Genomic DNA, 72,089 nt, shown 5'->3' with positions numbered 1-72,089 from the left:
TATTTGCAATGAAGTCGTTGGCCATCTGGATCAAAGGAGAATGAAGAACACTAAGTTCACAAGGTAATTATGAGCCCAAGAGACAGAAGGGGCTACGTGGACTAGAGACAACATCATCCTGAGACCAGAAGAACTAGATGGTGCCCCACCACAACCAATGACTGCCCTGACTTGGAGCACAACAGAGAACCCTGAGGGAGCAGGAGAACACTGGGATGCAGACACCAAATTCTCATAAAAAGACCAGACTTAATGGTCTGACTAAGACTAGAAGAATCCCAGCGGTCATGGTCCCCAAACCTTCTGTTGGCCCAGGACAGGAACCATTCCCAAAGCCAACTCATCAGACATGGATTGGACTGGACAATGGGTTGGAGAGTGATGCTGATGAGTGAGCTACTTGCATCAGGTGGACACTTGAGACTACATTGGCATCTCTCTGGAGGGGAGATGGGAGGGTAGAGGGGGTTAGAAACTGGCAAAATGGTCACGAAAGGAGAGACTGGAAGGAGGGAGCAGGCTGACTCATTAGGGGAAGAGCAAGTGGGAGAATGTAGTAAGGTGTATATAAGTTTATATGTGAGAGGCTGACTTGATTTGTAAACTTCCACTTAAAGCACAAGAAAAATTATTTAAAAAAAAAAAAAGTCGTTGTTCTTGAGAAGTTCTATCATTCGATCTCCGGCATTGTTTCTATCACCAAGGCCATATTTTCCAACTACTGATCCTTCTTCTTTCTTTCCAACTTTTGCATTCCAATCGCCAGTAATTAGTAGGTGATTTACGCCCATTAAATTGAGCTCACCTATATCATTCCCTTCACCTTATCTTTTCCTTTAATTGCAACATAGCCAGGCTACTTAAAATAATCGAACAGTTTTCACAGCTCTTGGAAAGAAACAAAAACTTTACCAGGTGTCAAAAGCCCCCACACTGTCTGATTTCTACCTATTCTGGCTCAATGTACACCGTTCTCTCCTCTGCCCCAACTCAGCCTACTGGAACCTCCTACCTCTGGACTTCTGCACAGGCACCTTCATCCCATGACAGTTCTCATTCCCCATACACATTGTTTAATTCCTTACTTATTCTCTATCTTTCTTTAAATCCCAGCCTAATTTCACTTTCTATGAGTAGCAGTATATATACTAAGAAATTCCTGGACACATTACAATTTATTTTAAGCAATTTGCTAATTAAGTGAAATCAAATTCTTAATTGATTTTTTAAAATGCACTCATATCATGTTTTAGGCTAATTTTTTTTTGTTCTATTCTACCACCTGTTTTTAAAACACATCCTTATAAAATATAAATTTGTGAAAATTCAGATGGATAAATTACAGAAAGTGACTAAACTAGAACTCCTTGTAGTCTGACACATTAAATGACTGTTATGGATTGAATTGGATTCCTCCCAACTATGTGTTGGCATAACACCTGTACTGTGGATGTAATCTAATCAAATCGAATTACTGTGATAATGTGATGTAATCACCTCCCGTAATTCAATCTGACATAATGGTATCAGTCAATCAGTTACAATTGTACCAGTGTACGGGGATTCTAAACCTTATTACCACGAGTTACATAAAGAGCAATGTAGACACAGAGGCCTCCATATGGGGCCCTGACACACACACAAACAAACCCATACAGCACTAATGAACACCTGGGACTACTTACGAAGGACTTGATGTAGCTTAAGCCCTCATTTGTGCTTTTAGTGTTCAGAGCTGTGAGAAAATAAATATCTGTTCTTGAAAGTCACCCAGTTGTGGTATTTCTGTTACAACATCAGGGCACCTATGTGAGAAAGCCAGGACTGACAGGGGCCAGTGAGAAAGAGATGATAGGGGCCTAAGGTCCTGGGTATTGGAACATTGTTTCTACATGGCTTGCATAGTTAGCTTTTGCATACCCTGGTGATTTGTGGTTTGTTTCCTCCCTTCCCTCTCCCTTTCTCCATGATTGGATGATGTTTCAAATTAACCTGTCTTCCTCTTGGAGGAGAAGAGCAGCAATCAACAAGACCTGGGACGAGACAAGTAGTCAATGGGGGCCCATCTTGTGACTGAAACCAGAATGACATCAGGGGACCTGTAAGAATACCCACAAAAAGTCAACATGTGCCCCCAAAAAGGGAACTGCCATTCTTCAGACTCTTCAAACCTAAGGTCTAACCCTATAAAATCTTCCAGTCAGTCGGTCTCTGACAGACAGACTGGAGGAGCCCATTCCACCTTGTCTCTTGTATACATGTATAAAATAAAGCCCTCTGGCTGCTTACCTCACCCGCGTCTCAGTATTGGCTTTATGGCAGGTGGCTTGAATCCGTGTTTTGCGGAACAGGCCCACAGTTTGTCTGTAAATAAGAAGGCTGGCAGAGTCAAATGGCAGGTTGTCAGTAAACCATGTCCTTCCTTTGCCACATGCTGCCACTCTAAGGCCCAGCACCTTTATTCATCACTCTCCACACCTTAGTCAGCCTGTCCATCTTACAGATTCCCGTGGTGTACAAGGTCACAGATCTTTGATGAGTGGTGGGTGAATGGAGCTGCCAGAAATTATGTGAAATCTAAGAAACTCCGTGGGCACAGTAATGGTGTGTTCCCGTGGTGGACCTGGAGTGATGCAGGGAGCGAAGCTTCACAGGAAATTGAGGGTGCTGGAAAGGGTCATCCTGTGAATATAAAGAGAGAAATGTGTGCCACCTACAAGACTAAAGAAGCTACAGGCTTTATCTCATTTTTTACCAGTTCCCACCCTGTATTTGAATGCTTTACACATTACCCATTACTTATATATTCATTTTCAGAGATTACTTTTAATCAAAATAATACATAGAAATTTCTTTTTAAATCCAATAATACTACAAGGCTTGTAACAAAAAACGTGTCTTAGTCCATGCCCTCCTACCACCAATTCCTGTTCCTCACAGGCATGGTTTATACTTTTAGTCACTTTCCTATTGCTTCACAACTGTGTTATAACAATCAATGTAAGACATTTTGTGTTAAATTCCTATCAGCGACCTGAGAATTTTGGAGCTCTTATAATCAACTGGATAGTTAATAAAAAATCAGTATTTACTTTCATATGACTACATAATTTGTTCATGGCCGAACCATCAGATACCTATTACATTTGCTTATGCAAATTGTTTTACTATAATTAGGAAATTACTTTCCTTGTTTACTGTGTATTCTGTGCATCTTTTTATATTTATCTCTTTTTGGGCTCACATCTGCTGGATTCTAAAATTCTTCAGGAAGAACAACTCAAAATGTAATTTGTTAATTTGAATTATTTTTTATTTTCTTGGTGCAGTCTCTCCCTAAGCCCTTGATCCTCTTACCCCAGTGTGGACTGAAGTTTTCTGGTCATTCCAGATTGTGAGACATAGCCATCATTTGGGCCTTTGGGCCTTCACAATTAGGCTAGGAATTGTCTTTATCTTCTATCCTTATGTTTTATTCCTTTCTTGCATGAGTGCTGTGTTTTTCCACTTTCATAGTTTTCTTCACTTGTTTTGGTGGAGCATCCTGTCAGATAACTACCCAAAAAAGGGCACATGAAAGATGTGCCATTCACTTGCTGTTTGCTGGGAGAATGACTTTCCATCCTTTCCCCGATCTTCAGTGCACTGGCCCCTTGCACATTACATTTCCCTGGCTCCCATTGTAAGTTTTACTTAGGTTCTGCCAATGGGAAACCCTTCTGGGAGACTGGAGAACTGAGAAGAGAATGTTTGGAATGGTGTCTTGGCAGGTGACTACATCTTCTTCATGGTTGTAGCTCTTGCTGGGAAGCTCATACCATAATGCCAGATGCCTCTAGGCTCTGGAAACAGTAAGTTCTTCGTCATTAGGCCTATAAGTGGTAACAGCTTCCTGCAGGTTCTAATTTCATGTTGCCTCACAATCCCATATGTCCTTCTCGCTCTTCCACACTTTTGTAATTGTTTCCAGGTTAAATTCCTTCTATTGAATGATTTGTACGGGTTTTATTTTCCTAACAACATTCTGACTATAGACTATATAAACTGGTTGATTTATGTATTGTATAGCTTGATATATGTATTATTTAGCTTTTCTTCTAAGTAAGAGTAAAACACACAATAGCTTTTCACATAGTTCATCATTCATAATCCATTACCATATAGATTTTAAGAGATTATAAATCACATCCTGTATGCTAATGAAGCCTGAGTATTTTAGTAAAAATACCAGTTGAAGAATAGATATGTTACCCATCGTTCAAATTATATATCAATCCTCACCCATTTTATAGTTCAGAAACACCTCAATCCTGGTGGGGTTTCTTTATTTAAAGAATAAAGTAATTACCACAGCAAAGCTATCACAATTGCCCAGTTAATTCTGCAGCATAAATCCTATTGTGATGGTGTCTTCCTCCATTTCATAGGAAGAGAATTTTTACAACTCTCGAATCCCACATATTTTGTCCCCTAACTCTACCTTCCAGTAATGATAGCCTGACAGAATCCTTTTTGGATTCTTAGGAAGAGATTTTCGTGTGTCTTTCCCAATCTTATGTCTTTGCTCTGCTCGTTGTTAATGACGTTAGGATATGCTGTTCAGATTGTACAATCAGATTTCAGACGCCCAGCGTTCGCTTCCGGGTGATGTCAACCACAGCCCGCCAGGCTCCAACGTCCGAATCTTGGGGGAGTCTGCTGAGCGCAGAAGCTTGCGGCGGAGAGCCAGTCACGTCTAAGACAGCGATCTCGTTCTGTGGTCAAGAATTTTTTTCCTCCTGAAGAACTCAAGTGTTTTGTTTTGCGTCCTCCACCGCCTCCCATCCTGTAGGACCTAGGCGCTCTTTGCCACCTTCCAACCTACCACACATTCCCACCACCACCCTTAAACCTCATCTGGCCACCACAGTGAGTTCCCACCCCTCCTGACCCTGCCCAGTGGTTCCCTTCAGTCTCTTTTCGTGCCTCACAATTCTCCGAAACCGAAGGAGTACTAGGCTGAAGAAAGCACTGATGATTTACAAAATGCCACTACACACTTGAGATTCTCGGCAGGCACCATCCTGTAAAACCTGACTATGCAGATAAGGGAATGGAAATTCCCAGACTGTCAAGGATGCCAGGAAATAGGAGTGATAATCTAGTCTGTAGCATTCTTCTACTTCGTGAACATTTAACAAAAACCGGATTATGCTGTTCGATATGTTATATCCTTGAACAACTATCGTATTTAGCCAATAGGGGTAAGTGATTTCAAAATTCTCAAGGAAGTTTCATTTTTGCATTTTCTTTTGTTTTCAATCATTGACAGTGTCGAGCACATCATGTTATTAGTCTGTGTACAAGATCACTATGGGGCTACTTCGAAATCTTAATATTCAAGATTAAAATTTTAAGCATAAAAAAAGCAGGAAAATTCTTAGGGAAGATTTCAAATATATATATATATATATATATATATATATATAATTTTTGAGTGGGGAAGTTCATTTCTATTTAGTTCCTTGAACTCCAAAGTCATGTATTGACAATAAGAATGTGAATACAAATGAAAGCACCAAAAATATTTGCAACATTATAATGCAAATATTTCCATCACAGGTTAGGATTCAACATATATAGAGTTTCTATAAAATGAGAGACAAGGCAAACAATACTCTATGACCCAAGAGAAATAAAGGACAAAAAAGCAAGAAGTGAAGAATTGTCCAGTAAATGTCTGAAACACTATTCAAACACACTACAAAAAGATTCCCACCACTCGTCTGTCAGTTTGTCATCCTGCTGTGGCTTGCATGTTGCTGTGATGTTGGAAGCTGTGAAAGGGGCAGTGTGAGAGAGATTGTTGGGGCCTAACATCCTGGGTATTGTAGCGTTGTTTCTGCATGACTTGTATAGTTGGCTTTTGCATACCCAGGTGATTTTGTGATTTTTGGTTTGTTTCCTCTCTTCTGTCTCCCATTATCCACGATTCTATAAAGTTTAAAATTAATCTATGTTCCTCTCGGAGAAGCAAAACAACAATCTGGGATGAGACAACCTGACAATGGGGGCCCACCTTGTGACCCAAAGCAGGTTGATGGAATGTGGTCAACATGGCCATCTCAAAGGAGAACTGACAGTCTCCAGGTTCTCCAAGCCTAAGCCCTAACCCTATAAAACCCTCCAGTTGGGCTCCAGCAGGCAGAGAGACTTTGGAGGAGCCTGCTCCCCTCTGTCTCTTGTATACCAGTATACAATAAAGCACCACCGGTTCCTGACCGCCCTGAAAAAGGGAACTAAAAGCAAGATTGGCTCAGGTAAAATCCCCAAGGGGTGAGTCTGTGGTTTCTCGCCCTGTTGCGCTCAGGCCCAGGGTAGACAGGGCAGGCTTAGGGGAAGCCTGAACCCTTGGTTTCTGGAGCGAGTGGCCCTTCAGATTACTGACCCCATGAGTAGGATCAAAGAAAGGGGCTTGTGGTGACTCTAGAGTGTTGGTTTTCGGATGTGTGAATGAGATTAGGGCTGTCAAGATCACCTCTGTCATTCTCGAGATTGTCTGGGAGGTTGAGATTGCCAAGAGTGAGAGTATGGCCACCCAAGTAACTTAGTGTGTATATGTGTGATCTGTGTGCACGCCAGTGGGATTTTCCATGTGAAGCTGAGGAGATCTCTCATTGTCTTCGTCATCATGCTAACCCCTATTTGTACAAAACCTGTCGTCAGAAAAAAAAAAAAGTCGTCAGAGTCGTGAATATTTTTGGTTTCAGTTCTTTAATTGTGACAATTGACCCCACAGGCCATAGGAAGTCTACCACGCCCAAGGTGTCTTAGAAGAACATCTCATGGGAGGCTGGGGACCCAGGATAGGGATTAGGGGGGTGCTGGCTGAATTAAGCCTAATTAGACAAGAGGTAGATTTCCAGGTTGACCATGTAACTAACCACCAACAGACTAAGAGGAAAAGAATTCAGCTGTCAATAAGCACTAAGCATTTACAAAGAACCCCTGACATAGTGGGAGGCTCATCCATCCCTGCTCAGTCCCCCTGAGGGTGCATTCTAGCAAATTAGAAGAGGTATAGCTATGAACCTATGACTAAAAAGAAGATGGCATTTTTATGTAATAATGTTTGGCCTCAATATCAATTAGGAGATCAGGAATCGTGACCACAATTTGAGTCTCTGGTTTTTAACACGATTCTGCAACTTGATCTGTTTTGTAATAGACAAAAGTGGTACGACGTCCCCTATATCCAAGCTTTCACGTATCTTTACCAAACTCTAAACCTGTCTAACCAAGTTCTTTTCCAGGGGAAGCAAAAACCCAAGGTGTTTCTGGATTCCTCAGCGAGGACCCCCTTTTCAAAAGATGGGTACTGGTCACTGCTTCGGCTCCCCCTCCTCCATACAGAGCAGACACCACTTGAGCTGGAGGATCAGGCTGAAGGAGAATGGCAAGGTACCCGCCTCCGTAAAGTGGCCGAGCCTGATTCTAGTGTGGCCAGCCCCCTGGGAGTTGAAAAGGAGAAAGAAGCAGGAGTGGATGGTGTAGGTTCGGCTTCAGGTATAGTCTACCCTTCTTGTACCTGTCAGGGTACTGTTTTCAGTGAGGGTACCCCAGAAATCCAGGCAGGGAAATACCCCCTAAGAGAAGTTCTAGCTGGAATAGACGCGGCAGGGCAGCCACAGAGACCAATGTTAGCATATACCCTGTTCTCAACTTCTGATTTATGTAACTGAAGAGTTATGCTCCTCCTTACCGGAGTGATCCAAACCGAATGGCTGAACTGTTCCTTTCTATTTTCTTTACTCATCACCCTACCTGGGCAGACATACAAACACTCCTTCCCACCTTGTTAACCTCAGAAAAACAGTGTATGGTGTTAGAACAAGCTGGGAAAGAAGTTGATAGGTTACATGACCTAGATCCTACCAATGAGACCTGGCCCCAGAAATAGAAGCGAGTCCTGCTGGGGACCCAGGCTGGGACCATAACAATGAGGTAGAGAAAAACAGGCTTCAGCTGTTTTGAGATTGCCTGATTGTTGGCTTGAGGAATGGGGCCCCTCAGCCTAAAATCTTACAAAAAGTCAAAGAAGTCATTCAGGGAGAGAAGAAAGATCCCCCCACTTCCCTTGAGAGCGTGACAGATGCTTTTCCTCAGTACACTGACATGGACCCTGAGGACCTCAATAACTCCAGGCTTTTGAATATGACCTCCCTCTCCCAGAGTGCCCCTGACATTGGGAAAAAGCTGCAAAAGCTGGAGAGAGGGTTGGGGATGCCTATAGGACAGCTGCTTGAAATTCACTTTGAGGTCTACAATAAAAGAGACCAAGCAGCAGAACAAAAAGAGAAACAAAAAATGAAGCAAAAGGCAGCCCTGCCGACAACTGCCTTATCCCCTTCAGACCCGGAAAAGAGGCGAGGGGCAAAACGGGAAACAGGCCCAGGACCCAGGGCAAGGCCACCCCTGGGATCAAATCAGTGTGCTTACTGCAAAAAGCGTGGACACTGGAAATGAGAATGCCCCTAGGCTGGAAAGGATTGGGTGTAGTCTGCCACTCTACAAGCATACCAGGAGGGACGCTCACTCAGGGACGATTTGGAGTGATGGGGCCTGGGGCTAAAGCCGTTACTATCATCTCCCACCATTAGCCTCGGGTAACCATAAAGGTGGGAGGGTGTCCTATGGACTTCATTTTAGACTCAGGAGGAACATTCCCTATTCTGAACAAGGCTGAATTTCCCCTCAGTCCATGCACTGCACCGGTGGTAGGAGTCTTTGGGAAGCTGTCACCCATCCTACCTCCAACCAGTAAATTGTGAAATTAGAAAAGAATTATTATATCATGAATTTATCTATAAGCCAGAATGCCCGGTTTCCCTCTTAGGAAGGGACCTCCTCTCAAAGCTCGGGGCCTAGGTCACCTTTGGACCCTCTCCAATAGGGGTCGAGATTCCGCCAGAGACCTCATGTGCACTACAAGGGGCACTACTTCCTGAGGAAACAGTGACACCTAGTGGCATCCCTCCCCACATTCAACAGAAAGTATATCCAGAGGTCTGGGCATCAGAAAGACCCGGGCAAGCTGCATCAGCTGCTCCAGTTAAAATTGCCCTGAAGCCTGGGGCACCCATCATAAAACAGAGAGAATATCCCCTCCATAAGGAAGCCTTAGAGGGAATTGCACCCTTGGTGCACCGGTATAAAGAAATTGGACTTTAAAGTATCCCCATGTAACACCCCTATCCTGCTGGTATCATAACCAGGGATAAAAGAATACCGGTTTGTTCAGGACTTGCAAAAAATCAACCAAATAGTAGAAGACATTCACCCATTAGTACCAAACCTGTATACCCTCCCGGTTACCATACCTGGTCAATGTGCCTGGTTTTCAGTACTGGATTTAAAGGATGCTTTCTTTTGCATTGCTCTGCACCCTGAGTCTCCACCTCTGTTTGCTTTTCAATGGACTGACATTAAAATGAGGAGTAAGAGACACCTTCCATGGCAGGTTTTGGTTCAGGGATTTAAAAATTCCCCCACCATTTTTGGAGAAGTACTTGCCAAGGAACTAAGAACATTGAAACTAAAAAGGGTTCTTTTCTTGCAATATGTGGATGATATCATAGTGGCAAGTGAGACTGAGGAGGACTCTGACCAAAATATTATTCCGGTCCTAAATCACTTGGCTAACCGTGGTTACCGGGTGTCCAAGAAAAAGGCTCAGGTTTCACAACAGGTAAAATATCTGGGATTTCAAATCTCCCAGGGACAGGGAGACCTTATTCAAGATCAGACAGAGGCCATCCTGCAAGTGACATCTCCAACCTCTAAGAGACAGTGGAGAGGTTTCTTGGCATGGCTGGGTTTTGCTGAATCTGGATACCAGGATGTGGACTTATGGCAAAACCCCTATATGACGCTTTTAAAGGAGAAGAAAAAAGGCCCTCATTATGGACAAAAGAGTGTCAACAGAACTTTGAAAATATTAAGTACAAACTGATGACAGCTCCAGCCCTGGAGTTGCCTGTCCTCCAAAAGCCTTTTGACCTATTCGTACATGAAAGGCAGGGAATTGCTATGGGAGTATTAACTCAAACTCTGGGACCGACCAAGCGCCTAGTAGCTTATTTTCCCAAATAGCTGGACAGTGTGGCCTGAGGGTGGCCCCTTGCCTTCAAGCTGTGGCCGTGACCTGTGGCCTGCTACAAGAAGCCAAGAAGTTGACTCTTGGACAAAAGGTAATAGTGAGGACATCACACATGGTTTTGCCCCTGTTAGAACAAAAGGGGGGTTTCTGGCTCACAGCAGGCTGAATGGGCTGATATCAGACAATCTTGTTGGACAACCCCAATATGGTTCTCAAGGCTGTTTCCTCCTTGAACCCTGACACTTTTTTGCCCATTTCCAAAGATGCGCCCATACATGACTGCCTAGAAATAATTAAAGTTTCTTCTAGAAGACGACAGCTCTAAGATGTCCCCCTGAGGGACTTGGAGATTGAAATATATACAGATGGCAGTAGCTTTCTACACTAGGGGTGACACAGGACAGGATATGCAGTGGTGACCCAAACTGAGGTTTTAGAGGCAGCTCCACTTCCTGCTGGGTCTTCTGCTCAGAAGGCTGAGCTTATAGCTCTTGGGCTAGCTCTGCAGCTGGAAGCAGGGAGGCGAATAACTGTGTATGCTGACAGTAAATATGCTCATCTCGTTCTCCACTCACATGGGGCCTTGAGAAATGAAAGGGGGCTTCTGACTGCTGCCGACAAAAAGATAAAACACATGCTGGAGATCCTGAAACTCCTGGAAACAGTCAGTAATCCCCTCCAGGTGGCAGTGGTGTACTGTCCCAGAGAGCAGAAGGGGCAATCACCTGAAGCGGTAGGAAATGAGAAAGTGGACACAGAGGCAAAAAGGGCTGCAATGCAAGGAGGTGAGGTAGGAAAAGAATTGACCCTAATACCTCATCTAGATCCTGCTGACCCTCCTACACCACCCAAGACTTGGAGAGGGCTAGAGAGTGAGGTTTTCACCCAGCTTCCCATTCCAACTGGTTAATAAGCCCTGAAGGGCAGGTGCTGTTGCCAGAAGTCCACGTACATGGTGTGGTATCAGCCTTACATGATGGCGCCCATTATGGGAGAGATGCTCGTCTCGAATGGATTCAACAGGTGGTGGTGAGGCCAAATCTCCTCAAGGCTGTATGAGAAGTCACCAGAAGAATTCACTTATGGGCAAAGAATAATGCGAAGACTCCACACCTGACAGAACCAGGAGTCCGACACCGGGGAACAAACATGGCAGAATATTGGCAAATGGATTTTACAGTGATGCTCCGGCCACCTAGAAACTTCAGGTACTTATTAGTTTTTGTAGATACTTACTCAGGATGGTAGAGGTTTTCCCTTAGTCAGACTGAGCAAACTCCATAGGTGACCAAGACATTGCTTAAAGAAATCAGCCCTCAGTTCAACTTGCCACTTTCAATTCAAAGCGACAGTGGGGAAGACTTTGTGACACAACTTAAGAGATCAGTAAAGCCCTAGATATAAGTTGGAAGTTATATTCTGCCTGGAGGCCACAGTCAACAGAAAAGACTTAGAAGATGAACCACACCCTGAAGAAGACCTTGGCAAAGCTTTGCCAGGAAACAAGCTCCATTGGGATACAAGTTTTACCCATTGCCCTGCTTAGAATCCGGGTGGCCCCTCGAAGCCGGCTTAAGTTAAGCTCTTATGAATTAATATATGAGGGACCATTCCTAAAACTTCGATGTCCCCACTTCTGTGATGTCTGAGGTAGGGAAGAGAGACTGTTTCTGCTCTCTGGGAGTTGTCATAAATACTGTTAATCAATATGCTTCTTCTCATCTATCCTTCCCCTCTGATGTGACCTTCCACAGGTTTAGCCAGGAGATCAAGTTGTGTTGAAGAATTGGAAAAACCAACATCCAAAGACCAGCTGGCCCCCAAGTGGGAAGGACCATTCGAAGTTCTTCTGACCACTAGTCCTTAAAGTTAGTGGGAGTGGTGGCTTGGGTACATCACACGAGAATGAAGGCAGCCCTCTGGAAAAAGAAGAAAGAAGTGAAGAAGCTGAAGAGTTATCATATACTTGCACTCCTATTCAAGGCTTAAAATATAAGTTCACAAAAACTCCAAAAAGATGATTTTATCTTTCATTCTTCTTTTATTTCAGGCGAGGTATCATGCTGCTTCCAAGAAACTGGATCAAGCTCCTCCGGTTCTCCAATCCAGAAGAAACTTAACTTTACAAGTAGGAAATACCCTGACCCTACCATGTGTAATCTCCTCTCTGACCCTGGTAGTCCCCATTAAATGGATCCAAGAATTTCCAGAAAGAGGGCAGTCAGTGGTTTGGGAGGCCAAAAATAAGTCTCCCAAAATTCTCCCAATGGCTGACACAAAGAAACTGAGGTTTGTCTATAATTGTCTTAAATGTGACTCTGTCTGATAAAGGTACTTATTATTGTGTTAAGTTTAAACAGAGATTTCCAAAAGATGTTGAAGTTAGCAGGGGAAGAGATATTCAAGTAGTTGTCACAGGGTGCAAGAAGCCAGCCCATCTTCTAGATGGGTGGGATTGGTAGTCCAATGGCTTGGTTACCATATCTCAAGCTGTAGCCACGGGAAGAATTCTTAGTAACTGTTGGGTATGTCACCACGTACCCCAATCAGGGGGCCCCTTTAAGCCCTGTGGTGGCCCTCACTTTTCATTAAAGTAGAGATATCCCTGACTGTACTTAAACACATCATGCCCCAAAGGCCCTGATTAGAACTCGCCTCGTACGATACCCTTTTACTGTACCTGCTTTCTACTATCAGGACTTTATAATCAAACTTCAGGGACTAAATGGGAGATTATATTATATCGCCCTAAAGTAGAAATAGACCCACAGGTTTTTGGAGATTTCCAGCTCCTCTCTTCTTGTAATGGATCTTGAACTACACTGCACTTGATCTATCTTAATGCTAGTATCCTTGATACCCTTAATGAAGATCTATCCATCAGGGTATACTTTTCGATGTGGTGGAAAGCCATACTCCACCAGTGAAATCCCTGCCCCTGAGAACTCACCTTGGACCTGGGCCATTCAATGTCTCACTGGAATCCATTTTGTGGGACAATGTACCTTAGGGTTTTTGGTTTTCCCAACAGAACTTCATCCAACCACCACTCCATTAGTTTCCAAACATACCTGAAATAAGAGAGAAATATTCACAGTTGACACCATGACTCTAGAAATGAGGGGTGAAGGGTATAACCCTGTTCTGGAAGAAAATGGGCTTGTGTAGTGTTTTCTACCAGGCCTGGAGATGTACCATATGGAAATGGCTATTACAAATTTATCTGACATTATTCATTTATTGGCTTTGGGCACTGAACAGGCACGGAAGGCCCAGCAGACCTCCTTAAACTCACTGGAGGAGGTGGCTTAGATGATAGAATTTCTTTAGAGCTTTTGTTAGCAAAATCAGGAGGGGTCTCTGCTGTCATAAACAAAACCTGCTGTGCATGGATAAATACTTCAGAGGAGGTTTGGATAGATTTAGAAGCGATTCATAAAGCTACCAAATAGACGGACCCTACATCAAGGCCAGAAGACGTATGAAGCTGGTTTTCTAGCCTGTTTCCCTCCCTGGGGTTTTGGTTGGTCCTTTAGCCACTATAGAGATAGTAATTATTTTAATATGCAATTGTGTTCCTTGTTTTGTAAAATCTTGGCGAAAGGGACTACAAACGCTATCAAAGCTGGAGAAATCTTTGCTCTGATAAATCAAGGCACTCCTTTATCAGATCAGGGTGATGCCTGTCATTTAATCAACCAAGACGCAGATGCCTTCCACTCTGATCTACCCCCGAGTATCACCCTTAATGGGTATTAAAAGTGTCTCACCCAATCAGCAGAATTGAATGGGGAAAATATTAAACCACCCAGGAAGCATCAAAAGAAGATGGAAGGAATACACAGAGTCATTGTGCCAAAAAGAATTGGTGGACATTCAGCCATTTCAGGAGGTAGCATATGATCAAGACCTGACGATACTGGAGGAAGAAGTTCAAGCAGCACTGAAGGAACTGGCAAAAAACAAGGCTTCAGGATTTGACAGAATACCTACTGAGAATGTTTCAACAAACAGATGCAGAGCTGGAGATCTCTCACTCTTGTATACCAAGAAATTTGGAAGACAGTTATCTGGCCAACCGATTGGAAGAGATCCATATTTGTACCCATTCCAAAGAAAGGTGATCCAACAGAAAGCAGATATTATCAAACAATAAGATTAAGATCAAACCCAACTAAAATTTGCTGTGATAATTCAAAAACTGGTTGCAGCAGTACATCAACAAAGAACTGCCAGAAGTTCAAGCTGGATTCAGAAGAGGACATTGAATGAGGAATATTATTGCTGATGTCAGATGGATCTTGGGTGAAAGCAGAGAATACCAGAGAGATGTTTACTTGTTTTTATTGACTATGCAAAGGCATTTGAGTGTGTGGATCATAACAAATTATGGATAACATTGTGAAGAATGGGAATTCCGGAACTCTTAATTATGCTCATGCAGAATCTGTAAACAGACGAAGAGGCAGTCACTCAAACAAAACAATGGGACACTGAGTGGTTTAAAGTTAGGAAAGGTGTGCTTAAGAATTGTTTTACTGTCTCCAGGGTTATTCAGGTTGTATGCTGGGCAAATAACCCAAGAAGCCCGACCATATAAAGAAGAACACAGCAGTAGGATTGGAGGAAGACTCATTTACAACCTGTGATATGCAGATGATACAACTTTGCTTGCTGAAACTGGAGTAGACTTGAAGCGCTTAATGATGAAGATCAAAGACTACAGCCTTCAGTATGGATTACACCTCAACCTAAAGAAAACGAAAATCATCACAACTGGACTGGTGAGAAACATCATGATAAACAGATAAATAATTTGTCAAGCAATCATTTTACCCGCTCCATAATTAACACCCACGGAAGCAGCAGTGAAGAAATCAACGTGTGCAGTCCACTGGTCAAATCTGCTACAAAAGGCCTCTTTAAAGTGTTAAAAAGCAAAGATATCACTTTAAGGACTAAATTGCGCCTGACCCAAGCCATGGTGTTTTCGGTTGCCTCATATGCACATGAAAGCTGGGTAATGGATAAGGAAGACCAAAGAAGAATTGATGCCTTTGAAATATGGTGTTGGCAAAGAATATTGAATAGAACATGGACTGCCAGAAGAATGAACAAATATGTCTCCTAAGGAGTGCAGCCAGAATGCCCCTTAGAAGCTAGGATGGCTAGACTTCATCCCACATACTTTGGACATGTTATCAGGACGTACCAGTACCTGGAGAAGGACATCATTCTCAGTAAAGTAGAGGGTCAGTGAAAAAGAGGAAGCCCCTCAACAAGACGGGATGACACAGTGGCTACAACAATGGGTTCAAGCATAACAACAATTTTGAGGATGGTCACAAGACAGGGCAATGTTTCGTTTTGTTTTACATAGGGTCACTATGTTTTGGAACTGACTGGAAAGCACCTAACGATAACAACAACATATGTGACAGCGTATACGTGTATTGTTTACAATTTCTTGCAATATAGTGTTTTACTTTTCATATCTCTTTAGTGATTCACATATTGCTGTAATTTGAGGAAAGTGACCAGGAGTGGTTTTGAGAACCCATTTCATTGAGGTAAGATTAACTCCTCCATTGATCGGGATAGCTGTGCTGAGCTGTGGTAATCTCCGTTGTTTAGCAAGAAAATAACCTATTTCTTATTCATATATTAGTACAATGTGAATCATTCAGGCCTTCCTCCATTAAGTGACAGAGGAATCTAAAGCCCTCGCTCATCACAGGGTTGCTACAAGTAGCAAAAGGAGAGCATGGAGATAGCGCACTGGTGCTGAAAGGCCAACACAGGATGGGACACACGTTGGCTCTCATATTCCATTATCTAAAGCTCATTGTAAGGCCTCACTTACCTAAAAGTGGACTACAAAGAGTAGCAGTAAGACTAGGTTATAAACTACTGTTTACCCCAACTCTTCAATACAATCAGGCATTAGTGAAATTTATATTATAGTGAGTGCTAGAATGACAACTCTCAAATTAAACCTTGTAAATAAATTATCATGAAAATTGGTAATAATTTTAACTCAATTCTGATAGCAGTTGTTCAATAACTTCACTAACATAGCAGATACTTCTATATACTGTAAAACAGTCTTCATTTGAGAGAAATACTAGATGTTATTCTAAGGGAATGTTTGGAGATTCATTAGGAAAAGAATCACTGAATGTGGCAAGTCTAAACCCTATGGAATGGAGTAAAAACAATCCCTTATTAATTGGGAGAGGATTCTGTGGAAAAGGAGCCTAGAAGCTACTTTAAGAGTAGAGTAATATGGTGAAGATCAGTGGTGGAGTTGAGGCATGGGGAGACCCAGATACACCACACAGATACACACACTAAATTCTCACTTTGCATGGTTTCCATATGCACAAATTTCATTTACCGTGGTGAGTGTCTTAGTTATCTAGTGCTGCTATAACAGAAATACCACAAGTGGATAGCTTTAATAAAGAGAAATTTATTCTCTCCCTGTCTAAGAGGTAAAAGTCCAATTGCAGGGTTCCGGCTCCAGGGGAATGCTTTTTCTGTTGACTCTGGGAGATGGTCCTTGTCATCAATCTTCCCCTGGTCTAGGAGCTTCTCAGTGCAGGGATCCTGGGTCCAAAGGATGCACTCCCCTCCTAGTTCTTCATTCTTGGTTGTAGGAGGTCCCCCTGTCTCTCTGCTGGTTTCTCTCATTTATATCTTAGAGGTGATTGATTCAAGATACAGTCTAATCTTGTAGATGGAGTCCTGCCTCATTAACGCTTTTGCCTATAATCTTGCCTCATTAATATCATAGAAGTAGGATGTACAAAACATAGGAAAATCACATCAGATGAAAAATGTTGGATAATTACACATTACTGGGAATCCTGGTCTGGCCAAGTTGACACACATTTTTGGAGAGACACAACTCAATGCATAACAGTTAGTTAAATGACAAAAGTCCTCCATCAACATGGTTCAAATTTTGTTACCATGGCATATTAATGGTAGGTAATTGCATAAAGTACACACTTCACAGGCCCTCATATGTTGTCTCCAGCCACAGAAGATTACTTCCAGGTCTTGAAATCTAACGGAATTTGTCTTGATGGATTTAAAATTTACTTGGTTGTTTTGGGGACCTTGGCAGTTCATTGTGTATTTTCATTATTTTTTCACCTAAGGCCAGTCTTTCGATTGTCAGTTTGATGAATAAAGGTGTTGGACTTCAGAGTGGGAGCATGTGGCAAAGTATGGACCTTGTTTACTGAGGGCCCACAATTTGACTCTGCCAACTGTCCTATTATAGACAGAATGTGGGCCTGGCTTCCTCACATAGGTGCCCTGATGCTGTAACAAGGTTACTACAAGTGGGTGGCTTTCAAGAACACATATTTATTTTCTCACAGTTCTGAAAACTTAAAGTACAAATGAGGGTCTAAGCTACATTCCCACCTTCTTTGTAGGTAGTCCTGGGTATTCATTTGTCCTGTGTGTGTTTGTGTGTGTGTGTCAGAAGTCTATGTGCAGGCCTCTGTGTCTACATTGCTCTTCATATAACTCAAGGTAATTAGGTTTAGGATTCCCTCTACACTGGTATGAGCATAACTGACTGACGGATTACATTATGTCAGATTGAATTAGGGGAGGTGATTGATTTTCATTATAAAAGTAATTAGATTAGATTATCATCACAGTATAGGTGTTAGCCCAGCTCATGTTTGGGAGGAACACAATTCAATCCGTAACAGTCATTTGACGTGTCAAAATATAAGCAGTGCTACTTTAGCCAGTCCTTGTAATTTATCCATGTGAATTTCCACAAATTTATATTTTATAAGGATAATCTGTTTTACAAACAGGTGGTAGAATACAACAAAAAACTTAGTCTAAAAAAGGATAGGGATGCATTTTTAAAAATCAATTATAAATTTGATTTCACTTAATTAGCAATTTGCCTAAAATAAATTGTAATGTCTCAAAGGATTTCTGAGTATATATACTGCTACTCAGAGGAAGTGAAATTAGGCTGGGATTTAAAGAAAGGGAATAAATAAGGGCCTAAACACTGTGTATGGGGAATGCAAACTGTCATTGAATGAAGATACCTATGCAAAGGTCCAGAGGCAGGAGGATCCAGTGTGGTGAGTTAGAGGCAGAGGAGAGGACAGTGTACAATGAGCCAAGAATAGGTGGCAACCAGACTGTGTAGGGGCTTTTGACACTTCGTGAAGTTTTTGTGTCTTTCCAAGAGCTATGAAAACGGCTTCCGTTGTTTTAAAAAGCATGATTACAGTTGCGATTAAGAAAAGAAACAAAAAACAAAGATAAGGTGTAGGAAATGATGAAAGGTAAGGTAAAGTTAAAAAAAAGTTCATGGGAGTAAATCACTTAAGAGGCTGTAGCAGTATAGTCCCGTGGAGGTGGTCATGGTGGTAACCAGTTCTCAGATAGGGCCTGAGATATGCAAGAGGATAAAGGTAAGGGAGGAGTATTGGAAAAGTGAGGGCAATTATAATGGCTGCTGACCAAACCAGGAAGATACAACGTGAAGTAGAGTCAGTAGGCAATCAGTGGCCACCTCAGTCCTGGCAGTTCTGCTTCCTGGCCCTGGTGCTTGTTGCATCTAGCAGGGATGCCTGGGTGTTCTCTTACTTATAAGGGTTCCTTCTCCCCAACTCCTTCATTTCTTAGAGGCATTGGGTCAGAGAACAAAAACAACTAACAATTGTAGAACTGTGTCCTTGGCCTGACAAGCTTTAAAATTTCTCTTTCCACAGGTCAGGTGTGTCCACGGTTGACCTGCCTTCTAGGTCTGTACAAGTGGCCACTCCATGGGAAGTGGTGAAGCCATGGTGGCACAGTGATTCAGAGCTAATACTGCTAACCAAAATGTCGGCAGTTTGAATTCACCAGCCACTCCTCAGAAACACGATGGGGCAGTTCTACTCTGTCTTATAGGGTTGCTATGAGTCGGAATCGAGTCGACCGCAATGGGTTTGGTTTGCGTTTATGAAAACTAGGAGTGGAAGATATTTCAATCACTGGAGTGTGTTGCAGCTTTTGGCCAGGGTGAAAGGAGTCAGGGATAAACTCGACCCAGATCTCTGCAACTGAAATGTAAAATTCTGCCATTCTGAGTACTGAATGGTGCTGAAAATTACCTATTGTCATATGACAGTTAAACTGTTGGGTTTCGGAGGTAAACAAACCAGGGTGAGAATAGGAAGAGGACTCACTCAGCCTTTCAGATCTTCAGTTACCTCGTCAGCAAAGATGGGACTAAAGGAGGTTGATGGGATAAAATAGAATTACAATGCTGTAAATGAGATCATGCTTATTAACACTGTGAGGGTCCACCTGACTTGATTGACTCAGGGGAGATCCCTTTCCACCAAGCAAACATTCTCTCCCACACTGCCCAGCCCAGCCCTCTCTTCTCAGGGAAGGAGCGACCAATCCATGGGCGGTGGAGTGCTAAGAGCTCCACCCTCCAGGTGGTGGATACAAGCCTTGGTCCAACCACTGACCAGCCTTCAGGTACAAGGCTGACTGTGGAGATCAGTCTGGAAGATCCACTACAGCGACTCTCCTCAGCTGCGACCCTCCTTAGCAGCAACCCTCCTCAGCGGCGACACTTTGCAGTGCCTGTTGCTCCAGGTAAGTCGGTGATAAGCAATGTGGTTGCTGGAGGCTGGAATACAGGACAAGCCCTCGCTTCTGAGCACCTACTCAGTGCAGGGCTGAAGTCGACCCTCGAAAGTGAATCCAAACTCAGATTTGCAGTTATTTTAAAACAAATCACCTATATTATGGTTCTAACCACATTTTTTTTAACCGCTTGCTGAAAATACAGATACCCAGATCCCACCCTAATCCTGTGGTGTCAGAAAAGGTGTGACTAATATCTATGTCTAACAAACGCCCAGAGGTAGCTGGCCTGAAGCCGAGTATGGAATCATTTTTCAGGGTGTCTTAGTGAGAGACAGTTTTGTGGATAGTTGGGGTGAGTGGAGGGATAAGAACCATGAGGCCTGATATCCCTGACGCCCTGTACAGCCTTGATCTTACTTAACCCTCACAAGCTGTTCTGCTTACACAGAGAAGAGGCTCAGAGGGGTTAAGTAGTTTGCCCAGAATCACTCAGTTCCTAAGGGAGAACCAGGAATCTGGTCCAGTTTTTCTTCATTCAACAGCTGTTTAGGCTTAAAAAAAAGGCTGGGACTGAGCAAATATTGGGAGATGCAATCTTGGTAGGGTCAGAAAAAAAGGGTCAGGGAAGGGACAAATCCTATCTTTATGGAGTTTGCCATTTTAGTGGGGACCTGAGACGTCCAGAATGTGGATAAAATCATGAGTCACAAGGGTTCAAAGCAGAAGTACATGTTGTTGTACTTACTATACCTGGATATGGTAGTAGGGGAGATCAACATTCACGGAGGTATGGGCACACTTAGACTGTGGAGGAAGTGACAAAAATTTTGAGGCAGCACAGGAGATAACTAAGGCATCATCTTGTACAAAGGGTCTGGGGCCTGGGGAGCTCAACCTACTAGAGACAGTGAAGGAGGGAGGGCAGAGAACATGGTGCGAGGGGAGGTGATGTTGTTGTTAGGTGCCACCCAGTCAGTTCTGACTCCTAGTGGCCCTGTGTACAACAGAAGGAAACACTGCCCTGTCCTACATCATCCTCAGAGTCATTGTTCTACTTGAGCCTGTTGTTGCAGCCACTGTGTCAATCCATCTCATTGAGGGGCTTCCTCTTTTTTAGTGACCCTTTACCTTACCAAGCTTAAAATCCTTCTCCAGTACTCATCCCTCCTGATAACATGTCTTAAGTATGTGAGACAAAGTCCTTGTGTTTAACGAGCATTCCAGTTGTACTTCTTCCAAGACAGATTTGTTCGTTCTTTCTGCAGCCCATGATATATTCAATATTCTTTGCCAACACCGTAATTCAAAGGCCTCAATTCTTCTTTGGTCTTCCTTATTCATCCTCCAGGTTTCCCATGCATATGAGGTGATTGACAACACCACGGCTGAGGTCAGGCACAGCTTAGTCTTCAAGGTGACCTCTTTGATTTTTAATACTTTAAAGAGCTCTTTTGCAGCAGATTTGCCCAGTGCAATGTGTCTTTTGATTTCTTGACTGCCACTTCCATGGGTATTAATAATGGATCCAAGTAAAAGGAAACCCTTAACAACTTCAGTTTTTTTCTCCATTTATCATAATGTTGTTTATTGGTCCAGCTGTGAGGATTTTTGTTTTCTTTATGTTGAAGTGTAACCCATACTGAAGGCTGTGGTCTTGGATCTTTATCAGTTAGTACTTCAACTCCTCTTTACTTTTGGCAAGCAAGATTGTGTCGTCTGTATATCTCAGGTTGTTAATGAGCTTTCCTCCAATCCTGATGCTGCCTTCTTGATATAGTCCAGTTTTTCAGATTATTTGTTCAGCATATAAATTGAATAAGTATGGTGACAGGATACAACGCTGACGCACATCTTTCCTGACTTTAAACCACTCACTGTCCCCTCCTTCTGTTTGAACTACTGCCTCTTTATTTATGTACAGGTTCCTCATGAGCACAATTAAGTGTTCTGGGATTCCCAACCTTCGAAAAGTTATCCATAATTTGTTATGATCCTCACAATTCAGTGCCGTTGCATAGTCAATAAAACACAGGTAAAGATCTTTCTGGTGTTCTCTGTTTGCAGTCAAGATCTATCTGACATCAGCAATGATATCCCTGCTTACATGTCCTCTTTTAAATCTGACTTGAATTTCTGACCATGTCCTGCCGATACACTGCTGCAACTTCTTTTGAATGATCTTCAAAAAATTTTACTTGTGTGTGATATTAATGATATTGTTTGATATTTTCTGTGTTCAGTGGGATCACCTTTCTTTGGGATTGGCATAAATATGGATCTCTACCAGTCACTTGGCCAGGTAGCTGTCTTGCAGATTTCTTGGGATAGATGAGAGAGCACTTCCATCGCTGCATCTATTTGTTGAAATGTCTCAAATGATATTTCATGCATTCCTGAAGCCTTGATTTTCATCAATGCCTTCATTACAGCTTGGACTTCTTCCTTCAGTACCGTGGGTTCTTGATCATATGTTACTTTCTGAAATGGTTGAGCATCCACCAATTCTGTTTGGTGTAGTAACTCTGTATTCCTTCCACCTTCTTTTGATGCTTCCTGCATTGTTGAATATCTTTCCTGTAGAATTTTTCAATATTGCATTTTGAGGCATGAATTTTTTCTTCAGCTCTTTCAGCTTGAGAAATGCAGAGTGTGCTTACCTTTTGGTTTTCTATCACCAGGTCTTCGCACATGTCATTGTAATTCTTTGTCTTCTCGAGCTGCCCTTTGAAATCCTCTGTTCAGTTGTTTTACTTCATCTTTTCTTCCTTTAGCTTTAGCTACTCAATGTTCAAGAGCAAGTTTCAGAGTCTCCTCTGACATTCATTCTGGTCTTTTCTTTCTTTCCTGTCTTTTTAAGGACCTTTTGTTTTCTTCATATATAATGTCCTTGGTATCATTCCACAACTCGTCTGGTCTTTGGTCATTATTGTTGGACCCATCAAATCTACTCTTGAGATGGTCTCTAAATTGAGGTATGATATATTCAAGGCCATAATTTGACTCTAGTGAGCTTGTTCTAATTTTCTTCAGTTTCAACTTGAACTTACATAGGAGCAATTGATGGTCTGTTCTGCAGTCAGCCTGTGGCCTTGTTCTGACTGATGATATTGAGCTATTCTGTTGTCTCTTTCCACAGATATAGTTGATTTGATCTGTGTATTCCATCTGGTGAGGTCCATAGTTTATGCTGGTGAAACCGTATTTGCAATGAAGATGTCATGGGTCTTTCAAAATTGTATCATGCGATCTCTGGCATCATTTCTATCACAAACATCAAATTTTCCAACTACCAATCCTTTTGGTCTCCAACTTTCCCATTCCAGTCACCAGTAATTATGAATGCATCCTGATTGCATGCTCCATCAATTTCAGACTTCAGAGGTTGGTAAAAATCTTCAATTTCTTCATCTTTAGCCTTAGTAGTTGGTGTGGATTTTTGAATAATAGTCATATTAACTGGTCTGCCTTGTAGGTGTATGAATATTATTGTATCAGTGACAGCATTGTACTCCAGGATAGATCTTGAAATGTTCTTTTTGATGATGAATGTGATGCCATTCCTCTTAAATTGTCATTCCCAGCATAGCAACTGTATGATTGTCATTCCAAATGGCCAATACTACTCCATTTCAGCTCACTAATGCCTAGGATATCGATGTTTATATGTTCAATTTCATTTTTAACAGTTTCCAATTTTCCTAGATTCATACTTCATACATTCCAGGTTCTGATTATTAATGGATGTTTGGTCGTCCCACATCAGCAAATGAAGGTCTCAAAGGCTTGACTCCATCCACATCATTAAGGTGGACTCTAGTTTGAGGAGGCAGCTCTTCATCAGTTATCTTTTGCGTGCCTTCCAACTCGAAGGGCTCATCTTCCAGCACAATATCAGACAGTGTTCCACTGCTATTCATAAGGTTTTCAGTGGCTAATTCCTTTTAGAAGTAGAGTGCTAGCACGTTCTTCTTAGTCTGTCTTAGGCTAGAAGCTCAGCTGAAACCTGTCCAACATGGGCGACCCTGCTGGTATTTGAATACTGGTGGCAGAGCTTCCAGCATCACAGCAACATGAAAGCCCTCAGAGTACAACAAACTGATAGACATGTGGCGGCAACCTATACTTTACCAAGCATGATGTCCTTCTCTACTGATTGATCCTTCTTGATACTATGTCAAAAGTATGTGAGATGAACTCTCGTCATCCTTGCTTCTAAGGAGCATTCTGGTTGTACCTCTTCCAAGACAGATTTCTTTGTTCTTTTGACAGTCCATGGTATATTCAATATTCTGGGCCAATGCCACAATTCAAAGGCATCAATTCTTCTTTAATCTTCCTTATTCACTGTCAGGCTTTCCTATAAAAGAGGTGTAGCTGTAGGGAAAATACCTTGGTCCTCATGAGGACAGCAATCCTGGAACACTTTTAAATAGGAGAGTGTTGTGATTACATCCCTGTTGTTGAAGGGCAGATAGAGGCGAGGGTGGGTGCTGTTGGAGGTGAGCGCAGGTGTCCAGAGGAAAGAGTTGGTAGCTTTGAGGGTGTAGTGGTGACTACACAATGTGTGTTCTTTGAATACAGGATCATAAGTGTGGAATGTTTAGGGTATTATTTGTTACTATTGAGTGAGGGCCTTCAATGTACCAGGACTGATGCTAGGAACATCTCTCCTTCCTCAGTCAGTCCTTTCTGACTTGTCTAAGATCACATCCACACAAGAGGAGGATTTCAGCTCAGACAGCCTGGTTAGTTGTCTCTTCTCACCATCCACCAAGCTTCCTTTCTCTAGGGAAAAAAGACACTTGTGTCCTCTGCCTGTGTGGTAGGAATCTTTTCAGTATTTGGCATTCAGATAAGGCACAAAGAACACACACACTCTCTTCACACTGAGTTTATGGATTATTAAAAAGAAGCACATTATTTTCATAACTGGCCATTTGTTTCTATGAGTTGCCTCCTTCACCGTTTTTAAAATATAGATACCACTGTTCATTGTATTTTTTTTCTTTGCTTGTTTTACATGAATTCTTTAAGGCATACCATTTATTTATATGTTTGACAAAATAAAAGTTTCTAGATTTCAATCAAGCATAGAAAAGCCTTCCCCAGTGAGATTAAAAATATTCTTCTGTAATTTATTCTCATACTCTATGGATTATTTATTTATTTATGCTATTAACTGACAAGTAAACAAAAAAAAAGCACAAGTGTGTAATGTGATATCCACCATCTAGTTGTGCATAGGGTCGCCATGAGTCACAACAGATTCAACGGCATCTAACAACAACAGCCAACACTTTAAAATTTAACACTTTCGCTTTCACTTATAGTCCTCATACAGTGAAACCCAGATTGCCTTAATCCAGTCTATGTTTGAAATGATTTAATGAACCAGGCCTTTTAAATGTAGCCAATTTTTTCCTCCTAGTTTATTTGTCTGGGTTCATCTTATGTTGGATGTGCTGAGCTCCAAGCTTTATTCCTTGAGTCCTGATAGTTGGCTGAAGCTCTACAAAGTCTTGTAGCCTCAATTCAGAATCAGTAATTGCCTCTTGGGGAGAGCTAAACCGCCTGGGCTTCCCATCACTTCCCTGCACCTTGTGCCTGCAAATCCTCACTAGTTAGCAGGTTACCAATAATTCAATGAGCAGTTGTGAGTGTGTATGTATGTATTTGTGTTTCTCAGCTTTATTTTATTTTGAAACCCAGATCTCACATATCTTTTTGAGCGCCATGTGAGTTTTCCTGGTTGGCATCATTCTTTGAGTAAATCTAATTTAATCCAGGGTTTGGTACTTAAAGCTTAATATATCAAGCAATTAAGATGCTTAGATAAAAGAGAAGTAAACTTTGGTCTATTATGAATTTGATGGTATCAGAAATAGCTGTTGTTTAAACCAAAAACTACCTAATGCCTTTCTTATAGATTTCACAAGATTAAAATGATTGATCTTGGGATTTTCATCCTTGTTTACATGATTCTGTTAGAGTCAAGGGTCTTAAATAACTTTACCTAGATTCCCCAGATAATAGGTACACAAAGAGTGGTATCTAACCCAGGATAGGGGATCTAGTCCCAAGGACTAGACCCAGCAGCCAGTTTCAGTGTACCTGATTTGGGAATAAGTGGATTGAAAGGGTAGAGAAAAGAATTGGTGGCATTCAGCAGGGCCACAAAGACTTTTTTTTAATTTTAAGTGAAGAAATATTTTCTCATCCTCAGGAACAAATAGGCACCTTCATGTTGTGACTGGATTCTGACCGAGAGAAGTGATTAGCATGGCTTCGTATTCTCTGGGCTGCCAAAGGGCTGGATGACTAGTTGCCCAACTAATCTGTGATCAGCAGCTGATTGTGAAGAGTACTCCTACTGACACAAATGTCTACATCAGAGGCCCAGCAACCTCATAGGATTTCATAGCTTGGATACCTTGTGAAGAAAAGCGCTCTCAGTCCTAACCTTCATTCACAGCCTAATGGAGGTCACAGCAGCCCTGGCAGGAATTCAGGCAGAAGCCAACTGCCCCATCTGTCTGGATTACTTTAGAGACCCTGTTACCATCAAATGTGGGCACAACTTCTGTTGCTCCTGCATCCAGCAGTCCTGGGAGGGTCGACAGGACAGGTTTCCTTGCCCTGAGTGCCGCCACCCATGCCTGCACTGGCATCTTGGGAGCAACACCCAGCTGGGACATATAGCTGAAATTGCCAAGCTACTCCACATCACCAGGAGCAAGAGGAAGAGGGAGGAAGAGACACGCTTGTGTGAGAAGCACAATCAGGTACTGACCCACTTCTGTGAGGAAGACCTGGAGGTGTTGTGTCCCCTGTGCACGCAGCTCCCAGACCACCAGGATCACTACGTGAGGTCCATAGAGGAGGCTGCCTCTCATCACAGGAAAAGGCTCATGAGTTACATGGAGCCCCTGAAGAAACAAATGGCACATTTTCAAAAACTAGTAACTACCCAAGACAGAGAACCATTTGAACTGAGAAAAAAGGTGGAAAAGCAGAGGAAAGAATTATTCTCTGAATTTGAGCACCTGAACAAGTTTTTAGACCGTGAGCATGAGGCAGCTCTCTCCAGGTTAGCTTATGAAGAGAAGCACATTCAACAGAAACTAAATGCGAATATAACAGCATTTTCAGAGTCCATTTCCACACTCAACAATCTACTAAAGGAGGTTGCAGAGAAGGGTGTGATGTCAGAAGGGAAACTGCTAACAGATATTAAGAGCGTCCAGGATCGATGTGAAAGCCTCAACCCCCCAGTGCTCTATTCCTTCCAGCTAACGAAGGAAGGATGCAGCCTTCCTCCACAGTATTCGGCTCTGCAGAAAATTATACAGAAATTTAAAGATGTGGCACTGGACCCCGAAACACCACATTGAAATCTGTTTGTCTCTGCAGATAAAAAATCTGTCACATTTGTGAAGAAAACACAAAGACTTCCTCCTAATCCAAAGAGATTCAAGTTTGACCCAGTTGTCCTGGGTTGTGAAGAGTTCAGTTCTGGTAGACATTACTGGGAGGTGGAAGTGGGTGAGAAGCCTGAATGGTCTGTGGGGCTTTGTAAAGACTCCCTTTCCAGGAAGGCAAAGAGGCCCCCGGCAGGGCAGGAGAGATGCTGGGCAATTCACCTGTGCAATGGTAACTATGTTGCACAAGGCACTTTTCCAGTCACTCTGGTGATGACAGAAAAACCCAGAGGGATTGGCATTTATCTGGACTATGAACTGGGTGAGATTTCGTTTTACAGTTTGAATGACAGATCTCATATCTTTTCTTTCACTGATAGATTTTCTGAAATCCTGAAGCCTTATTTCTGTATTGGACGTGATTCTCAACCTCTCACAATCTGTGCTGTCAGAGATTATGAATGATAAACTATCTGGGAGGCTGTCACATTGCTTGATTTTATTCCTGCAATTCATGGTATATCATGGTTGTATATCATACAACTATCACTTAATATAGCACTGATGATTTTTTCTTTTTTTAAATACTCCTAAACTTTAACACATGAAGAAGGTTGTTTTATCTCATTTAGTTTCTTTGGTGACAGGGATGTTGTGGGGACTAATATTTTGTGGGAATTAACTGTAAACTGTTTCTGAAATTCTAAGATTGGAGTGTATGAAAATGTAACCGTGTAACTTTCGTAAATACATTTTGTGTATACACACACACATACACACATACACACACACATGTTATTTATGATACGTTGCTGTGGATATAATTCTGACTCCAAATACCAGCAGTGTCACCCATCGTGGACAGGTTTCAAGAGAGCTTCCAGACTAAAACAGACTAGGATGAAGGACCTGGCATGGAGTTGCACCTGAGATAGGGTAGGAGAATGGGGCTGCTTAAATCTGAGGGTGTAGAGTTGCTCTCCCAGTGGGCCTGGAAGGCTGAGCTGAAGCCTAGTGCCTAGCAACCTTCATCCAGAATCCCAGGAGTGTGAACAACATCCAGAGTCTGGAGGGCAGGGCCATTGTCTAAATGGTCTCAGAGAACAGAGGATTATATTCCATCCTTGAGATCTAATGTAATGTGTTCTGCTGACTTGCTTGGTGCCTGTTATCCCTTCCTTCCCTTGAAGTTTTCCCATTTGTAATGGAAATGTCTACCTTGTGCCTGATACACCATTGTACTTTGGAAGCAGATATCTTGTATACTAGGTTTCACACAGGAAGAGGAATTTTGCCCCAGGATGGAATTTGGCCTTAGAACTGTTTTAAAACTTTTGGGATGGTATGATATGATGGGAGGAATGTATTTTACTGGGGCAAGGGGATGTATTTTGGGATGAGAGGATGGAATGTTATGGATGGAAATACGTATCCCAAAAATGTGTGTCAATTTGGTTGGGCCATGATTCCCTGTATTGTGTAGCACTATTTCTGATATTTCTGATATAGCAGCACTGGATACCTAAGACAGCCCTGCTGATCCAGGCTGTGCTATATATGCATAAGAAATAGGTAATTTTTAATTTTTTTTGAACAGCTGAGATTACCACAACACAGCCATCCCGATAATGAAGAAGTTACCCTTATCTTAATGAAATGGATTCTCAGAAATTCCTGGTAACTTTCCTCAAATTATAGCAATATGCAAAAAATACAGAGGTGTGAAAAGTAAAACTCTCCATTAGCAGGAATTGTAAACAACACACATATAGGCTGCCATGCACAGGCATTTGTTAAAGCAAAGGCAGTTTAACACAATGTAATGGAACACAATATTATGGATTGAATCGTTTCCCTCTAAAATATGCAGTGTAATGCTAACCCCCATACCTGTGGATATAATCTGGTTTTGGAATAGGGCTTTGTTATTTTAATGAAGCCATATCAGTGTGTGTGTGTGTGTGGGGGGTATCTCCTAAAACTAATCAATAAAACAAAAATCAAACCAAACCGGTTGTCTTTGAGTCAATTCCATTTCATGACCACCTCATGTGTTGCAGAATAAAATTCTCTGTAATCACCACTGAGTTATAAAAATGAGCAGATTAAACACAGAAGCAACCACAAATCCACAAATGGGTTGAAGGTAGATGCCACATCAAGATCTTCAAGGAACACCGGGGTTGCATAGGCTGAAAGATGCGAGTATCTTTCCCCAGTGCCCACAGATAGAGTATTCCCCTAAATCTGGTGCCCTGCATTTGGTCTTTTTGTTTCTGGAACTATGAGAAAATTAATTCCTGTTCTTGAAAGTCACACACTTGTGGTATTTCTGTTACGGCAGCACTGGGAAACTAAGACACACAGATAAGCAGTATTTTGTGGTAGCGTGTGGACATGGTTTTATATAATATGATGAGATAAAAAGAATACATACAGATTTAGAAAAAAATGTGTATAAATAGAGATAAAATGAAAAGCAGAATATAATAGTTTTTGTACAGTAGACTTTTGTTACTTGCTTAGGTTGTACTCCTGGCCACTACTTCATAGGATATGATCTGTATTTTGGCAGTGTTAGCTTCCACCAACATTTCAAGTGTCTTACAGTTTCAGGTCAGTTGACCACTTCTTTCCTGGTTACTTTTTGGACAAAAGTTTATCAGCCCTTGCCGTAGGTTCATGGTTATCACCATATTCTAGTCACATTCCATTCATTGTATCCTTCCCACCTTTGCATAGCCATCCTCTTTAAATGGTGGTTTCTTAAATAATAATGTAAAAGTTTCATGGTATTAAATAGATCTCTATTTCTCCAAAATTAAAAGAAATAAATAACTCTTTTATTTATATTGGAAACCATGGGATGTGTAATTTGCTTAATAAACTGGTGAATTCATACAAATGGAGATGACTTGAATTGTGTATCCTGAAAAGATGAGTTAAATGAAGTCCTCACACCTGAGCCTGTGAATGTGACCTTATTCGTAAATACGGTCTTTCATGACAGTTTACAGAGAGGTCTCAGCTAGAGGTATAGAGTGGAGTTTGTCAAAACATAGTAAAGCAATGCCATTGTAGTCGATGAAGCTGAAAGAGATATGGAAGGATGCTCCCTTAGCGCCGGCAGAGAGAGCACATAGGCCTACTGACGCCCTGAATTTGGACTTCAAACTTCCATATCTGTGAGAAAATAAACTTCTGTCCTTTAAAGGTACCTATGTTGTGGTATTTTTGTTATGACCCTCTAGGGGACTAAAATACATTGTTAAGATATTAATGCTCTGAAGACTGATTTGGTGTAACAGTGCCTGTTAATAAAAACAAAGTACATGTCAGGTATTATTGTTCTCGGGGCTGTCATTTCCTTAGTCTATAATGTGCTGCAGAAACTAGATGCAATATCTCTATCCTGAAATACAGAAACCTGATTACATCACCCATCACACTCTCTTTTAAACAATTAGTTCCACATTAAATATATTTTTTGGACTGAGAGATTTAGAAAACCAATGTCATTTCTCGAACCTCTAAAACGGAACCATGTTACTGAAACCGTTTTCAACATTATGTCAGTGATCTGGGGTCCAAGTTCATTGAAATGGTTTCTGTCCAAACATTTAGTTCTCTTGATATGTCAGGAAATTAATCTTCTTGACAGGTTTCCACTGTACCATCTCAGTCATCTTAACAGATTACTTTCCTGCCACCTCATCACATGTGGGCAACTTTCTGGTCTCTTTCTGTGGCTAGTTGAAAACACTGAGCTGCCCACTCAATTGACACCAGTGGTTCTTCACCCTAAGGCTTCCAGGTAGAACAGGCTCTACCACACAATTATACTTTCCATTAAACTCCATTGATAACAAAGGAAACAGCCACAGTGTCAGCGGAATTAGACTTGATAGAAAAATCTAGGGGTGAGGATAGGTGTTATACCCATTGCTACAGATGCTGAAAACTGTTATATCTGCAGCTCCAACTCAGGTTTCCTCCCTAATCACATAAATTTGAGTGACAAATCTATTCAATTATTCCTTAGTCTGACATAGTATGACGTCTTTGTAGATGTGAGACACCAAATTAGAATCTGGAATGCAAAGATGCCATCTTAAGTCCCCACCATCAGAGAACTGACAATCCAGAAAATAGAGCAGTAAACTACGTGATATGTGGATTTCCTCCAAGTGGATGGCTGTCCATTCAGGAGATAGGATGCAGCCTTCCTTCAATGGGCAGAAATAAAACCTAGATTCTTGTAATTTTCCAGTAATCATTACATAGTCTCATTCACCATGACATTTTAAGAAATTGAAGTGACATAGATGAAGTTGTCAAAAACTCACTGTTTATAGTAGAGTGCAGTGATGTTCTTTTCCCAGACCATCAGCTCTCATTCCTCTCCAGCATAATCATTCTTAACTTTCTTTTGTTTTCTTCCAGAAACAACCTATGTACATACAAATATAGAAACTCATTTTTGTTTCTGTGTTCATTTTCAAGATGTAGTGTTTTGCACTTCCTTTCAGTTCGGTATATGTAGAGACTTTTTAAAATCCTCTTTATAAGTCTATTTTATCTATTTTAAGCATTCTTTGCCCCTTCAATATAAAGGTAAATGAGGAATATTTGTGGTATATGTTTTTGAAGAATCAGTAGTGCAATTTGTTAATTTATTTAATTATTTTAATTTTAGAACTGCAAATAATTTGCAGCAGGTTCCCAAATCTTTCTTATAAGAGATGGGGAATGACAATTTCAATAGTGTGGATAATTATAAAAAGAGGGACAAAACTGTCTTTGAATCATGCTTTCGGTTTTGTACATAAAAAGTTCTCACGAAATCCCAGGTCACCTTGATTTGCTACTACATAATCTATTGAAATTTTCAAATTTTGTGTTTTAAATTTAGGTCTATGATCCACTTTGAGTTAATTTATGTGAAAAAGGTAAGCTCTTTTCTAGACTCATTTTTTTGTACGTGCATGTCTCGTTGTTCTTGCACTATGTGTTTAAAAGACTGTCCTTTCTTCATTGAATTGTTTTTGTTCCTTTGTCAAAGACGATTGACTACTTTTCTGTGAGTCTGTATCTGTGATGTCTATTCTGTCCACTGATCTATGCCTTCGGCAATACCACACTGTCTTGATCACTACAGCTTTATAATAAGTCTTGAAGTCACATTGTGTCCGTTCTCCAATTTTGTTCTTCAGGATTGTGTTGGCTATTCTACTTTTGCCTTTACATGTAAACTGTAGTATCAGTTTGTCAATATCCACGAAACAACTCTCTGGGACTTTGATCAGGTTTGCTTTGAATTTATAGAGGAAATGGGGAAGAATTGACATTGTCATATTGTCTCCCTGTCCATGAACATGGAATATTTTTATGTCAGGCCAGGGTTTGAGGTCATCAACAAAACACAGAATAGAAGGCAGAATAGAAGAGATAATAGAACAAGGTAAGCTTCACTAACAGACACTGGTTCCCATGGTCAGTTAGTCACTTCCCATGGTTGATGCAGGACAGGTGTTATGGACTGAACGGTATCCCATGAAAATATGAATTGTAAATTCTAGCCTCTATGCCTGTGGTTATAAACCAAATTGGGAATGGGTTTTCTTTATTGTTACTGAGATAGGATTGGTGTAGCATGTGTCTCGAATCAATCTCTAACACGATATATGGCTCGAGTCAATCTCTAACACAATATAAAAGGAGCAAATTGAGCAGACAGAAATGGGGGAAGATAGATGCCAAGTCACATAGAAACCGCCAAGGAACAAGCCAATAGAAGCTGAAGAGACAAAGACCTTCCCCCATAGGCTACAGAGAGAGAAAGCCTTCCCCTAGAGCCGACATTCTGAATTCAGACTTCTAGGCTCTTAAACACCGAGAAAATTAATTTCTCTTTTTAAAACCTTGTGGTATTTCTGTTATTGCAACATTAGATAACTAAGACAGCAGGTCTGATGTCCACAACCCTCTTGTCATACAGGTAAACTCCATTCCCTCCCTGCTGGGGACAGATACAGAATTGGGGTAGACCTGGTGCCATATGCTTTCCACACATGAGCAGAACACAGAAAGCTACTCTCTGTTGAGAACTGGGAGGCAGGTTTCTATCCTAAGAAATGGCAAAGGGAGATACATTCACTTCTCAACATCCGCTATCAACAAATGTTCTGGACACAAGGGCTCTGAGTAGGCAGCCCATATTAGGAGGCACAGACCATTTTCCCATCACTCTCCATTTATTGGGACCTCCTTTGTTTTCACACGTTAGAGTTTTGTCCTTTTCCTCATAAATCTTATACATATTTTGGGAGATTTCTACTTAAGCATTTAAAATTTTAGTGCTAATGTAAATGGTGTTGTGTTTTTTATTTCAAATTTGCATACAATGGAGTACTGATCAGCAATAAAAGGAATGAACGATCAAGCTACTTGAAAGATCAGGAGTTAAAGAAGACAATCTGAAAAAGCTACTTACTGCATCATTTGAAATATATGACATTCTGGAATAGACAGTTAAAAGATCAGTGATAGCCAGGAATTCAGAGAGAGAGAGGGAGAGGGAAGAACACGTGGAGCACAAACCATTTTTAAGGTAGTGAAACTATTCTGTATTTTGCTGTAATGCTGGACAAATGACATTACGCATTTGTCAAAACCCGTAAGACTGTACAATCTAATGGTCACCACTAATGTAAACTATAGACTTTAGTTAATAATGATGAACAAGTACGTTTATGAACTGTAACCAATGTGTCACATGAATGCAACATGCTAATAATAATAGAGACAGTATGTGGATGGAAGGGGGGGCATGTGGGATTTCTCTCTAATGCCTGCACAATTTTCCTGTAAACTTAATAGTGCTCTAAAGAAATAGTCTATTAAAAAAACACATCAGCTGTAAAACAACAAAAACGGAGTCAAACTCTTTATTATAAATGCTCTCCATGATCATAGGAAAAAATATAGCAACATACAAAATGATATCTCAGGAGGTTCATCATTCATTTCTGACAATATGTATTGCAAGAGAATTTGAAGACGGTCCAATAGAGAAATAGGGTATAAGTTTTTCTGTAGTCATTACAGTGGAAGTACAAAAATGTGATCTATTATTCAAATTGTAGAATGAAATCTCTCCCAATTCATAGTCCAGAAAAACACCAATCCATGTGAGGTCTACTGACTCCCATGCAGCAAGTTTACTATTCCACAGCTCAATTTGCCAGCATCCATTATTTGGAGAAGGTGATGTAACTGCATTTCTAGGGAATGATTCTTTACACACACCTAAGGACCAATCACCTGTCCCTCTTACTTCTACCTGCCAAAAATGTCTGCCACTATCAAATCCCTCAGAACTCAAGATAGAAAGGTAAACATTAAATTCCCAGGGACTCTGAGGACAGTTTGGATTCAGCATTCTATACATCACAGTTTTTCTATCTTCTGAGACAATAAGATTGGAGTGGGCAGTTTCAGGATCTAGTACCAAATTTACCTGAAATATGCTGATCATATTTTGCAGACCAAAATATTGTGGAGGGAGACTGCAATGCTCCCTCTTCAGCTCATATGAAAACACTGCTGGGGGTTTTAGGAGATCATACCTGTTGTGGATGCTTCCAATACCTGTCAGTAAATCCAGGTCTGCCTGCACACACTTCTCTGTTATTTCACTTAACAGATTTTTTAGTATGGAAGTATGGTCTGAAATTTGGATTCTGTTTACAACTAGTTTTTTGTTAATATCCTCCTCTTCTTTTAGGAGCCTAACATGAATTTCTGCCTGCTCCTTTTCCAAGAAATGTATTAATTGTTGAAATTCTGAGTGTAAGTCACCCTTCTGATTTTCTACTTTGCACTTCAATTTCACTACTTTTGAGACTGCCGTACCTAACCCATTTTCGGCATCCCCAACATGCTTCCTCAGGGACTCAATGTAGCTTTTGAGCTTTCTCCTGTGACTTGATGCAGCTTGCTCAATGGGCATCAGGAGGTGATCCTGGTGGTTGGAGGAGATCCTGCACTGGGGACATAGTAGCTCCAGGTCCTTCTCACAGAATAGGGAAAGCTCCTGGTTGTGCTTCTCACACAGGGGTTTCTCTTCCTGGCGTTTCCTCTTGCTCCTCCTGGTGGGAAGTTGCTTAACAATATCAATCATGTTACATAATTGAGTGTTCCTTCTGAGGCTTCCATGGGGACACTGTTGGAGGCAGACTGGACAGGGGAAGTAGTCCTGTAGATCAATCCAGTACTGGTGGATGCAGGAGCAACAGAAGTTGTGGCCGCAGTCAATGGTCACAGGGTCTTTCAGATAATCCAGGCAAATGGGGCAGCTAGCCTCTGTGAGGAGGTTGCCCAGTGAGACTGCAAAGGCCATTGTGCAGTGAGGGCTTCAATGTAAGGGAGCACTCTTCAACACAGCCTAGTTTTCTGGGAGCTAAGGAAAGTGAGAAAATGATGACTTAGGGTTTTTTGTTTCTTGTGAGGGTTAAGTAAGATAAAGGCTGTTCAGGGCATTGGGATATCAGGCCTCAGGGTTCTTATCCCTCCACTCATCCCAACTATACAAAAAACCGTTTGTCACTGAGACACCCTGGAAGGTGATTCCACACTTGGCTTCAGGTCAGCCACCTCCAGGCGTTTGTCAGACATAGATAATTGTCACCCCTTCTCTGATTCTGGAAACCCTGTTGGCATAGTGGTTAAGAGCTACAGCTGCTAACCAAAAGGTCAGCCAATGGAATCCACCAGGCACTCCTTGGAAACCCTATGGGGGCAGTCCTACTGTGTTCTATAGAGTCACTATGAGTCGGAATCCACCCGACCGCAACGGGTTTGGGTTTCTTTTGTTTGTTTTCTCTGATTCTATAGGATTACGGTAGGATCTGGGTATCTGTATTTTTAACAAGCAGTTAGAACCATAATATATGATCTCTTTAAAAACACTGCAAACCCACCATGCACAAAAACGAACTCCAAATGGATCAAAGACCTAAATATAAAATCTAAAACAATAAGGATCATGGAAGGAAAATTAGGGACAATATTAGGAGCCCTAATACATGGCGTAAACAGTATACAAAACCTTACTAACAATGCAGAAGAAAAAGTAGATAACTGGGAGCTCCTAAAAATCAACACCTGTGTTCATCCAAAGACTTTGCAAAAAAAAAAAAGTAAGATTACCTACAGAATGGGAAATAGTTTTTAGCTATGACATTTCCAATCAGCGCCTGATCTCTAAAATCTACGTTATCGCAAAAACTCAACTGCAAAAAGACAAATAACCCAATTAAAAAATGGGCAGAAGGTATGAACAGACACTTCACTAAAGAAGACATTCAGGTAGCTAACAGATACATGAGGAAATGCTCACAGTCATTAGCCATTAGAGAAATGCAAATCAAAACTACAATGAGATTCCATCTCACTACAATGAGGCTGGTATTAATCCAAAAAACACAAAATGTTATATGTTGGAGAGGTTGTGGAGAGATTGGAACACTTCTACACTGCTGGTGGGAATGTAAAATGGTACAACCACTTTGGAAATCGATTTGGCGCTTCTTTAAAAAAAGCTAGAAATAGAACTACCATACGATCCAGCAATCCCACTCCTTGGAATATATCCTACAGAAATAAGAGCCTTTACAGGAACAGATATATGCACACCCATGTTCACTGCAGCACTATTTACAATAGCAAAAAGTTGGAAGCCAACAAGCTGCTCATCAACGAATGAATGGATAAATAAATTTTGGTATATTCACACAATGGAACACTATGCATCGATAAAGAACAGTGATGGATGTGTGAAACATTTCATAACGTGGAGGAATCTGGAAGGCATTATTCTGAGTGAAATCAGTCAGTTGCAAAAGGACAAATATTGTATAAGACCACTATTATAAGGACTCGAGAAATAGTTTAAACAGAGAAGAAAATATTCTTTGATGGCTATGAAAGGCGGAAGGGAGGGTGGGACAGGGGTATTCACTAATTAGATAGTAGGTAAGAACTACTTTAGGTGAAGAGAAAGACCACACACACTACAGGCGAGGTCAGCACAACTGGACTAAACCAAAAACAAAGAAGCTTCCTGAATAAACTGAATGCTTCAAAGGCCAGCATAGCAGGGGTGGGGGTTTGGAGGCAATGGTTTCAGGGGGCATCTAAGTCAATTGGCATAATAAAACCTATTGAGAAAGCATTCTGCAGCCCACTTTGGAGAGTGGTGTCTGGGGTCTTAAACGCTAGCAAGCCGCCATCTAAGATGCATCAATTGGTCTCAACCCACCTGGATCAAAGGAGAATGAAGAACACCAAGGACACAAGGTAATTATGAGCCCAGGAGACAGAAAGGGCCACATAAGCCAGAGACTACATCAACCTGAGAGCAGAAGAACTAGATGGTGCCCGGCTACAACTGATGACTGCCCTGACAGGGAACGCAACAGAGAACTCCTGAGGCAGCAGGAGAGCAGGGAATGCAGACCCCAAATTCTCATAAAAATACCAGACTTGATGGTCTGACTGAGACTAGAAGGACCCCGCTGGCCGTGGCCCCCAGACCTTCTGTTTGCCCAAGACAGGAACCATTCCCAAAGCCAACTCTTCAGACAGGGATTGGACTGGACAATGGGATGGAGAGGGATGCTGGTGAGGAGTGAGCTTCTTGGGTCGGGTGGATACTTGAGACTATGATTACATCTCCTGTCTGGAGGGGAGATGAGAGGGTAGAGGGCGTTAGAAGCTGGCAGAATTGACAGGAAAAGAGAGTGGAGGGAGGGAGCGGTTTGCGAGCAACTGGGAGTATGTAGCCAGGTGTATGTAAGTTTTTTGTGTGAGAGGCTGACTTGATTTGTAAACTTCCACTTAAAGGACGTTAAGAAAAAACTGCAAACCCGAGTTTGGATTCACTTTAAGGGTCTATCTCAGCCCTGTATTTCTCCTATGTTCCAGCCTCCTGCACCCACATGGCTCGCTTTTGGCTTACCTGGAGCAACCAGCACTGTGGAGGGTCGCCGCTCCCTGGGGGTCGTCTCTGAGGAGGTTTGCTGCCGCGGAGGTTCCCCTCTGCGAGAGTAGCGATTGAGGAGGGTCGCCGCTGCTGAAGGTTGCCACTCTAGACGGTCTCCGCAGCCGAGGGTCACTCCTGCAAAAGGTCGTTGCTCTGGAGGATCGCTGTGGCTTGTCTCCCAGGCTGGTCTCCACAGTCAGCCTTGTACCTGAAGGCTGGTCAGTGGTTGGACCACAGCATATATACACAGCTGGAGGGTGGAGCTCTTCCTAGGACTCCCTCCCCAATCAATTGGTGGTTCCTCCCTTGAGGAAGGAGGGCAGGGCTGGGCAGTGTGGGAGAGAATGGTTAGTTGGTGGAGAAAGGGATCTCCTGTAAGTCAATCAAGTCAGGTGGGCCAGGCTCGCTGTTAATAGGCATGATATCATTTACACCTTCCTAAACCTTTTTAACCCTTTTAGCCTGTCAGCGTCCTTTAATCCCATCTTTGCTGAAAATCTTTAAGTCTGAGGGAGACCTATTCATATTTTCACCCTGGTTTGTTTACCTCTGGAACCCACCAGTTTAACCTTTAAATTTCAATATGCAATTTTCAGCACCATGCAGTACAAGGAATGGCAGAATTTCACATTTCAGTTGCAGAGATCTGGGTTGAGCCTATCCCTTCCTCCTTGCATCCTCACCATAATCTGCAACACATTCCAGTGACTGAAGTATCTTCCACTCACACTTTTCACAAACCAAAACCAAACCAAATCAGTTGTGGTCCAGAAGATTCCGACTCATGGTGACTCTATAAGACTGAGTAGAACTGCCCCATAGTGTTTTCAAGGAGTGGCTGGTGAATTCAAACTGCGGGCATTTAGGCTAGCAGCTTTAGCTCTGAACTACTTCATCATCATGGCTCCACCACTCTCCATAGAGTGGCCGCTTGAACAGACCTAGAAGGCAAGCCAATCATGCACATGCCTGACATAGAAAGAGAACTTGTAAAATGTGTCAAGCCAAGGACAACCAGCTGTTGGTTGTTTACGTTCTCTGACCCCATGCCTCCAAGTTATGAAGGAACTGGGGAGAAGGAAATCTTATGAGGAAAAGAACACCGGGATATGCCAGCATGAAGCAACAAGCAGCAGGGCCAGGAAGCAGAACTACCAGGACTGAGGACGCCTCTGATTATCTGCTGACTCTACTTCACCTTGCATCTTCAGGGGGTTGGTCAGCAGCTACTATAATTGCCCCCTCTTTTCCAGTGCTCCACCCTCATCTTTATCCTCTTGCACATCTCAGTCCCTATCTGAAAACCAGTTACCATCATGACCATCTCCACCAGACTACACTGCACAGCCTCTTAAGTGATTTACTCCCATTAACTTTACCTCACCTCTTCCATACATGTTATCTTTTTTTAACATTGGAACTTTAATCATGCTACTTAAAACAATGGAGTAGTTTTCATTGCTCTTGGAAAGAAACAAAAACTTTACCAGGTGTCAAAAGCCCCTACACTGGTTGCCATCTATTCTTAGCTCATCACCCACTATCCCCTCCTCTTCTTTGAACTCCACATACTGATCCTCCCGCCTCTGGACCTTTTCATGGTAACCTTCATCCCATGGCCCTTCTCATCCCCCATACACATTGTGTAGTCCCTTATTTATTCCTCCACCTTTCCTTAAATCCCAACCTAATTTCACTTTCTCTGAGTAGTAGTATATATTCTCAGAAATTCTTTGAAACACAACAATTTATTTTAGGAGAATTGCTAATTAAGTGCAATCAGATTCATAATTGATTTTGAAAAATGCACCCATATCCTTTTTTAGACTAAACTTTTGTTCTACCACTTGTTTGTAAAAGAGTTTATCCTTATAAAATATAAATTTGTGGAATTTCAGATGGCTAAATTATACAGAATGACTAAAGTAGAACTTCTCATAATTTGACATATTAAATACCTATTACGGATTGAATAGTGTTCCTCCCAATTATGTGCTGGGGTAACACCTATACTGTGGATGTAATCTAATCTAATTACTTTGATACTGTAACGTAATCACCTCTCATAATTCAATCTGACATAATGTAATCTGTCAATCAGTTTTGTCATACCAGTGTAGGAGGATTGTAGGGGGATCCTAAACCTAATTGCCCCTAGTTATATGAAGAGTAATGTAGGCACAGAAACCTGTACTTGGACTCCTGACACACACACACACAAACACATATGGTACCAATGAATACCCAGGACTACCTACAAAGAAGGAGTCAATGTAGCTTAGACCCTCATTTGTACTTTTAGCCTTCAGAACAGTGGGAAAATAAATATCTGTCCTTGAAAACCACCCAGTTGTGGTATTTCTGTTACAGTGTCAAGGCACCTATGCGAAGAAGCAAGGCCCGCAGTCTGTTTGTAAATGGGCGGCTGGCAGAGTCAAATAGTGGGTCCTCAGTAAACCAGGTCCTTACTTTGCCGAATGCTGCACTCTGAGGTCCAGCGCCTTTATTCATCACAACCCACACCATACTCAGCCTGTCCATTTCACAGATTCCTGGGGTATGCAAGGTCACAGATCTTTGAGAGCGGTAGGTAATGGAGGTACCCTAAATGACATAGAATCTTAGGAACGCCATGCACACAGAAATAGTGTGTACCCTATGGTGGACTTTGAGCAAGAGGCAGGGAGTGAAACTTCACCAGAAATTGAGGGTGCTGGAGAAGGTTGTCCTGTGAATATAATGAGAGGAATGTGTGCCTCCTACAAAACTAAACATGCTGCAGGCTTCATCTCACTCAACCCTCACAGTGATTGTGGTTCCCAATACGTAAATGAAAAAACTGTGCATGAGAGAGGTTAAGAGAGGGAGCGTAAGATTACAGCCCAGGCAAGTCCACTCTAGAACTGAAAAGCAAATCACAGCCACCACCTATCCTGCCTCCCACACAGGGAGACAATGCAAAGCTCTGGTGGGGCTCCCTGGGGGATTTGTTTCTTCTTTTTTTTTTTTCTGGAGGTTACAGGCAGTCCTACCCCTGTCTTCAGGCTCTGACAACTTGTAAAGATTCACAGAATTTTCCCTCATCACTATCGCTCAGGTGTGCTGTGTTATTGTGTGGCAGAACACAAGTCAGAATTATATTTTCTGGAAAGTGTAAGGACTATTTCTTATACTCTCACCTGAATCTGCAACCCACATGAGGCAGAAAAAAATTAAAAAGACAGGAGAGAAAGAAAAGGCCTAAATGGATGTCAGAAGAGACTCTGAAACTTGCTCTTGAACATCAAGTAGCTTAAGTAAAAGGAAAAAAATGATGGCACAAAAGAGCTGAACAGGAGAGGTCAAAGAGCAGCTCGAGAAGACAAACTAAAGTATTGTGATGACATAGAAAAAGGCCTGGAGATAGAAAACCAAAAGGGAAGAACATGTTCAGCATTTCTCAAGGTGAAAGAACTGAAGAAACAATTCAAGTCTCAAGTTGCAATACTGAAGGATTCTAGGGAAAAATATTAAACGAGCTGTCCTTTGTAATCAATCTTCTGTTCAGCTCTTTTACTTCATTTTTTTCCTTTCGCTTTAGCTACTCCACATTCAAAAGCAAGTTTCGGTGTCTCTTCTGACTTTCATTTTGGCCTTTTCTTTCCTGTCTTTTTAATTACCTCTCACTTTCTTCATGTATGTTGTCATTCTACAACTTGTCTGGTCTTTGGTAATTAGTGTTCAATGTGTCAAATCTATTCTTCAGATGGTCTCTCAATTCAGGCGGATATACTCAAGGTTGTACTTTGTCTCTCATGGACTTGTTCTACTTTTCTTCAGCTTCAATTTGAACTTGTATATGAGCAATGGATGGCCTGTTTCACAGTCAGTCCCTGGCTTTGTTCTAACTGATGATATCGAGCATTTCCATCGTGTCTTTCCACAGATGTACTTGATTTGATTCCTGTGTATTCCACCTGTAGAGTCACCATTTGTGTTGTTGAAAAAAGGTATTAGCAATGAAGCAGTGGTTGGTCTTGCAAAATTCTGTCATGTAACCTCTGACATCATTTCTATCACCTAGGCCATATTTTCCAACTCCTGAGAAAAAATAATGTGCAAATATATAGTAAGTCTCATACCCAGTGTATATAAATGGATGTAAACCGCATATAAAATTATTAGATTGTTTAAAGTTACATATATATTAATATAAAAAATAGATAGAATTTAAACACATTATATATATTTTCTCTGAGGAGTGAAGCTATCACTTCATACCGATCTGTGATTTTTTGGATATTTTTAAAGGGAGTTTAGTACATATTACCAAAGTCGGCACTTTTCTATTCCTAGAACTTTGTGCTTTTAGGTTTTCTACAAATTAAATAGAAAGGAAAGACTTCTTTTTAAAAGCAGTAAGAGATAAAGACATTTGAAGAAAACCTAATTATGGGTGCTAATTTTATTCATTGTGACTTTTGCAATTACAGAACAAAATATATCTATAATCCATATGAACTGAGAGCTGAGGAATGTTATTCAGTCCAGTTTCCTGGCAAGTATAAGTTTGATAAAAGACTCCACAAGCCATGTGAACTTTTAAAAAATCTATTTCCAAAATGAGAAAGTGACTACTTTCAGTTCAGAATAGATACTGACAAATTCAACTGTGGAATGATGACTGTGTTTCTTTAGGTATATATGCTATCCTCTCTGAAAATTTAAACCAGGGAGATGATATTTAATCTATAATTCCAGTGATAAACTCCTTAAGCTCTCTCAACTTCAACATGACCATCTTTAAATATTATATAGAATGGGTTAAATTAAGTGTATTTAATGAGGATTAGTACCAGTTTTTCAATAAACTCTCAATAGCTCTAATTCTTCCACTTTTCCTACCAAATATACAAACCCAGTCCTTCCTGAAACAATTCCCATTCTGACACACTATGTCTAGGCAAACATGATGCCAATGAAACCTTTCTGGAAAAGTTAAACGCTATGGTAAAAGGTACAGGCCTTGAAATACAGGGCAGTATGATGATTACACTTATTTACTGTACTGTATTCCCAGTTGAAACTTCTCATTAAACCAGTAACAGTAACTACTATTATAATCACTTTATCTTCTACCACACTACACTAAGTCCGGAGAGAGTAGTTGACTGAATCCAAACTTGGATGTCCAAGTACCTGTCAAGATCACATTAGCATCCTTTCTACTCAAGTTCTCCCGATAGGTTCTTAAGTGATAATCTCACAATCACTCTGGCCAGCTATTTTGGTTCTTCATAGCCCATCTTCTTTTAGTGGGTAATCCTAATTGTGCAAGCTTTATGCTTCAACATTGTTTTCTCGCTCTCTCTCTTCAATAAACCCTGAGATTCTTAACATGGCCTACAATGTTTTGCAAGGTCTGCCCCACAGCCCAGCTTCCTCCTCTGGTCTCTTCTAAGGCCACTCCACAGCCCTCCCTTACTTTCTCTCCATTTCAACAATAAGGCTGCTTTAATTTTCTCTTGAATTTTCTTTGTCTTCTTGAAAGCAGGGCCCTGGCACAGTCAGTTCTTTTGCCTGTAAAAAAATAAAAAACATTGAAGATACAATGTTGGTCCCTACTCTCCTGGAGCAACAGAGGAAGAATGAGAGTCAGGAATAGGAGGAACAGCTGCCTTCTTTGCCATGAGTCCAGAAGAACTGGATGGTGCCTGGCTACCATTACCTAACATATTGATCAAAGATTCTATAAAAGAATGCTCATCAAAATGGGGAAAATGAAGAACAGGGCTTTCAATTCCCATGAACTCTAAACTTTCTGGAGCCATGGAGGCTGGATGAATCCCCAAACCTATTGCTCTGAAATAATCTTTAATTCTTAAACCAAAAATATCTCTCAAATCTTCTTAAAACCAGAGTTCAGCTTAAATAGTAAAAATGTCCTCCTTGAGTATTATGCTCTATTAAGAACTGTGTATAAGTGATCGTGTTGACAAAAGGAAGTAGAAATACTAGACAGGAACCTTAGGGGGCAGTGTATATGTTAATGGGGGAGGAACACCCTAGAAAGGAGGATAAGAATGGTTGCCCAACTCAAAGAATGTAATTAATGTCACTGAATTGTTCATGTCAAAACTGTAGAATTGATGTCTGTTTTGCTGTGTATATTCTCAACAACAAGGAAGTAAAGAAAATTAAAAAAAAACACCCTGCCCTGAACTGCGAATGCTCATACTACTGATTGCTGGCTAGTCGAGACTGACTCAAGGTCACCTCATAAGTGTCTGAGTAGAGTTGTGCTCTATCAGGTTTTCAATGGCTGATTTTTTTTTGAAATTACATTGCCAGTCCTTATTTCTGAGGTGCCTCTGGGTAGACTTGGGCCTCTCACCTTTAGGTTAGCAACCAAGCCCATTAACTCCCTGCACAACCCAGGGACTCCAATGCATATCCATACCCACCTAATTTACTTCTAACAGTCCATCAAAACTCAGACCTCAACACAGTAGCATATGATTCTGGGAAGCCATCCATAACTTTTAAGCAGAATTATGGTATACTAATTCTATCTTATCTTTTACAAATGTTAATATCTTTCAGTTAAGGTGGTCCTCGTTGACTCTTCCTTCAGCTGGGAAGGCCCTTGCCTATTTTGTCTAACTAATTCATATTTGTCCCTCAAATTTCACCTTGGCTGTCACTTCCTCAGGACAGACATCAATGATCTTGAGTTCACTAGGTGGGACACAATGTTAGAGGATGGGACAGACCCACTGATTCACCCGCTGAGATGCAATTTCATCCAAACAGGTGACTGTTATTCTTTGATCTGAAAGTTACACCTACCTTACCGACTGCACCCAGAGAACCCAGACCAAGTGAAGCAGCTGTACTGTATAGCTCTTTCCTTGATAGTCTTGGATAAAGATGATGTGGTGAAGCTTTTAAAACCAACTTGCAAGGATTAGGGCTTGACATTTGACCCTCAAGTTTGGCACAGGAATGATGCCAGCAAGAATTTGACCAGGTTGCCGTTGGAACAAATCATCAGATGTGGCTCACAAGACCTTGACCACTGAATGAGGTATCCCAGTTATTCTTAGGATCTCTTCACATTGTCTAGGAATCTTGCACTTGTGCAGACCCCTTTCCCAACCACCTCAAGAAGATCCGCCAGTCACCGCGTGGGTTGAGTACACAGCCCTCCCACAGGACCCACGCGCTGACAAAAACAAAAACAAAAACCATTGCCTTAAAGTGGATTCCAACTCATAGAGACCCTATAGAACAGAGTAGAACTGCCCCCATAGGATTTCCAAGGAGCGGCTGGTGAACTCAAACTGCTGACATTTTGGTTAGCAACCAAATGCCTAACTGCTGTGCAATGAGGGCTCCATAATGGACCCTGTAAATGAAATATTTAGAAAACAAGGAATGTTTTTAAAATAGCTGAGACAAAAGATCAGGTTAATAGATGATAAATCTCTGAGGTCCAATATTCAAGCAAAATAAGCTACAGAAAAAGAAAAAAATAAGAGTGGGAAATAACCAAAGGAAAAATACGATATTCCAGAAATACAGAGCTTTGGTTTCTAGATTGAAGGGGTCTATTCCATATGCAGAACATAAATGTAAAAAGACTTCATCCATGGAACATAGCAGAAACTGTCAGACAACAGGGGTAAAGGGAATATATACAACAGAAACTCAAAAGCAGTAATGAGAACTGTGAGATAATTTATCACTGTCTTCAAAATTGTGAGGGAACAAATTCCAATCTGATTCCTGATACAAAATTATATTCAAGATAAGCTGAGGTAAGACTAGAAATATTTGGGATACATATTGTAGAGATTTACCTCTCTAGTCAGAATATAACTCTATGGGGCAGTTCTACTCTCTCCTGTAGGGTCGCTATGAGTCGGAATCGACTCGACGGCACTGGGGAATGTTGTTAGGAAAATAGAACCCATACAAACCATTCAATAGAAGGAATTTAACCTGGAAAATTAATTACAAAAGGTTAGAAGAGCGAGAAGGGCAAATGGGATTCTGAGGTAACATGAAATTAGAACCTGTAGGAAGCTGTTACCACATATAGGCCTGAATGACAAAGGAAGAAATTAGTGTTTCCTGAACCTATGGGCACCTGGCATCATGGTATGAGCTTCCCAGCAAGAGCTACAACCATGAAGAAGATGTAGTCATCTGCCAAGACACCATTCCAAACATCCTCTTCTCAGTTCTCTAATCTCCCAGAAAGGTTTCCCATTGGCAGAACCTAAGTAAAACTTACAATGACAGCCAGGGAAATGTAATGTGCAACGGGCCAGTGCACTGAAGATCAGGGAAAGGATGGAAAGTCATTCTCGCAGCAAACAGCAAGTGATGGCACATCTTTCATGTGCCCTTTTTTGGGTAGTTATCTGACAGTATGCTCCACCAAAACAAGTGAAGAAAACTATGAAAGTGGAAAAACACAGCACTCATGCAAGAAAGGAATAAAACATAAGGATAGAAGATAAAGATAATTCCTAGACTAATTGTGAAGGACCAAAGGCCCAAAGGCCCAAATGATGGCTATATATCACAATCTGGAATGACTAGAAAGCTTCAGTCCACACTGGGGTAAGAGGATCAAGGGCTTAGGGAGATACTGCACCAAGAAAATAAAAAAATAATTGAAATGAACAAATTGCATGTTGAGTTGTTCTTCCTGAAGAATTTTAGAATCCAGCAGATGTGAGCCCCAAAAGAGATAAATATAAAAAGATGCACAGAATACACAGTAAACAAGGAAAGTCATTTCCTAATTATAGTAAAACAATTTGCATAAGCAAATGTAATAGGTATCTGATGGTTCGGCCATGAACAAATTATGTAGTCATATGAAAGTAAATACCGATTTTTTTATTAACTACCCAATTGATTAACTAGTCAATTATATATGATCATATTTAGGTGTTTGTGGGTGATATAAGAGCTCCAAAATTCTCAGGTCATTGATAGGAATTTAACACAAAATGTCTTACATTGATTGTTATAACACAGTTGTGAAGCAATAGGAAAGTGACTAAAAGTATAAACCATGCCTGTGAGGAACAGGAATTGGTGGTAGGAGGGCATGGACTAAGACACGTTTTTTCTTACAAGCCTTGTAGTATTATTGGATTTAAAAAGAAATTTATTATTTTGTTAAAAGTAATGTCTGAAAATGAATATATAAGTAATGGGTAATGTGTAAAGCATTCAAATACAGGGTGGGAACTGGTAAGAGTGAGATAAAGCCTGTAGCTTCTTTAGTCTTGTAGGTGGCACACATTTCTCTCTTTATATTCACAGGATGACCCTTTCCAGCACCCTCAATTCCCTGTGAAGCTTCACTCCCTGCATCTCACTCCAGGTCCACCACGGGAACACACCATTACTGCGTGCATGGAGTTTCTTAGATTCCACATAATTTCTGGCAGCTCCATTCACCCACCACTCATCAAAGATCTGTGACCTTGTACACCAGAGGAATCTGTAAGATGGACAGGCTGACTAAGGTGTGGGGAGTGATGAATAAAGGTGCTGGGCCTTAGAGTGGCAGCATGTGGCAAAGGAAGGACCTGGTTTACTGACGACCTGCCATTTGACTCTGCCAATCTTCTTATTTACAAACAAACTGTGGGCCTGTTGCTGCAAAACACGGATTCAAGCCACCTGCCATAAAGCCAATCCTGAGACACGGGTGAGGTAAGCAGCCAGAGGGTTTTCTTGTATACATGTATACAAGAGACAGAGTGGAATGGGCCCCCCAATGTCTGTCTGTCTCTCAGAGACCGACTGACAGGAAGGTTTTATACGGTTAGACCTTAGGTTTGAAGAATCTGAAGAATGGCAGTTCCCTTTTTGGGGGCACATGTTGACTTTTTGTGGGTATTCTTAAAGGTCCCCTGATGTCATTCTGGTTTCAGTCACAAGATGGGTCCCCATTGACTAGTTGTCTGGTCCCAGGTCTTTTTGATTACTGCTCTGCTCCTCCAAGAGGAAGACAGGTTAATTTTAAACATCATCCAATCACGGAGAAAGGGAGAGGGAAAGGAGGAAACAAACCACAAATCAACAGGGTATGAAAAAGCTAACTATGCAAGCCATGTAGAAACGATGTTCCAATACCCAGGATCTTAGGCCCCTACCATCTCTTTCTCACTGGCCCTTCTCAGGCCTGGCTTTCTCACATAGGTGCCTTGATGCTGTAACAGAAATAACACAACTGGGTGGCTTTCAAGAACAGATATTTATTTTCTCACAGCTCTGAACTCTAAAAGCACAAATGAGGGCCTAAGCTACATCAACTCCTTCGCAGGTAGTCCCAGGTGTTCATTAGTGCTGTATGGGTTTGTGTGTGTGTGTCAGGGCCCCATATGGAGGCCTCTGTGTCTACATTGCTCTTTATGTAACTCGTGGTAATAAGGTTTAGGATCCCCGTACACTGGTACAATTTTAACTGATTGACTGATAACATTATGTCAGATTGAATTACGGGAGGTGATTACATCACATTATGAAAGTAATTCGATTTGATTAGATTACATCCACAGTACAGGTGTTACGCCAACACATAGTTGGGAGGAATCCAATTCAATCCGTAACAGTCATTTAATGTATCAGAGTACAAGGAGTTCTAGTTTAGTCACTTTCTGTAATTTATCCATCTGAATTTCCACAAATCTATATTTTATAAGGATGTGTTTTAAACACAGGTGCTAAAATAGAACAAAAAAACTAGCCTAAAAAATGATATGAGTGCATTTTAAAAAATCAATTAAGAATTAGATTTCACTTAATTAGCAATTTGCTTAAAATGAATTGTAATGTTTCCAACAATTTCTTAGTATATATACTGCTCCTCAGAGAAAGTGAAATTAGGCTGGGATTTAAAGGAAGATAGGGAATAAATAAGGGATTAAACAATACGTATGGGGGATGAGAAATGTCATGGGATGAAGGTCCCTGTGCAGAAGTCCAGAGGTAGGAGGTTCCAGTAGGCTGAGTTAGGAGCAGAGGAGAGGACAGTGTACACTGAGCCAGAATAGGTAGCAATCAGACAGTGTGGGGGCTTTTGACACCGGGTAAAGTTTTTGTTTCTTTCCAAGAGCTGTGAAAACTGTTTGATTATTTTAAGTAGACTGGTTATGTTGCAATTAAAGAAAAAGATAAGGTGAAGGGAATGATATAGGTGAGCTAAATTTAATGGGCGTAAATCACCTACTAATTAGTAGCGATTGGAATGCAAAAGTTGGAAAGAAAGAGGAAGGATCAGTAGTTGGAAAATATGGCCTTGGTGATAGAAACAATGCCAGAGATTGAATGATAGAACTTTGCAAGAACAACAACTTCTGGTTTTTTTTTTAATAATTTTTATTGTGCTTTAAGTGGAAGTTTACAAATCAAGTCAGTCTCTCACATATAAACTTATATACACCTTACTACATACTCCCACTTACTCTCCCCCTAATGAGTCAGCCTACTCCGTCCTTCCAGTCTCTCCTTTCGTGACCATTTTGCCAGTTTCTAACCCCCTCTACCCTCACATCTCCCCTCCAGAGAGATGTCAATATAGTCTCAAGTGTCCACCAGATGCAAGTAGCTCACTCCTCATCAGCATCCCTCTCCAATCCATTGTCCAGTCCAATCCATGTCTGATGAGTTGGCTTCGGGAATGGTTCCTGTCCTGGGCCAACAGAAGGTTTGGGGACCATGACTGCCGGGATTCTTCTAGTCTTAGTCAGACCATTAAGTCTGGTCTTTTTATGAGAATTTGGGGTCTGCATCCCACTGTTCTCCTGCTCCCTCAGAGGTTCTTTATTGTGCACCCAGTCAGGGCAGTCATTGGTTGTGGCAGGGCACCATCTAGTTCTTCTGGTCTCAGGATGATGTTGTCTCTAGTCCACGTGGCCCTTTCTGTCTCTTGGGCTCATAATTACCTTGTGAACTTGGTGTTCTTCATTCTCCTTTGATCCAGATGGCCAACGACTTCTTCATTGCAAATACCTTCTTTCACCAACATAAATGCTGACTGTACACATGGGCCTCACCAGATGGAACACACAGAAATCAAATTGGCTACATCCGTGGAAAGAGACGATGGAAAAACTCAATATCATCAGTCAGAACAAGGCCAGGGGCCAACTGTGGAACAGACCATCAATTGTTCATATGCAAGTTCAAGCTGAAACTGAAGAAAATCAGAGCAAGTCGACGAGAGCCAAAATATGACCTTGACTATATCCCACCTGCATTTAGAGACCATCTGAAGAACAGATTTGATGCACTGAACACTAGTGACCGAAGACCAGACGAGTTGTGGAATGACATCAAGGACATCATACATGAAGAGAGCAAGAGGTCATTGAAAAGACAAGAAAGAAAGGAAAGACCAAGACAGATGTCAGAGGAGACTCTGAAACTTGCTCTTGAGTGTCGAGCAGCGCAAGCAAAAGGAAAAATTGTTGAAGTAAAAGAACTGAAGATTTCGAAGGGCGTCTCGAGAAGACAAAGTAATGCATTATAATGACATGTGCAAAGAGCTGGAGATGGAAAACCAAAAGGGAAGAACATGCTCGGTGTTTCTCAAGCTGAAAGAACTGAAGAAAAATTTCAAGCCTCGAGTTGCAATAGTGAAGGATTCCATGGAGAAAATATTAAACGATGCAGGAAGCATCAAAAGAAGATGGAAGGAATGAATACACAGAGTCATTATACCAAAAAGAATTAGTCGATGTTCAACCATTTCAAGAGGTGGCATATGATCAGGAACCAATGGTATTGAAGGAAGAAGTCCAAGCTGCTCTGAAGGCATTGGCAAAAAACAAGGCTCCAGGAATTGATGGAATATCAGTTGAGATGTTTCAACAAACAGATGCAGCACCGGAGGTGCTCACTCGTCTATGCCAAGAAATATGGAAGACAGCTTCCTGGCCAACTCACTGGAAGAGATCCATATATTTATGCCTATTCCCAAGAAGGGTGATCTAGCCAAATGTGGAAATTATAGAACGATATCATTAATATCACACGCAAGCAAAATTTTGCTGGATATCATTCAGAAACAGCGGCAGCAGTATATCGACAGTAAACTGCCAGAAATTCAGGCCGGTTTCAGAAGAGGACATGGAACGAGGGATATCATTGCTGATGTCAGATGGATCCTGGCTGAAAGCAGAGAATACCAGAAGGATGTTTACCTGTGTTCTATTGACTAGGCAAAGCCATTTGACTGTGTGGATCATAACAAATTATGGATAATGTTGAGAAGAATGGGAAATCCAGAACACTTAATTGTGCTCAGGAGGAACATTTACATAGATCAAGAGGCAGTTATTTGGACAGAACAAGGGGATACTGATTGCTTTAACTCAGGAAAGGTGTGCATCAGGGTTGTATTCTTTCACCATACCTATTCAATCTGTATGCTGAGCAATTAAGCCGAGAAGCTGGACTATATGAAGAAGAACAGGGCATCAGGATTGGAGGAAGACTCGTTAACAACCTGCGTTATGCAGATGACACAACCTTACTTGCTGAAAGTGAAGAGGACTTGAAGCCCTTACTGATGAAGATCAAAGACCACAGCCTTCAGTATGGACTGCACCTCAATATAAAGAAAACAAAAATCCTCACAACTGGGCCAATGAGCAACATCATGATAAACAGAGAAAGGATTGAAGTTGTCAAGGGTTTCATTTTACTTGGATCCACAATCAACAGCCATGGAAGCAACAGTCATCAAAAGACACACTGCATTGGGTATATCTGCTGCAAAGGACCTCTTTAAAGTGTTGAAGAGCAAAGATGTCACCTTGAAGACTAAGGTGTGCCTGACCCAAGCCATGGTATTTTCAATTGCATCTTACGCGTATGAACGCTGGACAGTTAATAAGGAAGACTAAAGAAGAATTGACGCCTTCGAATAGTGGTGTTGGTGAAGAGTATTGAATATACCATGGACTGCCAAAAGAACGAACAAGTCTGTCTTAGAAGAAATACAGCCAGAATGCTTCTTAGAGGCGAGGATGGCGAGACTGTCTTACACACTTTGGGCAGGTTGTCAGGAGGGATCAGTCCCTGGAGAAGGACATCATGCTTGGCATAGGACAGGGTCAGTGAAAAAGAGGAAGACCTTCAATGAGGTGGATTAACACAGTGGCTGCAACAATGAGCTCAAGCATAATGATTGTAAGGATCGCTCAGGACCAGGCAACGTTTTGCTCTATTGTGCATAGGGTTGCTGTGAGTCGGAATCGACTCCACAGCACCTAACGACAACAACAAATCACTTACGAGGCTGTGCAGTTTAGTCCCGTGGAGGTGGCCATGGTCGTAATTGGTTCTACCATAGGCCCTGAGATGTTCGAGAGGATAAAGGTGAAGGTGGAGCACTGGAAAAGTGGAGCAATTATAATAGCTGCTGACCAACCCCATGAAGATACAAAATGAACTAGAGTCAGCAGATAATCAGAGACCACCTCAGTCCTGGCAGTTCTGCTTCCTGGTCCCGGTTCTTGTTGCTTCATGCCAGCATGTTCCAGTGTTCTTTTCCTCAAAGTGTTTCCTTCTCCCCAGCTCATTAATTTCTTGGAGGCACTGGGTCAGAGAATCTAAACAAAGAACAGTTGCAAAACTGTGTCCTTGGGTTGACACGTTTTATAATTTCTCTTTCTACCTGTCAGAAATGTCCATGTTGGGCCTGCCTTCCAGGTCTGCACAAGTGGCCACTCTATGGAGAGTGCTGGAGCCATCATGGCAGAACAGCTAAAGCCGTTAACCAAAATGTCGGGAGTTGGAATTCACCAGCTAGTCCTTGGAAACAGGATAGGGTAGTTCTACTGAGTCCTATAGGGGCGCTGTGAGTCGAAATCGACTCGGTGGCAATGGGTTTGATTGGTTTTGGTTTATGAAAAGTGGGAGTGGAAGATACTTCAGTCACTGGAGTGTGTTGCAGCTTGTGGCGAGGGTGCAAGGAGCAAGGGATAGGCTCAACCCAGATGTGTGCAGCTGAAATGTAAAATTCTGCCTTTCCTTGTACTGCAGGTTGCTGAAAAGTGCACATTGTAACATGCCAGTTAAACTGGTGAGCTCCAGAGGTAAACACACCAGGGTGAGAATAGGAATAGGACTCACTCAGCCTTTCGGATATTCAGTTACCTCGTCAGCAAGGATGGGATTAAAGGAGGTTGATGGGATAAAATAGAATTACAATGGCGTAAATGACATCATGCCCACCGGACTTGATTGACTCAGGGGAGATCCCTTACCACCAAGCAAACGTTGTCTCCCACACTGCCCACCCCAGTCTTCTCTTCTCAGGGGAGGAGTCCTAAGAGCTCCACCCTTCAGGTGCTGTATATATGCCTTGGACCAACCGCTGACCAGCCTTCAGATACAAGGCTGACTGTGGAAGTCAGTCTGGGAGACCCACTACACGGACCCTCCTCAGCGGCGACCCTCCTCGGCGGTACCCTCCTCAGCGGCGACCCTGCTCGGTGGCGACCCTCCTCAGCGTCGACGCTCTGCAGCGGCGACCCTCCTCGGCGGCGACCCTCGGCAGTGCCTCCTGCTCCAGGTAAGCTGGCGATGAGTCTTGTGGGTGCTGGAGGCTGAGACATAGGACAAGCCCTCGCTTCTGAGCACCTACTTGGTGCAGGGCTGAGATTGACGCTCCAAAGTGAATCCAAACTCAGATTTGCAGTATTTTAAAACAAATCGCATGTATTAGGGTTTTAACCCCTTGCTGAAAATACAGGTACCCACATTCCACCCTAATCCTGTGGAGTTAGAAAAGGGGTGAGTAGTATCAGCGTCTGACAAGTGCCCAAAGGTGGCTGGCCTGAAGCCAAGTGTAGAATCACCTTCCAGAATGTCTCAGTGAGAGACAGTTTTGTGTAGAGTTGGGGTGAGTGGAGGGATAAGACCCATGAGGCCTGATGCTCTGAACAGCCTTGATCTTGCTTAGTCCCCACACCAGGTCTTTCTGCTTACATAGGGAAGAGGCCCGGAGAGGTTAAGTAGCTTGCCCAGAGTCATTGAGTTCCAGTTTTTATTCATTCAACAAATGCTTAGGTGGGAACTGAGGAGAAACTGGGAGATGCAATCCTGGTGGTGTCAGGGAAGCGACAAGTCCTAACTTCACGGAGTTTACCACTTTAGTGGGGACCTCAGACGTCCAAAATGTGGATAAAATCACAAGAGTCATAAGAATTCAAAAAAGGAGTACATGATGCTGTACTTACTATACCTGGACATGGTATTAGGGGAGACCAACATTCAAGGAGGTCAGGGGAAGCTTAGATCTGGAGGAAGAGACAAAGCTGTTGAGAGTTTAAGGCAGGACAAGGGATAACTAAGGTATCTTGTACAAAGTTGCTGGGGCCTGGGGGAGCTCGACCTGCTGGAGACAGTGAAGGAAGGAGAGAGCTGCAGAGAGTCAGCCGTTGAGTAGGTTCTGGCACATAGTGGCCATATGTACAACAGAAGGAAACACTGCCCTGTCCGTGCCATGCTCACAGTCATTGTTATACTTGAGTCCATTGTTGCAGCCACTGTGTCAATCTATCTCTTTGAGGGTCTTCCTCTTTTTTTTTTTTTTTTTCCTGACTCTCTGCTTTACCAAGCTTGATGTCCTTATCCAGGTGCTGATCCCTCCTGATAATATGTCCAAAGTACGTGACACGTAATCCTCCTTCTAAGGAGCATTCTGGTTGTATTTCCAAGACAGATTTGTTTGGTCTTTTGGGAGTCCATGGCATATTCTTCTCCAACACCATAATCCAAAGCTATCAATTATTCTTCAGTGTTCTGTATTCACCGTCCAGCTTTCACATGGGTATCATGTCAATAAAAACATCATGGCTTGGATAAGGTGCACCTTATTTATACCTCAAGGTGACGTCTTCACTTTTGAACACCTTAAAGAGTTCTTTTGCAGCAGATTTTCCCAAAGCAGTGCACCTTTTAATTTCTTCACTGCTGTTTCTATGGGTATTACGGATCCAAGTAAAATGAAATCCTTAACTTCAACCTTTCTGCTGTTCATCATAATGTTTTTTAGGTCCATTTGTGAGGATTTTTATTTCCTTTATGTTGAGGTGAAATCCATACTGAAGGCCATGGTTTTGGATATCCATCAATAAATATTGCAAGTCCTCTTGACCTTCCCCAAGCAAGGTTGTGTCATCTGCACATTGCAGGTTGTTAATGAGTCTTCCTCCAATCCCGATGCTGCACTCTTCTTCATATATAGTCCAGCTTCTTGGATTATTTGCTCAGCATATAGATTGAAAAAGTATGGTAACCAGAGGCATAACTTTCCTGACTTTAAACTACACAGCATCCCCTTGTTCTATTCCAAGGATTGCCTCTTGATCTATGTACAGGTTCCTCGTGAGCACAATTAAGTGTTATGGAATTCCCATTCTTTACACTGTTATCATAATTTGTGACGCTCCATACAGTCAAATGCCTTTGCATAGTCGATAAAACACAGGGAAACATCTTTCTGGTATTCTCTGCTTCCAGTCAAGATAAATCTGACATCAGTAATGATATTCCTGGTTTCAGGTCCTCTTTTGAATACAGTGTGAATTTATGGCAGTTTCTTGTTGATATACTGCTACAACCTCTTTTGAATGATCTTCAACAAAATATTACTTGCTCGTGGTATTAATGATATTGTTCAATAATGTCCGCATTTTGTGGGATCAATTTTCTTGGGAATAGGCATAAATATGGATCTCTTCCATTGGGTTGGCCAGGTAGCTGTCTTCCAGATTTCTTGGCACAGACCAGTGAGCACTTCCAGCACTGCATTCGTTTGTTGAAACATCTGAACTGATATTCTGACCATTCCTGGAGCCTTGTTTTTTCACCCATGCCTTTCTTGCAGCTTGCACTTCTTCCTTCAGTACCATGGGTTCCTGATCATATGCTACTTCTTGAATTGGTTGAACATACAGCAGTTGTATAGTGACTGTATATTCCTTCCATCTTCTTTTGATGCTTCCTGTGTCGTTTAATGTTTTCCCTGTAAAAATCTTTCAGTACTGCACCTCGAGGCTTGAATTTTTTCTTCAGTTCTTTCAGCATGAGAAATGCAGAGTGTGATCTTCTCTTTTGGTTTTCTACCTCCAGGTCTCTACGTATGTCATTATAATGCTTTTCTTTGTCTTCTCCAGCTGCCCTTTGAAATCTCTGTTCAGTTCTTTTACTTCATCATTTTTTCCTTTTGCTTTAGCTACTCAACGTTCAAGAGCAAGTTTCAGAGTCTTTCCTGACATCCATTTTGGTCTTTTCTTTCTTTCCTGTCTTTTTAATGACCTGGGTTGCTTCATTTGTGATGTCTTTGATGTCATTCCACAACTTGTCTGGACTTCCATTATTAGTGTTCAATGTGTCAAGTCTATCCTTCATAGGGTCTCCAAAGTCAGGTGGGATATACTCAGAGCTGTACTTTGGCTCTCATGTACTTGTTCTAATTTTCTTCACTTTCGACTTCAACTTGCATTTGAGCAATTGATGGTCTGTTCTGCAGTCAGCCCCTGACCTTGTTCTGACTGGTGATATTGAGCTTTTCCATCACCTCATTCCACAGATACAGTTGATATGATTCCTGTGTATTCCATCTGGTGAGCTCTACATGTATAGTCACCATTTATATTGGTGAAGAAAGGTATTTACCATGAAAAAATCACTGGTCTTGGAAAATTCTATCATGTGATCTCCCGTATCATTTTTATCACCAAGGCTATATTTTTCAGCTAGCAATCCTTTTTTTTCCAAGTTTCACATTCCAATCACCAGTAATTATCAAAGCATCTTAATCGCATGTTGGATCAATTACAGACTGCAGAAGTTGCTAAAGATCTTCAATTTCTGCATCTTTGACCTTAGGGGTTGGTGTGCAAATTTGAATAATTGACATATTAACTGGTCTTTCTTGTAGGACTATGGATATTATCCTATCACTGACAACATTGTACTTCAGGATAGATCTTGAAATGTTCTTTTGGATGATAAACGAGATGCCATTCCTTTCAAGTTGTCATCCCCAGCTTAGCAGCCATATGATTGTCTAATTCCAAATGGCCAATACTAGTCCATTTCCTACTGCCTAGGACATTGACGTTTATACATTCCATTCATTTTTCATAATTTCCAGGTTTCCTAGATTCATACTTTGTACATTCTACATTCTGATTATTGATGGATGTTTGCAGCTGTTTCTTCACGTTTTGAGCCTTTCCACATCAGCAAATGAAGTCCTGAAAGCTCGACTCCATCCACATATTAAGATTGACTCAGGTTTGAGGAGGCAGCTCTTTCCCAGTTGTCTTTTGAGTGCCTTCCAACCTGAGGGGCTTATCTTCCAGCACTATATCAGACAATGTTCCGCTGCTATTCGTAAAGTTGTCACTGGCTAATTCTTTTCAGAAGTAGACCTCCAGGTCCTTCTTCCTAGTCTGTCTTAGTCTGGAAGCTCAGCTGTATTCTGGCCCTGTTGGTATTTGAATACCAGTTGCATAGCTTTCAGTACCACAGCAACGTGAAAGCTCCCACATCACAACAAACTAACAGAACTGAGAGGGAACTCTCTACCAAAAATGATGTTGTTCTCTAGTGACTGATAACATGTCCAAAGTATGTGACACAAAGTCTCAGCATCCTTGTTCCTAAGGAGTATTCTGGTTGTAACTCTTCTAAGACACATTTGTTAGATTTTTTTTTTTTTTTCTCAGTCCATGGTGTTTTCAGTATTCTTCACCAACACTACAATTCAAAAGTGTCAGTTCTTCTTTGGTCTTCCTTATTCATTGTCCAGCTTTCTCATGAATGGAGAGGTGGAAGTATAGGGAAAATACTGTGGTCCTCATGAGGACAGCAATCCTGAAACCCTTTTAAATAGGATAGTATTGTGATTACATCCCTGTGAGTAGAGGGTAGGTAGAGTTGAGGGAGGGTCCTGTTGGAGGCAAGTGCAGGTGTCCGGAGGAAAGAGTTGGTGGCTCTAAGGGTGTAGTGGTGACTACACAATGTGTGTCCTTTGAATACAGGATCCTGAGTGTGGAAAGTCTGGGGTACTGTTAGTTACTATTGAGTGGGTACCTTCAATGTACCAGGACTGTGCTAGGTACATTTCTCCTCCCTCAGTCAGTCCTTTCTGACTTGTCTAAGATCACATCCACACAAAAGGAGGATTTCAGCTCAGACAGCCTGGTTAATAGTCTCTTCTCACCATCCACCAAGCTTCCTTTCTCTAGGGTAACAGGATGCATGTATCCTCTGCCTGTGTATTAGGAGTCTTCTAAGTCTTTGCCATTCAGATGAGGCACAAAGAGCATGCACACACTCTTTCTCTTTTCAAGTTTACTGAATATGAAAAAGTAGCACACTGTTTTCATAATTGGCCATTTGTTTCTATGACTTGCTTCCTTCACCTCTTTTTAAATATAGATAGCTTTGTTCATTTTTTTTTCTTTGCTTCTTTTACTTGAATTCTTCATGGTATACCATCTGTTTATACGATTTAGAAAATACTAATTTGCTAGATTTCCATCAAGCATAGAAAATGCTTCCTCAGTCAGATTAAAAATATTCTTCCATAATTTATTCTCATAGTCTATGGTTTTATTATTTCTGTTTATTTCTACTTTTAATAGACATGCAAACAAACAAAAAAGCAAGTGTATAATGTGACAACCAGCACCCAAATTAAGAAATGTAGTGTTTTCAGGACCCCCCCAGAAGTCCTCATGCACCTCCCAGTCACTAATTCCTTTCTCGTCTCGAAATGGAAGCACTGTTCTAATACAACATGAGGTAGTTTTGCTTGCTGTCAACTGCATAATTGGCGTCATACAGTCTGTATTATTGCCTGTGTCTTTATTTCACACAACATTGTATTTGTGAGATTTATCCACTTTTTTTTGAGTAGAGTAGTTAGGTCTTTTCTTTGCTGATATAGTCCATTTTATGAGTAGGCCATAACTTAACGATTATACTAAATAGTATTCTAAAGTCGTTTAAGCAACATACATTCTCACCAGTTGTGCATGGCTATTTTGATAATAACACATAGTTACCAACAATTTAAATTTTAACACTTGTACTTTCATGTGAAGTCCTTATACAATCAAACCCATATTGCCTTAACCCAATCTCCGCCTAAAATGATTGAACCAATCAGACCTTTTAAAGGCTGGCCAATTTTGTCCTCTAGTGATCTCAAATAAGTTTTTGGTATGTTTACCTGGGTTCATCTTATATTGGACACCCTGAACAAAAAGCTTTATTCCCTCAGTCCTAATAGTTGGCTGAAGCTCTCCAAAGCCACATAGCCTCCATTTCAGAATCATTTTATTGCCTCTCAGTGAGAGCCACACTGTCTGAGCTTCCCATCACTTCCGTGGATCTTTTCCCTACAAATCCTCAGAAGATGGTAGCTTACCGATAACTTCAATGGGCAGTTGTGTCTCTGTGTGTGTATATGTGTCTGTATTTGTGTTTCCCATCTTCATTTTATTTTGAAATTCAGATCTCACACATCTGTCTGTGTACCGTGTGAGTTTTCAAAGTTAGCAGTGTTCTTCAAGTACATCTAGTTTAATCCAGGATTTGATATTTACAGTTCAATATATCCAGCGATTGAGATGCTTAGATGAAAGAGAAGTAAACTTTGTTCTATTATGAATTCATTACTGTCAGAAATATCTGCTGTGTAAGCCAAAAGCTGTCTGATGCCTTTCTTATGTCTTCTGCAAGATTGAAATGATTGATGTTGGCATTTTTATCCTCGTTTACGTGATTCTTTTCAAGTCAAGGATGTTAAATAAATTTCCGTAGGTTCCTCAGATGGTAGGTACACAAAGGCTTGTATCTAACCGAGACAGGAGATCTAGAACCAAGGGTTAGACCCGTCAGCTAGCCTCAGTGTACCTGATTTGGGAATAAGTGCATTGGAAGGGTGGAGACAAGAATCAGTGGCATTGAACAGAGCTACAAAGACTTTTTTTTTAATAAAGAAATATTTTCTCATCCCCAGGAACATATAGGCACCTTGAGGTCATGGCTGGATTCTGATCAAGAGAAGTGATTAGCTCGGCTTCATATTCTCTGAGCTGCCAAAGGCTGGAAACCTAGTTGCCCAACTAATCTGTGATCCACAGCTGGTTGTGAAGAGAACCCCTACTGACACCAACTTCTGCAACAGAGGACCAGCAACCTCATAGTATTTCATAGCTTTCACACATCCTGAGGAAAAGCCCTCTCAGTCCAAATCTTCATTCATAGCCTAATGGAGGTCATGGAAGCCCTGGCAGGAATTCAGGCAGAAGCTAACTGCCCCATCTGTCTGGATTACTTTAGAGACCCTGTTACCATCAAATGTGGGCACAACTTCTGTCGCTCCTGCATCCAGCAATCCTGGCAGGATCAACAGGACTGGTTCCGATGCCCTGTGTGCCGCCACCCATGGCTACAGTTGCACCTCAGGAGCAACACCCAGCTGGGAAATATAGCTGAAATTGCCAAGCTACTCCACATCACCAGGAGCAAGAGGAAGAGGGAGGAAGAGACACGCTTGTGCAAGAAGCACAATCAGGTACTGACCCACTTCTGTGAGGAAGACCTGGAAGTCCTGTGTTCCCTGTGCACTCAGCCCCCAAACCACCAGGATCACCTCGTGAGGTCCATAGAGGAGGCTGCCTCTCATCACAGGAAAAGGCTCATGAGTTACATGGAGCCCCTGAAGAAACAAGTGGCAGACATTCAAAAACTAATAACTACCCAAGACAGAGAACCATCAGAACTGAGAAAGAAGGTGGAAAAGCAAAGGAAAGAATTATTCTCTGAATTTGAGCACCTGAACAAGTTTTTAGACCGTGAGCATGAGGCAGCTCTCTCCAGGTTAGCTTATGAAGAGAAGCACATTCAACAGAAACTAAATGCGAATATAACAGCATTTTCAGGGTCCATTTCCACACTCAACAGTCTACTAAAGGAGGTGGCAGAGAAGAGTGTGATGTCAGAAGTGAAACTGCTGACAGATATTCAGAGCGTCCAGAATCGATGTGAAGGCCTCAACCCCCCAGTGCTCTATTCCTTCCAGCTAACGAAGGAAGGATGCAGCCTTCCTCCACAGTATTCGGCTCTGCAGAAAATCATACAGAAATTTAAGGAAGATGTAACCTTGGATCCTGAAACAGCACATTCAAATCTGATTGTCTCTGAAGATAAAAAGCCTGTGACATTTGTGAAGAAAACACAAAGACTTCCTCCTAATCCAAAGAGATTCAAGTTTGACCCAGTTGTCCTGGGTTGTGAAGAGTTCAGTTCTGGTAGACATTACTGGGAGGTGGAAGTGGGTGAGAAGCCTGAATGGTCTGTAGGGGTTTGTAAAGACTCCCTTTCCAGGAAGGCAAAGAGGCCCCCGGCAGGGCAGGAGAGATGCTGGGCAATTCAGCTGTGCAATGGTAACTATGTTGCACAAGGCACTTTTCCAGTCACTCTGGTGATAACAGAAAAACCCAGAGGGATTGGCATTTATCTGGACTATGAACTGGGTGAGATTTCGTTTTACAGTTTGAATGACAGATCTCATATCTATTCTTTCACTGATAGATTTTCTGAAATCCTGAAGCCTTATTTCTGTATTGGGCGTGATTCTCAACCTCTCACAATCTGTGCTGTCAGAGATTATGAATGATAAACTATTTGGGAAACTGTCACATTGCTTGATTTTATTCCTGCAATTTAAGGTAGCGTGTCATACAACTATCAGTGAACATGGTACTGAAAATTTTTTCTTTTTTAAGTGTTCTTATGACTTTAACACATGAAGAAAGTTGTTTTATCTCCTATAATGACCAGTAACCAGAGTGTGATTATTACAATATTAATTGATTTTCCTGTAATTGCCCTTCCTATGGTTTGGTTCCTCTTTTTACCCTATAAGAATACTTGTACGATGAAACTGCCCCGGGACTACCTCGTTCCATTTTCTGTGTGCTATGTGGTTCCTCAATTGCAATTGTTTAAAATTCTTAATAAACCTCTCTGTTTTAAATTGAAACAGCATTCCAGTTTTTCTCTACACTGTTTTATGCTGATCGACAACAACATAAAGCTCTTGAAAGAGTACATCCCAAGGCAAGGCAAAACACACAAACTAGTAGCTAAATGATTCCAAGATGTTTTAGTCAGGTTGACCCATTTAAGATATCCAGAGTTCTCCTTGAGATCCTGTCCAAGAACCCGTGTTCAAAACCTGCACAAGTAACCCATGCCCCCAAAACCTGGGACAAGTAAACTCTTGCCTTCAAAGCAGGGAAAAATAAACCCTTCCGTCCAAACTTCAGCAAGTATTTTCTGAGCCCTCTCCCAAGATCAAACCTAACATCTTTTATTGAACTCACTTTGATATCCCTTGAAACCAGTCCAAGTATTCAGATAACGCAAACAATAAAACTCCCTACAAACCTTGAGCACCACACAAAAATTCCCAAAAGTGGAAAGAAAAGGACAGGGCAGATGGAAATCCAGTTTCCCAAACAGACAACGTGAAAGGGTAACTTACCAAGGAAAAGATATTCCTAACTGTTCAGATATAAACTCAGAGAGTTCAACACAAAAGGGGTAGAACTTGAACCCAGGAAATTTACACCAAGTTCCCAAGCCATGATGAGGAAACAGTTGGATGCATATGTGGCCCATGTTTGGAATCTATTATTATGCCTCATCACAAGGTGGAGCACTTGGTGACTTTTTTCTGGGTCCAACTTCTGACGTTACCCTGTAAAAAAATAATCAAAACTCACCAAAATTTGAGCATAGTGTTTATTCTGAGAAAGTACTTTATATGCATATAAGCAGGACACTTTGATTCTAGGAAAAAGAAAATGACTCAAATAAACTAGGCACAATGGGGCTTATAATAAGAAGAGGAGGGAGAAACATAGATCAGCCACTGGTTAATCTTAACACGGTTGATTGAACACTGCCTTCTGCATTCACTGAGGATGAGAAGGTATCAATTTATTTCTGGCCTGGCTGCTAATAATCTGGCCCTCCACACATCTGCAGCCATGAGGCCCTTTGAGATTTAAATTAGGAGGTAATAATTGTATGGACTATTTTTTTTCTAACAGGATAAAGCAGATTTACATTGCTGCAGAAGATTTTCTGGCAAGATTTTTATGCTTAATATTTGATTTCACCCTTTTTGGGTAGTTATCTGACAGTACGCTCCACCAAAACAAGGGAAGAAAACTACGAAAGTGGAAAAACACCAGACTCATGCAAGAAAGGAATAAAACATAAGGATAGAAGATAAAAGAGAATTCTTAGAGTAACTGTGAAGGCCCAAAGCCCCAAATGATGGCTATGTATCACAATCGGGAATGACCAGAAAACTTCAATCCACACTGGGGTAAGAGGATCAAGGGCTTAGGGAGAGACTGCAACAAGGAAAATAAAAAATAAATCGAATTAACAAATTGCATGTTGACTTTGTTCTTCCTGAAGAATTTTAGAATCCATCAGATGTGTGTCCAAAAAGAGATAAATATTTAAAAATTCATAGAATATAAAGAAGGAAAGCAATTTCCTAATTAGAGTAAATCAATGTGAATAAGCAAGTATAATAGGTATCTGATGGCTCAGCTATGAAGAAATTATATAGCCATTTGAAAGTAAATACTGAATTTTCATTAACTACCTAATTGATTAACTAGTCAATTATCATTCTATGATCATATTTAGGTGTTTGTGGGTGATAGAAGACATCTAAAATTCTCAGATCACTAATAGGAATTTTAACACACAATGTCTTACATTGATTGTTATAATAGAGTTGTGAAGCAATAACAAAGGAACTAAAAGTATAAACCATGCCCGTGAGGAACAGGAATTCGTGGTAGGAGGGTATGGACTAAGACACGTTTTTTGTTACAAGCCTTGTAGTATTATTGGGTTTTAAAAGAAATTTACATGTATTATTTTGATAAAAAGTAATTTCTGAAAATGAATATGTAAGTGATGGGTAATGTGTAAAGCATTCAAAGACAGGATGGGAGCTGGTAAGAATATCATTACTTCATCTTAGGATGTCAAAAACACGTTATCATTATTTCTCACTATGTCCCTGAAGAGTAGTTACTTCCAATGATTTTTTACTGATAGTTTCCAGGAAAGAAGAAAAACAAAAGACACCCTTTTCTGCTTATAAGTAGTAAAGACATAATTCAGAACTATAGACTATATAACCTGGCTGATTTATGTATTGTATAGCTTCTTTCCTAACTAAGAGTAAGAAAATAAAATACACACTAGTTTTTCAAATAGTTCATCATTCATAATCCATTACTGTATAGATTTCAAGGGATTAAAAATCACATCCTGTATGATAATAAGGCCTAAATATTTTGGTCAAAATACCAGTTGAAGAATAGGTCCGAGACCCATCATTCAAATTATGTATCAATCCTCACCCTACTGTGGTATCTTTATTCAAAGAATAAATTTCCACAGCAAAGCTATCACAATTGGCCAGTTAATTCTGCAGCATAAATCCTATTGTGATGGTGTCTTCCTCCATTTCATAGGAAGAGAATTTTTACAAAGTCTTGAATCCCACATATTTTGTCTCCTAACTCTACCTCCCAGTAATGACAGCCTGACAGAATCCTTTTTGGGTTGTTGGGAAGAGATGTTTTGTGTGTCTTTCCAAATCTCATGTCTTTTCTCTACTCTTTGTTAATAACATTAGGATATGCTGTTCAGGTTCTACAATCAGATTTATCTTAAATGAATTGATAATATTTGCAGTTTATAATATTGTGGACAAAGTTTGCAAAAATTATTTACTTAAAAGGTTAACGCTCCTGATGTTTTCATGTTGTAATGCCTGTTGTGAACGCATTTAATACCATTTAGTAATGTCTGTGTGACTCTAGGGTCGCTATGTGTTGGAATCTACTGGGCGGGAACTGGTTTTTTATGTGACTCAAGATTCATCTCTGCTATCTTACTGAGACTTTGAGTGTGTAAACATGGCATGGAAATTTTGTTTGGAATTCATTTAATTTGTGTATAATATGCAATTATTTATCCTTTGAGGCCTTTAGAATTAGATCTAGATTCTCACTGAATCAAAGTATAATTAATTAAATCCAGAGTTTGCTTTCTTCCGCTAGTATTCTACTATCTTCTTTGGATTTAATTCATGCATTTTTACTTTGCACAACTATTTCTCTAATTTTTTTTTCTCCTTGCTCCCTGTGCTCTGAGGCAGCCTGCACTATATTATACAGATGTGCAAGTGGGAGAACGTGCACTGTAGACACAAAACCCCTAGGTCTTTGTGACAGAAAAGGATCAGAACCTGACTGTATCTCTCACACACCAGTTTCTCTTCCCGACTTCTCTTGCTATTCTGGTCTGGAATTGCTTGGCCAATTCAGTGAAGTGACCCCTCTAGGTAATGTTCCTAAAGTTCCTCTATACATGCGGTGAGCAGCAGGAAGACCAGAGGAAGGTAATTAGTTTATTCAGGACCGGCGAATGCAAGAGCGACAGCAGTTGTGTCCCCAGTGAAAGGTTACTGGGTCTCTTGGGCAACAGGTAGAGCCTGGGCGGCTGCGGCGTCAGAGGAGGAGGGTAGGTTTCACAGCAGTCCAAAATCCTGTCCAGGCCTTGGTGGCCCAGTGGTTAAGCCTTTGGCTTCTAAGTGAAAGCTGGCAGTTTGAATCCATCAGCCACTCCTTGGAAACCCTGTGGAGTGCTTTTACTCTGTCTTATATTTTCATAGGGTCACTGAGTCGGAATCCACTCCACGGCAACGGGTTGGGTTTCTTAACAACGTTCGCAGGGAAGCGGGTGCCAGCCCCGCTAACCCTGGCTTTCTAGGCGCTGGGCCGAGGAAGAAAAGGACGGTTCCCCGCCAGCACCGAACACCCCTCTATTGCCCGGGGCGCCTTGCACTTCTCGACAGCTCCCAGATGGTACTCCGCCTCCACCCGTCGCAACCGGAAGCAGACGCTCAGAGTTTCCTTCCTGCTGACGCCAATCACAGCGCGCCAGGCGTCAACTTCCGGATCCAATGGGAGTAGGCTGAGCACAGAAGCTTGTGTCGGAGGAGCGGTCACGTTTAAGGCAGCGATTTCCTGCTGTAATCAAGAATTCTCTTCATCCTTAAGAACTCAGGGTGGTTTGTCTGTTTTCTGCCACAGCCTCCCATCCCGCAGCGCCTAGGCGCCCTTTGCCACCTTCCAGCCTACCGCAGGTTCCCGCCCCTACCCTTAAATCTCATCTGGCCACCACACTGAGTTACCACCGCTCCTGACCCCGCCCACTGGTTTCTTTCAGTTTCTTTTCGCGCCTCACAATTCTCACAAACTGAGGGAGCACTAATTGAAGAAAGAGTTGGTGATTTAGAATGTGACACTTCAGGCTTGAGATTCTTGGCACCATTGTGTAAAACCTGACTGCGGGGATAAAGGAGCTGAGTGTCAGGGATGCCAGGAATTAGGAATGATAATCTGATCTGTTGCATTCTTCTACTTTGTGAACATTTAACAAAAACCTAATTATGACGTCTGACACGTTCTGTCCTTGAACAACTATCATATATAAGCCAATAAATGTAAGCTATGAGTCAGAATCGACTCGACCGCAACGGTTTTTTTTTTTTAATTATTATTTCAAAATTGTGTGAGTTTCGTGGTTGCATTTTCTTCTGTTTTCAATCATTGACTGTGTCGAGCAAATCAAGTTATTAGTCTGTTTACAAGATTTATATGGGGCTACTTCAAAGTTTTAATATTCATGATTAAGCAAAAAACAGTAAATGTATCCAGGGAAGATTTCCTATATATGTGGGTATATATGAACACACACACACACATACATACATACATAACACAGTTTTTGAGTCAGGAAGATCATTTGTAGCCATTCCCTTAAACTCCAAAGTCACATATTGACAATAAGAATGTGAATACAAATGAAAGTGCCAAAAATATTTGCAACATTATAATTTAAATGTTTCCGTTACAGGCTGTGAGTCACCATGTATAGAGTTTCTACAAAATGAGAGACAAGGCAAACAATACTGTATGACCCAAGAGAAATAAATGGCATAAAACCAAGAAGAATAGAGCTGTCCAGTAGATATTTGAAACACTATTCAAACACACTACGAAAACATTCCTGCCACTCATCAGTCAGTTTCTTGTACCGTGGTGGCTTGCATGTTTCTGTGATGCTGGAAGCTATGCCATCAACATTTCAAATACCAGCAACGTAATCGATAGTAGACAGGTATCAGTGGAGCATCCAATTCAGAAAGACGTGGAAGAAGGACTTGCCAGTGTCCTTCTGAGAAAAAGAAAAAGGCCAGTGAGAGCCTTGTAAGTAGCAGCCAAACACTGTCTGATAATAGTGCCCGAAAGCGAGCCTCTCAGTTTGGAAGGCACTCAAAATATAAATGGAGAAGAGCTGCCTCCTCAAAGTAGAGTACACAATAATGACTTGGATGGAGTCAAGCTTTTGGAACATTTGTTTGCTGATGTGACACGACTCAAAATGAGAAGAAACAGCTGCAAACATCCATTAAACGGATGCTGGAGATGCTCACTCATGTATACCAAGAAATTTGGAAGACACTTATCTGGCCAACCAACTGGAAGAGATCCATACTTGTGCCAATTCCAAAGAAAGGTGATGCAACAGAATCAAGAAGCTATCGAACAATATGATTAATAGCACACACAAGTAAAACTTGGTGAAGATAATTCACAAATGGTTGCAGCAGTACATCAACAAGGAACTGCCAGAAGTTCAAGCTGGATTCAGAAGAGGACATTGAATGAAGAATATCATTGCTGATGTCAGATGGATCTTGGCTGAAAGCAGAGAATACCAAAAAGATGGTTACCTGTTTTCATTGACTACGCAAAGGCATCTGACTGTGTGGATCATAACAAATTGTGGTTAACATTGTGAAGAATGGGAATTGCAGGACACTTAATTGTGCTCATGCAGAATCTGTACATAGATGAAGAGGCAGTCTTTCGAACAGAGCGGGGGGATACTGCGTGGTTTAAAGCCAGGAAAGTTGTGCTTAAGGGCTGTTTTACCTTCACCATACTTATTTAGTCTGCATGCTGAGCAATAATCCATGGAAGCCGGATTATATGAAGAAGAACATCAGCATCAGGATTGGAGGAAGACTCATTAACAACCTGTGATATGCTAATGACACAACCTTACTTGCTGAAAGTGAAGAAGACTTGAAGCACTTACTAATGAAGATCAAAGACTACAGCCTGCAGTATGGACTACACCTCAACATAAAACAAAAGTCCTCAGAACTGGTCCAATAAGCAACTTCGTGTTAAACAGAAAAAAATATTAAAGCTGTCAAAGATTTTGTTTTACTTGAATCCACAGTCAACACCCATGGAAACAGCAGTGAAGAAATCAAAGGAGGTATTGCATTGGAAAAATCTGCTGCAACAGACTTCTTAAAATTGTTAAAGCAAAGATGTGACTTTAAGGACTAAGGTGCGCCATACCGAAGCCATGGCATTTTCAATCGCATCATATGCATGTGAAAGCTAGACAATGAATAAGGAAGACCAAAGAAGAATTGACACCTTTGAACTATACTGTTGGTAAAGAATATCGAATATACCGTGGACTGCCGGAAGAACGAACAAACCTGTCTTGGAAGAAGTACAGCCAGAATGCTCCTTAGAAGCAAGGACGGCTAGACTCCGTCTCACATACTTTGGACATGTTATCAGGAGGTACCAGAACCTGGAGAAGGACACCCTTCTCAGTAAAGTAGAGGGTCAGTGAAGAAGAGGAAGACCCTTAATGAGATGGACTGACACAGTGGCTGCAACAATGCGCTCAAGCATAATAATGATTGTGAGGATGGTGCAGGACCAGGCAGTGTTTCGTTTTGTTTTACGCAGAGTTGCTATGTTTTGGAACTGGCTCGACAGCACCCAACAACAACAACATATGTGACAGCGTACATGTGTATTATTTACAATTTTTTCGTAATACGGTGTTTTACTCTCATCTCTTTAGTATTTTGCACATTGCTATAATTGGAGGAAACTGACCAGGAGAGTTTTTGAGAACACACTTCACTGAAGTAAGAGTAACTTCTCCATTGATCTGGATAGCTGTGCTGAGCTGTGGTAATCTCCATTGTTCAGCAAGACAATAAAAAAAAAAAAGACAATACCTAGTTCTTATTCATATGTAGTATAATGTGAATCATCAGGGCTTTCCTCCGTTAACTGACCCAGGAATCTAAAACTTTCACTTATCACAGGGTCACTGTAAGAAGCCAAAGGAGAGCATGGAGGTAGAACACTGGCGCTGAAAGGCCAACACAGGATGGGACAAACATTAGTTCTCATATTCCATTATCTAAAGCTCATTGTAAGGCACCACTTATCTACAAATGGGCTGGAAAGAGTAGATGTAACACTAGGTGAAAAACTACTCTTCACCCCAATTCTTAAATGCAACCAGGAATTAGTGAAATTGATATTATAGTGAGTGCTAGAGTGACAACTCTCGAATTAGACCTTAGAATACGTTAAAATGGAAATTGGTAATAATTTTAACCCAATTCTGATAGCAGTTTTTCAGTAACTTCACTAATGTAACACATACTTCTATATTCCTTAAAACAGTCTTCATTTGAGAGAATTACAAAATGTTATTATAATGAAATATTCAATGATTCATCAGAAAAAGAATCACTGAGTGTAGCAAGTCTAAACCCTATGGAATGGAGTGAAAAGAATCTCTTGTTAATTGGGAAAGGCGTCTGTGGAAAAGGAGCCTAGAAGCTACTTTAATGAGTGACATGGTGAAGGCCAGTGGTGGGTTTGAGGCATGGTTAGACCCAAGTACAACATGGAGAAGGATACAGTAAATTCTCACTTTGCATGGTTCTCATGTACACAAAGTCCACTTACCATGGTTAGTGCCTTAGTTATCTAGTGATGCTATAACAGAAATACCACAGTAGATGGCTTTAAGAAAGAGAAATTCATTCTCTCCCTGTCTAAGAGGCTAAAAGTCCAATTTCAGGGTGCTTGCTCCAGGGGAAGGCTTTCTGTGTCGAGTTTGGGGGAAGGTCCTTGTTATCGATCTTCCCCTGGTCTAGGAGCTTCTCAAGGCAGGGTTCCTGAGTCCAAAGGATGCACTCCCCTCTTGGTTCTTTATTCTTGGTTGTAGGAGATCCACCTGTCTCTCTGCTGGTTTCTCTCGAGTATATCTCAAAAGAGGTTGACTCAAGATACAACCTAATCTTGTAGGCGGAGTCCTGCCTCATTAACGTAATTGCCTGTAATCCTGCCTCATTAACATCATAGTGGTAAGATTTACAACACATAAGAAAATCACATCAGTTGACAAAATGTTGGACAGTCACACAATACTGGGAATCCTCACCTGACCAAGTTGACACATATTTTGGCGGGGGGGGGGCACAATTCGATGTATAACAGTTAAATGACAAAATTCCCCCATTGACATGGTTCAAATTTTGTCATCATGGTATATTAATGGTAGGTAATTGCATAAAGTACATGCTTTATGAGCCCACATGTAGTGTCTCTAGCCACAGAGAATTACAACCAGGTCACGAAATCCAATGAGATTTTTTCTTGCTGGATTTAAAATTTTCTTAGCTGTTTTGGGGACCTTAACAGTTCATTGTGTATTTTAATTATGACTTCACCCAAGGCCAATCTTTGCATTGTTAGTTTACCCCATTTATCCTAATTTTCTCTTCTCATTCTCCCCCCATAGATGCCCACACTAATGGTACTTGATAAAGCAATTTAAGATACATGGCCTCTTCCAGATGCTAGGGCTGTTGATATGAGGTACACAGTCCCTTTCCTCATAGACTCAGAGTCTCCTATGATACACAGCATAGTAAAACCAAATAGCATTTGTTTCTGCCTCATGTGGGTAGCAGATTCAGTATTGCAACTTGAGACTTGAATTTTTCTTCAGCTCTTTCAGCTTGAGAAATGCTGAACGAGTTCTTCCCTTTTGGTTATCTCCAGGTCTTTTTACATGGCATCATAATACTTTACTTTGTCTTCTCAAGCTGCCCTTTAACGCCTCCTGTTCAGCTCTTTTACGCCATCATGTTTTCCTTTTACTTTAGCTACTCGACATTCAAGAGCAAGTTTCAGTCTCTTCTGACATCTATTTAGGTATTTTCTTTCTCTCCTGTCTTTTTAATTTGTTTCTGCCTCATGTGGGTGGCTGATTTGGGTGAGAGTATAAGAAATAGCTCTTAGGTTTTCCAGAAAATATAATTCTGTCTTGGGTTCTGTCACACAATAACGTAGCACACCTGTGGGATACTGATGAAGGACAATTCTGTGAGTCTTCACAGTTTGCCTGAGGGCAGGCTTCGGACTACCTGTAACCTCCAAAGAAAAAAGGAAACAAAGAAAGAAATGCCCCAGGTAGCCCCACTGTAGAGCTCTGCATTGCCTCCTTGTATGGAAGGCCTGATAGGTGGTGGGTGTAATTTGCTTTTGAGTTCTAGAGTGGGACTTACCTGGGTTGTAATCTCATGCTCCCTCTCAACTTCTCTGGTGCACAATTTTCTCATTTATAAATTGGGAACCATAATCACTGTGAGGATTGAGTGAGATGAAGCCTGCAGCATGTTTAGTCTCGTAGGAGGCATACATTTATCTGGTTACATTTACAGGGCAACTCTCCCCATCATTCTCAATTTCCAGTGAAGTTTCAGTCCCTGCCTCTCCCTCAAAGTCCACTA

General features: G+C 41.4%; 2 protein-coding genes and 1 pseudogene across 2 annotated transcripts; 2 read left to right on the top strand and 1 right to left on the bottom strand.

Moving 5' to 3' along the window:
* The first annotated feature begins 25,635 nt into the window (after positions 1–25,635).
* Positions 25,636–27,808, top strand: LOC135228330 (tripartite motif-containing protein 75-like; annotated as a pseudogene).
* Positions 27,809–34,104: 6,296 nt separating this feature from the next.
* On the bottom strand, positions 34,105–35,593 carry LOC135228390 (tripartite motif-containing protein 60-like). Its single transcript, XM_064274168.1, has 2 exons — positions 34,641–35,593; positions 34,105–34,108 (listed from the first exon to the last, which is right to left on the bottom strand). The coding sequence occupies exons 1-2, from the start codon at positions 35,591–35,593 to the stop codon at positions 34,105–34,107; spliced, it is 957 nt and encodes a 318-aa protein (XP_064130238.1).
* Positions 35,594–60,551: 24,958 nt separating this feature from the next.
* LOC100658092 (tripartite motif-containing protein 75-like) lies at positions 60,552–62,267 on the top strand. Its single transcript, XM_003423675.3, has one exon. The coding sequence runs from the start codon at positions 60,552–60,554 to the stop codon at positions 61,959–61,961; it is 1,410 nt and encodes a 469-aa protein (XP_003423723.2). The 3' UTR covers positions 61,962–62,267.
* Positions 62,268–72,089: the final 9,822 nt, after the last annotated feature.

This window comes from Loxodonta africana, chromosome 21, assembly GCF_030014295.1.
Source record: "Loxodonta africana isolate mLoxAfr1 chromosome 21, mLoxAfr1.hap2, whole genome shotgun sequence".
In the NCBI taxonomy this organism is placed as follows: domain Eukaryota; kingdom Metazoa; phylum Chordata; class Mammalia; order Proboscidea; family Elephantidae; genus Loxodonta; species Loxodonta africana.
This window is presented reverse-complemented; position numbering and strand designations above follow the sequence as displayed.

Coding starts and splice junctions, on each gene's coding strand:
- LOC135228390 (XM_064274168.1), bottom strand. CDS start 35,593: ATGGCCTTTGCAGTCTCACTGGGCAACCTCCTCACAGAGGCTAGCTGC.
- LOC100658092 (XM_003423675.3), top strand. CDS start 60,552: ATGGAGGTCATGGAAGCCCTGGCAGGAATTCAGGCAGAAGCTAACTGC.